The 58,643-nt window shown below is 46.1% G+C and overlaps 2 protein-coding genes across 3 annotated transcripts in view; both read left to right on the forward strand.

The window, feature by feature from the left end:
* The window catches only part of LOC137380887 (uncharacterized protein DKFZp434B061-like), a 7,228-nt gene extending 4,876 nt beyond the window's left edge, over nucleotides 1-2,352 (forward strand). The window contains exon 4 of the mRNA XM_068053293.1: nucleotides 1,853-2,352. Within this exon, the coding sequence (XP_067909394.1) occupies nucleotides 1,853-2,352 (500 nt within the window). The remainder of the gene's footprint in view (nucleotides 1-1,852) is intronic.
* A 3,155-nt stretch (nucleotides 2,353-5,507) lies between these two features.
* Nucleotides 5,508-54,697, forward strand: hps1 (HPS1 biogenesis of lysosomal organelles complex 3 subunit 1). 2 transcript variants are annotated; one of them, XM_068053153.1, is made up of 17 exons: nucleotides 5,508-6,809; nucleotides 17,418-17,558; nucleotides 19,874-20,016; nucleotides 24,850-24,958; nucleotides 26,054-26,214; nucleotides 27,847-27,949; nucleotides 28,455-28,524; nucleotides 30,026-30,081; nucleotides 31,416-31,583; nucleotides 38,410-38,589; nucleotides 44,819-44,886; nucleotides 45,458-45,589; nucleotides 46,112-46,176; nucleotides 48,527-48,669; nucleotides 50,041-50,154; nucleotides 50,470-50,552; nucleotides 53,024-54,697. In XM_068053153.1, exons 1-17 carry the CDS (start codon nucleotides 6,693-6,695, stop codon nucleotides 53,184-53,186), a joined length of 2,016 nt encoding a protein of 671 aa, XP_067909254.1. In that variant the 5' UTR covers nucleotides 5,508-6,692; the 3' UTR covers nucleotides 53,187-54,697. The 2 variants fall into 2 exon arrangements, with proteins under 2 accessions (XP_067909254.1, XP_067909255.1); XM_068053154.1 differs by having other exon boundaries at nucleotides 30,029-30,081.
* The last annotated feature ends 3,946 nt before the right edge of the window (nucleotides 54,698-58,643 follow it).

A 58,643-nucleotide genomic window follows, 5' to 3' on the forward strand; every position in this document is an offset into this window, starting at 1 on the left:
CACGTCAATAAAACAATCCTTGATCCTGTTACTCTGGTGAGGAAGAACACCATGTGCAAATCCTAAATTCAGAGGCTATCTCCTGGAATTTCTTTTAGGAAAGAAGGAGCTGGGAGTGATGTTAGTTTCAGTGCGTCTGTGTTGAGATTCCCCCCTTCCATGCCGGCCCCCCCCCCCCCCCCCCCAGCTGTGTTTCCATCACTAGAGGCACCCAGGAGGCTCTATCCTTTGTCATCACTGAATTCTCTTTTCCCCCCACCCATCCCTTTTTGTCTCTACGTTGCCGCTTGGAGATGGTTGCTGAGTGTCGCAGTAAGGAACTGATGGTGTCCCAAGCATGGCCTGGAGCTCAGTGTATGCTCATATTTGCATTCCAAACCTTCCTGTAACAACACAAACCTGTGAATAAATGTAGCTGTGAGAACAGTGTTGGCAATCTGTTCTTTTAGCTCAAGCTATTGGAAATAAGGTTGATTTGCATGACTTTTTTTCCCATTGTCTTTTGACCTCAGCCCTTCCCTTCTCCCCCTCCTCCCTACCTCAGCCCTTCCCTTCTCCTCGCCCCTTCTCTCCCTCCTATCCCACCTTACCCCCTTCTCCCCCTTCTTCCCTCCTAAGCCACAGAACCATGGGTGAGATGAGGAGAATTACTTTTACACAGTGAGTTGTGATCTGGAACGCGCTGCCTGAAAGGGCGGTGGAAGCAGATTCAATAGTAACTTTCAAAAGGGAATTGGATAAATACTTGTGAAGGAAGGATTTGCAGGGCTTTGTGGAAAGAGCAGCGGGGAGTCGAACTAGTTGGATAGCTCTTTCAAACAGCTGACACAGGCTCGATGGGCCGAATGGCCTCCTTCTGTGTTCTGACACTTTATGAAGATGCAGACTTATATTGGAGCATGGCTTCATTGGATAGACATTGCCCAGTGTCTCACTAGAGTGGTCAATCTTCATCTGTCAGTCTAGACGTCTGTTGTCAGAAGGCTGTACAAGCATTACTTTGGCGTGTTGGGGCAACACAGCTGAGGCTGACCTGTGCCCTCCCAAGGTCCATGAATGCCCTTCCAGCCAGGATCCCTGGATACTGATCGGGAGCAGGAAGCTTGATTTTTAACCTGACAAACTCAGACCAGAGAATTGAAACTGGGGACCTCATTGCTTCCTTAAACAGTTGAGACTAGGATCCCAACTTACTTCACTATTAAAATATTGTTTAATGGGAAAGAAAGAAAGGACTTGCATTTCTATCGCACCTTTCATGATGTCAGGACGTCCCAGAGCACTTTACAGCCGATTAAGTACTTTTTGAAGTGTAGTCACTGTTGTAATGTAGAAAATGTGGCAGCTAATTGTACACTGCAAGGTCCCACAAGCAGCAATGTGATAATGACCTAATCATTTTTTTGTTGTGATGTTGGGTGAGGGCCGGATAAATATTGTCCCAATATATCGGGGAGAACTCCATTGCTGCTCTTCAAAGTAGTGCCATGGGGATCCTTTACACCCATCTGAGAGGCAGGTGCGGCCTCAGTAATAATTCATCCGAAAGACTGTTTGTTAATTGTTTAACGATTTCAGAATGTGGAAAGAGAGAACCCATGTGTAGCATTCCTCAAGGGATAATAAATTTGAAAATGTAACTGTATAATTTTAATCAATGTTTTGATATGTTGTTAGGGTAAGATGACCGGGGGTGGGGGGAGGCTCGTGAGCAGCATAAACACCAGCATGGACCCGTTGGGCTGAATGGCCTGTTCTGGGCTGTGAATACTGTAATATTAAAAAGGTAATTCTGATCCATTGAATTGACCCTGAGTGGGCATGTTTACCCACAATCCTTTATTCCTACAAGATGTCCTTGAGGCGGAACGCTATGATGTCACAGTCGGAGAGGCCTATGGAAAATGTCTGCTGCCGGGTTGCCTGCTGCCAGCAGTTCCAAAGCACAAAAAGTTCAGGCTGATTCCGAGCTTGGGCATTCCCAATGATGGGTGGCGCGCACAAGCAAGACAGGCCCAGGAAATTGTGGGCGAGCAGCCTATGACCTTCGATCCAGTAATCACAGGCCATAGGCCTAGGATTTCCCCACCTGAGCTCCCTATCATTGTCACTTCTTGCTGGGAAGCATCCGATTGTGCAATCAACCCTACAGCATCAAAAGGTGGAATGATAGGTGTGCAAACATTTCCCTTTGTTACATTTACAATCATGAGGCAAGTCAGTAGGATGTATGTAAAGGAAGCAAGCTGGAGGTTCAACTTGGCTATGCCATTTGACCTTTCACCCTGCAATGGGTTTGAATCCCCGATTAATGCCAGAAAACGACTTTTTGTAAAGAAAATAAATGTATAATAAAAGCAAAATGTCAGTCACCTGAGTCAGAAGGTTGTGGGTTCAAGTAACACTCCAGAGATTTGAGCACATATTCCAGATTGACAGTCCCAGTGCAGTACTGAGGGAGTCCTGCATTGTCAGAGTTTGGATGAGACATTAAATTAAGCGCTATCTTCCCTCTCACGTGGACGTAAAAGATCCCACTGCCTCTATTCGAAGAAAAGCAGAGGCATTCTCTCTGGTGCCCTGGCCAATAATTATCCAATAACAACTAGTATTTATACAGCACAAATTGAAACAAGCGGAGGCACGTCACAGGAACATTATCAAACAGAACTCGACACCAAGCCACATAGGGAGATATTAAATGTGGTGTCCAAAAGCTTGGTCAAAGAGTGGTTTTAAGGAGTGCCTTAAAGGAGGAAAGAGAGGTAAAGAGGCGGAGAGGTGTAGGGAGGGTAAACTAGAGCTTAGGGCTTGACAGCTGAAGGTGGAGTGATGTAAATCAGGGACGCTCAAGCGGCCAGAATTAGAGGAGCGCAGATATCTCGCTAGGTTGTGGGGCTGGAGGAGATTACAGAGATACGGAGGGGAGATCCCCAACATCACAACACTATTATCTCTCAAACAACGCATCATTATCAAGTTGCTTGTGGGAGCTTGCTGTGCGCAAATCATAACATTCACAATACTCAAAATTACTTAATTGACTGTAAGCCCTTTGGGAAGTGCTGAGATTGTGAAAGGGGCTATAGGAATGAATGTTTTTTTTTTCTTCAGTGAGTTACTGGACTAGACTAAGCAAGAAATTGTCAAATGTAATGGGTGGCACAGTGGCGCAGTGGTTAGCACCGCAACCTCACAGCTCCAGGGACCTGGGTTTGATTCTGGGTACTACCCGTGCAGAGTTTGCAAGTTCTCCCTGTGACTGCGTGGGTTTTCGCCGGGTGCTCCGGTTTCCTCCCACAGCCAAAGACTTGCAGGTGATAGGTAAATTGGCTGTTGTAAATTGCCCCTAGTGTAGGTGGGTGGTAGGAGAATATGGGATTACTGTAGGGTTAGTATAAATGGGTGGTTGTTGGTTGGCACAGACTCGGTGGGCCGAAGGGCCTGTTTCAGTGCTGTATCTCGAAATAAATAATCCAGATACCAAAAGTTCCATGTTTTTCCACTTCATTATGATGTGAAGTTATGGAGTTTCCAGAGATTTCTGGCAATCTGTGGACTTCAACTCCCAGGCTGATCCCATATTTGTCCTGCCAGGTGAGAGTATTGGGCAGAATGGCCTTTTCTGCTTCCAGACATTCTTCTGCCACTAAAATAAAAGCAAAATACTGCTGATGCTGGAAATCTGAAATAAAAACAGAAAGTGCTGGAAATCCTCAGCAGGTCTGGCAGCATCTGTGGAGAGAGAAACGGAGGTAACGTTTCAGGTCAGTGACCTTTCATCAGAACTGGCAAAGGTTAAAAATGTAATAGGTTTTAAGCAAGGGAGGTGGGGGCGGGATGAGAACAAAAGGGAAGGTGCATGGTAGGACAGAGGGCCGGAGAGATTAACTGACAAGGAGGTCATGGGGCTAAGGCAAAGAGAGTGTGCTAATGGTGTGGTGAATGACAAAGCAGTAGTACAGAGAGCGTTAATGACGGAATAATGAACAGCTTTAGCCAAAAGCACAAACATGAAAAACTCAGTTTAAGGCAGGCACATGGTAAAAAAATGGTAAAACAAAATAAAATAGTAATAAAAAAGGGGGGGGGACAGTCATGCTCTGAAATTATTGAACTCAATATTGAGTCCAGAAGGCTGTAGAGTGCCTAATCCGAAAATGAGGTGCTGTTTGCTGTTCCTCAAGCGAGCATTGATGTTCACTGCAACTCTGCTTCTCTCTCCACAGATGCTGCCAGACCTGCTGAGTATTTCCAGCACTTTCTGTTTTTATTCTTAGGCCATTATAGGTTTTCTAATAAAATGTGTTGTTTCACTGTAAAATGGATAATCGCTGAGTCAGCACAGCACATACTGCGCATGCGCATTGTCCCTCCCGCCTTTCCAGTCCCTCACCCTCTCCGTACAACTGATTGGATGTACCTATATGGGCGTTACCACGCAGCTGATTGGATGAAGTGGGCGGCACCAGGCGCTGATTGGAGGAGGCGGGCGGAGTCAGACGCAGCTGATTGGAGGAGGCGGGCGGAGTCAGACGCAGCTGATTGGAGGAGGCGGGCGGAGTCAGGCACAGCTGATTGGAGGAGGCGGGCGGAGTCTGACGCAGCTGACTGGAGGAGGCGGGCAGAGCCATGCGCTGATTGGAGAAGGCCGGTGGAGTCAGGTGCAGCTGATTGGAGGAGGCGGGCAGAGTCAGGTGCAGCTGATTGGAGGAAGCGGGCAAAGCCAGGCGCTAATTGGAGGAAGGTAGCGGAGTCTGGCGCAGCTGATTGGAAGAGGCGTGCGGAGTCAGACGCAGCTGATTGGAGGAGGCGAGCGGAGTCAGGCGCAGCTGATTGGAGAAGGCGGGCAGTATCAGGCGCTGATTGGAGGAGCGGGCGGAGTCAGACGCAGTTGATTGGAGGAGGCGGGCAGTATCAGGCGCTGATTGGTTGAGGCGGGCGGAGTCAGACGCAGCTGATTGGAGGAGGCGGGCGGAGCCGGGCGCAGCTGACTGGAGGAGGCGGACAGAGCCAGGCGCTGATTGGAGAAGGCCGGTGGAGTCAGGTGCAGCTGATTGGAGGAGGCGGGCAGAGTCAGGTGCAGCTGATTGGAGGAAGCGGGCAAAGCCAGGCGCTAATTGGAGGAAGGGCGCGGAGTCTGGCGCAGCTGATTGGAAGAGGCGGGCGGAGTCAGACGCAGCTGATTGGAGGAGGCGGGCGGAGTCAGGCGCTAATTGGAGGGGCGGGTGGAGTTAGACGCAGCTGATTGGAGGAGACGGGAGGAGTCAGACGCAGTTGATTGGAGGAGACGGGAGGAGTCAGACGCAGTTGATTGGAGGAGCCGGGCGCAGCTGATTGGAAGAGGCGGGCAGTATCAGGCGCTGATTGGAGGAGGCGGGCGGAGTCTGGCGCAACTGATCGGGCGGCTCGAGCTGAGTTCGTTTATTTCTAAAACTGGAATCGGTTCCGTGAGCGTGGGCAGTGGGGGAGGGTAATAGGGGTCCTGAGCTCCAGTGGGGGATTTGGGGTCCTGAGCTCCAGTGGGGTATTTGGGGTCCTGAGCTCCAGTGGAGTATTTGGGGTCCTGAGCTCCAGTGGGGTATTTGGGGTCCTGAGCTCCAGTGGGGTATTTGGGGTCCTGAGCTCCAGTGGGGTATTTGGGGTCCTGAGCTCCAGTGGAGTATTTGGGGTCCTGAGCTCCAGTGGGGTAGTAGAGGTCCTGAGCTCCAGTGGAGTATTTGGGGTCCTGAGCTCCAGTGGGGTATTTGGGGTCCTGAGCTCCAGTGGGGTAGTTGGGGTCTGAGCTCCAGTGGGGTAGTAGGGGTCCTGAGCTCCAGTGGAGTATTTGGGGTCCTGAGCTCCAGTGGGGTATTTGGGGTCCTGAGCTCCAGTGGGGTATTTGGGGTCCTGAGCTCCAGTGGGGTAGTTGGGGTCTGAGCTCTGGGGGTAATAGGGGTCCTGAGCTCCAGAAGGGTAGTTGGGGTCCTGAGCTCCAGTGGGGTATTTGGGGCCCTGAGCTCCAGTTGGCTAGTTGGGGTCCTGAGCTCCAGAAGGGTAGTTGAGGTCCTGAGCTCCAGTGGGGTATTTGGGGTCCTGAGCTCCAGAAGGGTAGTTGGGGTCCTGAGCTCCAGTGGGGTATTTGGGGCCCTGAGCTCCAGTGGGCTAGTTGGGGTCTGAGCTCTGGGGGGTAATAGGGGTCCTGAGCTCCAGTGGGCTAGTTGGGGTCCTGAGCTCCAGAAGGGTAGTTGAGGTCCTGAGCTCCAGTGGGGTATTTGGGGTCCTGAGCTCCAGTGGGGTAGTAGGTGTCCTGAGCTCCAGTGGGGTAGTCGGGGTCCTGAGCTCCAGTGGGGTAGTCGGGGTCCTGAGCTCCAGTGGGCTAGTTGGGGTCCTGAGCTCCAGTGGGCTAGTTGGGGTCCTGAGCTCCAGAAGGGTAGTTGGGGTCTGAGCTCTAGGGGGTAATTGGGGTCCTGAGCTCCAGTGGGCTAGTTGGGGTCCTGAGCTCCAGAAGGGTAGTTGAGGTCTGAGCTCTAGGGGGTAATAGGGGTCCTGAGCTGCAGTGGGGTAGTTGGGGTCCTGAGCTCCAGAGGGTTATTTGGGGCCCTGAGCTCCAGATGAGTAATAGGGGTCCTGAACTCCAGTGGAGTAATTAGACTGGATTGCTGAAGTTGCCCTGTGTGGATTATATTTGAGAGGTGCTGGGTGCCACAGGGATGAAGTGCCTGTTGATTGCCAGCGAGAGTGCCCAGGTCCTCTTTTACTGGACGGACCACGATTTTGAGGCGAGCCTGAGTCAGCGTTTCGAAAATTTGGTGGAGCAACATGGAGAGGTAAAATGGAGACTGCACAGTAATCAGGCTGCTGACTCTTGGGGCAGACTGTAGTTATACTGTACTATATGGTAGTAGCCATTCTTCATGTGTGAACCTAGAGAGCTGGCGGGGTGTTTGATTGTATCACTGTGGAGCAATGGCAGACCTCAGCGTGACTGGTCTACTTCAATAATTGGGGCTGTTGTCATCTCCACTGTGCCTTCAGTTTGATCGCTAGAGTAAGAGTTACAGAACCAATGTGGGTAGATGGAGTTTAAGATCAGACATGATATTGAGTGAAGGAACAGGCTGAAAGGCCTCCTCTTGATCCTATGTTCCATTGGCTCTGCCACTGCTGTCTCGCCTGATCTCTTCCTCACTACCTTTTGCATGTGGTGACACTCCTTTTCTCAAAGGATTTACTGGATGACAATGAGACTAACTCAAGCACTCCAACTACTGCCCTTGCTAAAATCAGCAAACTTGGCTGAGACAAAGGATTGTGAAAACTTGTGTGGCTGTTTCACACTACACATTGACTCTATCAGCTTCATTCTTGTACCGGAAATGATTTTTGTTGCTATTTCTCCACTGTGGATTATTAGGGAGATTTGTGGGATGATTTACCCAATCACTACCTTTTTCATTAAGGTATGGGGTCTTGCTGGGAATGGGATCACCAAGCCACTACCTTGCATGAAAGGCTGGGAGGGGAAACTAGAGGGCAAGTCGGCCATGACAGGTTTCTGAAGCTCCATAGAGGCTGACTTTAGGAGCATGGAGCTTAGGTGTTAACCATGGCTCAGTGGGTAGCACTCTCACTCTGAGTTAGAAGGTCATAGGTTCAAGTCCCACAAGTCATGCCCAGTAAAGCCATATCATATTCCTACTTTTAAGATATAAATTTATTCAATGCAGAATCTTTGAAATTGGCTTTTCCTTTAAAAGTGGACAATGTGCTGCAAAATGGCAACCCAAGGTCAACTGACTTGGCCTATATATTCAAACTGTCTCTTTGTCTGGAAAGGGCAAAAGAATACATTCCAGAGTGAGAGGTGTCAATTACATCCCTGAAACCATCAAGAGACATTCCTGAATTGGAAGGATTCTTCTGAAACAAAGAAGGTGTGAAGTAGTCGCATCATAAAAGGATTATACCTACCCAGACATCAATGGATGGCCATGATTCCACATCCTGGTCCATTGTGTGGTGACACCAGGGGAGAGGACCACTTGTCAATTAACAATCAACATTCAAGGGGTGTGAAGTATTGGATGTGATCAACATAGAGAGGACGTATTAATGGGACTAGCATCACCAGGGCCAGATGAAATGTACCCCAGGCTGTTAAAAGAAGCAAGAGAAGAAATAGCGGATGGTCTGACCATTATTATCCAGTCCTCGCTGGATACAGGTGTGATGCCAGAGAATTGGAGGATTGCTAACGTTTACCTCTGTTTAAAAAAGGAGCAAGGGACAGACCGAACAATTACAGGCCAATCAGTCTAACCTCAGTAGTGGGCAAATTATTGGAAACTATTCCTGAGAGACAAGATAAACTGTCACTTAGAAAGGCACAGATTAGTCAAGGATAGTCAGCATGGATTTGTTAAGGGAAGATCTTGTTTGAACAACTTGATTGAATTTTTTGAAGAAGTAACAAGGAAGATAGATGAGGGTAGTGCAGTTGATGTGGTTGACATGGATTTTAGCAAGGCTTTTGCCAAGGTCCCATGTGGCAGACTGGTTAAAAAATAAAATCCTATGGGATCCAGGGAAATGCAGCAAGGTGGATACAAAATTGGCTCACTGGCAGGAAACAAAGGGTAATTGTTGATGGGTGTTTTAGTGACTGGAGGGCTGTTTCCAGTGGTATTTCGCAGGGCTCGTTACTGGGTCCACTGCTTTTTGTGGCATATATTAACAATTTGCACGTAAATGTAGGGAGCATGATCAAGAAGTTTGCAGACGACACGAAGATTGGCCGTGTGGTAGATAGTGAGGAGGATAGCTGTAGGCTGCAGGAAGATATTGATGGTCTGGTCAGATGGGCAGAAAAGTAGCAATTGGAATTCAACCTGGAGAGGTGTGAGGTGATGCATTTGGGGAGGTCAAACAAGGCAAAGGAATACACGATTGATGGGAAAATACTGAGAAGTGTAGAGTAAACGAGGGACCTTGGAGTGAATGTCCACAGGTCCCTGAAGGTAACAGGACAGGTTGATAAGCTGGTTAGGAAAGCATATGGAATCCTTTCCTTTATTAGCCGATGTATAGAATACAAAAGCAAGGAGGTTATGCTGGAACTGTATACCTCATTGGTTAGGCCACAACTTGAGTACTGTGTGCAGTTCTGGTCACCTCATTACAGAAAGGATGTAATTGCACTATAGAGAATACAGAGGAGATTTACGAGGATGTTGCCAGGACTGGAAAAATGCAGCTATGAGGAAAGATTGGATAGGCTGGGGTTGTTCTCCTTGGAACAGAGAAGGCTGAGGAGAGATCTGATTGAAATGTACCAAATTTTGAGGGGCCTGGATAGAGTGGAGGTGAAGGGTCTATTCACCTTGGAGAGGTCAGTGACGAGGGGGTATAGTTTTAAGGTGATTGGTAGGGAGATGAGGAAAAGTTTTTTCACCCAGAGGGTGGTGGGGGTCTGGAACTCACGGCCTGAAAGGGTAGTTGAGGCAGAGACCCTCAACTCATTCATAATGAGTCTGGAAATGCACCTCAAATGCCGTAATCTGCAGGGCTACGGACCAAATGCTGGAAGGTGGGATTAGAATGGGTGGATCGTTTTTTGGCCAGCACAGACACGATGGGCCAAGTGGCCTCTTTCTGTGCCGTAAACGTTCTATGATTCTAACAAAGACTAATGGAGTTTGACCTCAAAAGGCAACCCTCTGGGGAGAGAGAGAGAGATCGAGAGATCACAACAACCTCACAGAAGAGGTTCAGCCAAGTGTGCACTTATGGCGGCACATAGCACTGAGTGGGGATCTCAGGATGCGGCGAGAACAGCAGTCTGAGGAATGTTGTATATCTTGGAGATACCTGTAATCCTGGGTGGATTCGAAGCATGAAGAATGGAACTTCAGTTGGCATCCACGTGGAATAATTCAAAGCCAGAGACAGTTGCTGAGGGAGGAGATGTGGCTGTGAAAACGAGTTTGATAGACACCTTATCAAACACCAGGAGGGAAATGGAAAGCAATGAAGGTGAACAAGGTAAAAGAGACAAACGAAAATCCCGTCAGACAGAACAGCAGAACTTCTTCAAGGTGGGCATTCCTGGAAGAGAAGTGGCAGTGAATTAAACACGAAAATAAAAGCAAAATACTGCCGATGCTGGAAATCTGAAATAAAAAGAGAAAGTGCTGGAAATACTCAGCAGGTCTGACAGCATCTGTGGAGAGAGAAGCAGAGTTAATGTTTCAGGTCAGTGACCTACAAACTAAAAACAACCCAGGCCTGCACCTTTAAAAGAGACTGTACTACTTAGATGGTTCAACAGGATTACTGTAACCCACAGACACCTACCACATCTTGAACTCCTATGCTTTGCCTTCTATCTATCTTCTCTTTTTTTTTATTCATTCATGGGATGTGGGCATCACTGGCTAGGCCAGCATTTATATCCCATCCCTAATTGCCCTTGAGAAGGTGGTTTAGATTAGAGATACAGCACTGAAACAGGCCCTTCGGCCCACCGAGTCTGTGCCGACCATCAACCACCCATTTATACTAATCCTACACTAATCCCATATTCCTACCAAACATCCCCATCTGTCCCTATATTTCCCTACCACCTACCTATACTAGTGACAATTTATAATGGCCAATTTACCTACCAACATGCAAGTCTTTTGGCTTGTGGGAGGAAACCGGAGCACCCGGAGAAAACCCACGCAGACACAGGGAGAACTTGCAAACTCCACACAGGCAGTACCCGGAATCGAACCCGGGTCCCTGGAGCTGTGAGGCTGCAGTGCTAACCACTGCGCCACTGTGCCGCCCTTCTTGGTGAGCTGCCTTCTTGAACCGCTGCTGTCCATGTTGGATAGGTACACCCACAGTGCTGTTAGGAAGGGAGTTCCAGGATTTTGACCCAGCGACAGTGAAGGAACGGCGATATAGCTCCAAGTCAGGATGGTGTGTGGCTTGGACGGGAACTTGCAGGTGGTGGTGTTCCCATGCATCTGTTGCCCATGTCCTTCTAGGTGGTAGAGGTCACGGGTTTGGAAGGTGTTGTCTAAGGAGCCTTGGTGTGTTGCTGCAGTGCATCTTGTAGATGGTACACACTGCTGCCACTGTGCGTCAGTGGTGGAGAGAGTGAATGTTGAAGGTGGTGGACGGGGTGCCGATCAAGCGGGCTGCTTTGTCCTGGATGATGTTGAGCTTCTTGAGTGTTGTTGGAGCTGCACCCATCCAGGTAAGTGGAGAGTATTCCATCACACTCCTGACTTGTGCCTTGTAGATGGTGGACAGGCTTTGGGGAGTCAGGAGGTGAGTTATTCACTGCAGGATTCCTAGCCTCTGACCTGCTCTTGTAGCCACAGTGTTTATATGGCCACTCCAGTTCAGTTTCTGGTCAATGGTAACCCCCAGAATGTTGATATTGGGGGATTCAGCGATGGTAATGCCATTGAATGTCAAGGGTAGATGGTCATATTCTCTGTTGTTGGAGATGGTCATTGCCTGGCACTTGTGTGACGTGAATGTTACTTGCCACTTATTAGCCCAAACCTGGATATTGTCCAGGTCTTGCTGCATTTCTACACGGATTGCTTCAGTATCTGAAGAGTCGCGAATGATGCTGAACGTGGTACAATCATCAGCGAACATCCCCACTTCTGACCTTATGATTGAAGCAGCTGAAGATGATTGGGCCCAGGACACTACCCTGAGGAACACCTGCGGTGATGTCCTGGAGCTCAGATGATTGATCTCCAACAAGCACAACCATCTTCCTTTGTGCTAGGTATGACTCCGACCAGTGGAGGGTTTTCTCCTTGATTCCCATTGACTTCAGTTTTGCTAGGCCTCCTTGATGCCATACTCGGTCAAATGCTGCCTTGATGTCAAGGGCAGTCACTCTCACCTCATCTCTTGAGTTCAGCTCTTTTGTTCATGTTTGAACCAAAGCTGTAATGAGGTCAGGAGCTGAGTGGCCCTGGTGGAACCCAAACTGAGCGTCACTGAGCAGGTTGTTGCTAAGCACCTTCCATCACTTTACTAATGATTGAGAGTAGACTGATGGGGCAGTAATTGGCCAGGTTGGACTTGTCCAGCTTTTTGTGTACAGGACATACCTAGGCAACTTTCCACATTGCAGGGTAGATGCCAGTGTTGTAGCTGTACTGGAACAGCTTGGCTAGGGGGCGTGGCAAGTTCTGGAGCACAGGTCTTAAGTACTATTGCTGGAATATTGTCAGGGCCCATAGCCTTTGCAGTATCCAGTGCCTCATCCGTTTCTTGATATCTCGTGGAGTGAATTGAATTGTCTGAAGTCTGGCATCTGTGATGTTGGGGACTTCAGGAGGAGGCCGAGATGGATCATCAACTCGGCACTTCCGGCTGAAGATTGTTGCAAATGCTTCAGCCTTATCTTTCCCACTGATGTGCTGGGCTCCCCCATCATTGAGGATGGGGATATTTGTGGAGCCACCTCCTCCAGTTAGTTGTTTAATTGTCCACCGCCATTCACGGCTGGATGTGGTAGGACTGCAGAGCTTAGATCTGATCTGTTGGTTATGGGATCGCTTAGCTCTGTCTATCGCCTGCTGCTTATGCAGTTTGGCACGCAAATAGTCCTGTGTTGTAGCTTCACCAGGTTGACTCCTCATTTTGAGGTATGCCTGGCACTGCTCCTGGCATGCCCTCCTGCACTCTTCATTGAACCAGGGTTGGTCTCCTGGCTTGATGGTAATGGTAGAGTGGGGGATATGCCGGGCCATGTGGTTACAGATTGTGGTTGAGATCAATTCTGCTGCTGCTGATGGCCCACAGCGCCTCATGGATGCCCAGTTTTGCATTGCTAGATCTGTTTGAAATCTATCCCATCTAGCACGGCAGTTGTGCCACATAGCACGATGGAGAGTATCCTCAATGTGAAGGCAGGACTTCGTCTCCACAAGGACTGTGCGGTGGTCACTCCTACCAATACAGTCATGGACAGATGCAACTGCAGCAGGCAGATTGGTGAGGATGAGGTCAAGTATGTTTTTCCCTCTTGTTGGTTCCTTCACCACCTGCCGCAGACCCAGTCTAGCAGCTATGTCCTTTGATGCTCAGTCAGTAGTGGTGCTACCGAGCCACTCTTGGTGATAGACATTGAAGTCCCCAACCCAGAGTACATTCTGCGCCCTTCCCACCCTCATTGCTTCCTCCAAGTGGTGATCAACATGGAGGAGTACTGATTCATCAGCTGAGGGAGGGCAGTAGGTGGTAATCAGCAGGAGATTTTCTTGCCCATGTTTGACCTGATACCATGAGACTTCATGGGGTCTGGAGTCGATGTTGAGGGCTCCCAGGGAAATTCCCTCCCGACTGTATACCACTGTGCCGCCACCTCTGCCAGGTCTGTCCTTCCGGTGGGACAGGACATACCGAGGGATGGTGATGGCAGTGTCTGGGACATTGTCTGTAAGGTATAATTCCATGAGTATGACTGTGTCAGATTGTTGCTTGACAGGTCTGTGGGACAGCTCTCCCAACTTTGGCAAAAGCCCTCAGATGTTAGTAAAGAGGACTTTGCAGAGTCGACAGGGCTGGGTTTGCCGTTGTCGTTTACAGTACCCAGGTCGATGCCGGGTGGTCCGACCGGTTTCATTCTTTATTGACTTTGTAGCAGTTAAATACAACTGACTGGCTTGCTTGGGCATTTCGGAGTCAATTGCATTGCTCTTAAGAGTGTATGTGAGAGTGAATGCACGTGAGTGGTGTTGCAAACATTTAGCTGAATGGATATTGTTCAATAAATAATTAATGTTCTGTTTTAAACCTACAAGAAAACTTGTCACTGTCTGTTTATTTGGCAAGTAAACTCTCAGGGGCTAACTCATTTTAAACAAAACACGATTGCTGTCAGTTGGGAGGTGAACAGTGGGAACCACCCAGACCCTACCACATGTCCATAACACACTCCAGAGACTTGAGGCCATAATCCTGGCTGACACTCCCAGTGCAGTACGTAGGGAGTGCCGTCTTTTGGATGAGATTAAACTGCGGCCCTGTCTGCCCCTTCAATTAGATGTCATAGTCATAGAATTGTACAGCACAGAAACAGGCCCTTCGGCCCATCATGCCTGTGCTGGCCATCAAGCACCTATCTATTCTAATCCCACTTTTCAGCACTTGGCCCATAGCCTTGTATGCTATGGTGTTTCAAGCGCTCATCTAAATACTTCTTAAATGTTGTGAGGGTTTCTGCTTCTAACACCCCTTCAGGCAGCGTGTTCCAGATTCCAACCACCCTCTGGGTGAAAAACTTTTCCTCAAATCCCCTCTAAACCTCCTGCCCCTTACCTTAAATCTATGCCCCCAGTTATTGAGACCTCTGCTAAGGGAAAAAGTTTCTTCCCAGCTACCCTATCTATGCCACTCATAATTCTGTACACCTCAATCAGGTCCCCCCTCAGCCTTCTCTGCTCTAAGGAAAACAACCCTAGCCTATCCAGTCTCTCTTCATAGCTGAAATGCTCCACCCCAGGCAACATTCTGTTGAATCTCCTCTATACCATCTCCAGTGCAATCACATCCTTCCTATAGTATGGTAACCAGAACTGTACACAGTACTCCAGCTGTGGCCTAACTAGCATTTTATACAGCTCCATCATAACCTCCCTGCTCTTATATTCTATTCCTTGGCTAATAAAGGCAAGTATCCCATATGCCTTCCTAACCACCTTATCTACCTGTGCTGCTGCCTTCAGTGATCTATGGACAAGTACACCAAGGTCCCTCTGCCCTCTGTACTTCCGAGCATCCTACCATCCATTGTATATTCCCTTTCCTTGTTAGTCCTCCCAAAATGCATTACCTCACACTTCTCAGGATTAAATTCCATTTGCCACAGCTCCGCCCATCTTACCAGCCCATCTATATCGTCCTGTAATCTAAGGCTTTTATCCTCACTATTTACGACACCACCAATTTTCATGTCGTCTGCGAACTTACTGATCATACCTCCTATATTCACATCTAAATCATTAATGTACACTACAAACAGCAAGGGTCCCAGCACCGATCCCAGTGCTACAGCACTGTTCACTGGCTTCCAATCGCAAAAACAACCCTCGACCATCACCCTCTGCCTCCTGCCACTAAACCCATTTTGGATCCAGTATGCCAAATTGCCCTGGATCCCATGGGCTCTTACTTTCTTGACCAATCTCCCATGCGGGACCTTATCAAAAGCCTTACTGAAGTCCATGTAGACAAATGCTTTACCCTCATCTACACACCTAGTCACCTCCTCGAAAAATTCAATCAAATTTGTTGGACATAATCTCCCCCTGACAAAGCCATGCTGAGTGTCCTTGTTTAATCCCTGCACTCCAAGTGGAGATTAATCCTGTCCCTCAGAATTTTTACCCCTTAAGATAGAATCCCCTATCACTATAGCTCTCCCACTCTTTTTCCTCCCCTCCTGTGCAGCTGAGCCACCCGTGATGCCACAGACTTGGCTCTTGTTGCATTCCCCTGAGAAGCTATCTCCCCCAACAGTATCCAGAGTGGAAAATCTGTTAGAGAGGGAGATGGACCCAGGGGACTCCTGCACTACCTGTCTAGTTCTTCTACTCTGCCTGGCGGTCACGCATTCCCTTTCTGCCTGAGCAGTCTTTACCTGCGGTGTGACCATCTCCCATCGTGCTATCCACGATGATCTCAGCCTCATGGATGCTCCACAGTGTCCCCAGCCGCTGCTCCAGATCTGAAACACGGATTTCGAGTAGCTGCCGCTGGAGACTATTCCAATGTCCAGGGTGAACACGTGTGCAGGAAGTGTCCCTGACTTCCCACATTGCACAGGAGGAGCACTCCACGTTGCTGAGCTGCCCTGCCATGACTTCCCCTTAATTTACTCAAAAATTAGAGATTATTTACACTAGGGACCTTGATTCCCTAAAAAACACTACTTACTATATTAAAAAACCTGTCGACCTTCCCTTTCTCTTTTCTTTAGTTACTAACCCACGTTATTTATTTTACTTACTTTAGTCACTTACCAGATACTCACCAAACAAGTAGCTTCTTCCCAAACCAATCAGCTACTTATGTAAAAGATCCCATGGCACTATTTTGAAGAAGAGCAGGGGTGTTCTCCCCAGTCCTGGGCCAATATTTATCCCTCAATACCTAAAAAAAAAATTATCTGGTCAGTATCGCATTGCTGTTTGTGGGTGCTTACTGTGCACATTAGCTACCGCATTTCCTACATTACAACTGTAACTACACTTAAATGTACTTGATGGGCTTTAAAGTGCTTTGGGAATACCTGGAGGTCGTGATAGGTGCTACATCAATGCAAGATCTTTATTTGGTTGGATTGTATGTGGCAAGGAGCGAATTAGATATAATACAGCTCCCTGGTGACTGAATAAATATTGGGGTGAGCCCTGACTGTTATCCAGTGGCCTCTTGCTGGGAGTGCTTGTGTCGGAACTTGAGGTGAGAATAGTTTGAGCTGCTCCTCACAGTTTAATAACCTGTTTTCTTCCTGTGCCTTGTGAATGGTGGGCACTTGAGTGAGCTGAAGAAAATTGGACACCTGTGGAACGATATTAAGAAGTCACCACCTTTAAGCAAGAACATCCCAACCAATGAACTATTTTTGAAGTTCAGTTCCTGTTCAGTAGGAAAATAAGGTAACCAACTTGTCTACAGTAGAGTCCTACAAATGGCGATAAATGTTAACGAGGACATCAAGCAAACTCTGTCGAATAATATGATAGCATCAAGCAAGAGCTGGGGCCGAGATTACTTTGTACAAAAAGTAGCTTTGGTGTGATATTAATCAGGGCCAGAATGTTCTCTTGGATGAGTTTTGTTTGTCAGAAAGGAATTCTGCAGTTTCTGCCCTCCACCCCCTCCCCCCAATTGGTCTGCATTTTTAATCTGGATTTTCACCTCTCCCAGGAGATCACGTGGTATTTGGGTAGGGTGAAGAGTGTATATGTTGTGATGCACAAGGCATTGCAGTTGTGTGGGACAGGTTGGGTGGACCAGTGGGGATCATTTCCTATCCATAACTGTTTGTATCTGTCTTGTGAGCTATCTGAATCAGTAGATGTTTAGTTTAACATCTCATTCTCAAGCATTCCCTCAGCACGATACTGAAGTGTCAGCCTAGGTTTTGTGTTCAAACTGGAGTGGACTTTGAACCCACAATCTTCTGACTCTGAGCTGGGAGAAAAATGGAAAACAAATTTAAAACTGAGAATGCAGTTGCAACGTACATAATTTGGACACAAAACGAATCAAGGGGTATGGGGATGGGATAGGCAAGTGGAGTTGAGGTAAGAGTTCAGCCATGACCTTATTGAATGGTGGAGAGGCCTACTCCAACTCCTATTTCTTATGAACCAATCCTATGAATAAACTGTTTCCTGTGTTCACAGAGTCATGCCCCAGCCTTTGAGGACAGCATAAACACGCTATTTGCACCACTTCTCATTTCCTGCATCACCTTGAATGAGAAGATCTCGGACACATACACCTCTTTTGTCAGTGAGAACAACCACCTCTTCGTAGTGCACCAGGTAGGGAGTTAAGAGTTTCATTTAGTTACATACCTCGCTTGCCTTGTATGCCATGGATTCAAGCTCTGACAGATTTTAAAAGGGTGCTCTTTTGTCTGATATGCTTTCAAAACACTTCCTGCATTTGTAAACCTGATAGATGACCCATAACTGGCTCGGTGACGTTGACAATTGTCCCTGCTATTCAATTTATTAATTTTTCATATTTCCCCCATCATCTTCTCTTTGAGTTCTCTGACTATACAACAGGAGAGCAAGTAGGTGATATTTCAGTCCCTTCATTTAATACCTCTTCAAACTGTCTGCTTCAGAGTGTCTGACAATGGGCTCATCAGTGAGTTATTCCCACTATTTCTATCCATGACCATTGCTCAGCACTCCCCCTACCTCAGTGTGGCTCTGCTCAGGAACTCGACAGTTTGAGGGGAAGGTGAGTCATGGAAATATGAAGCAAGATCCATCAGCTTCACTATGTTGTTGCTTCATATGAGGAAAGACTTGGAAAAATTAGGAATGTTTCAGTTAGAAGAGAGGAGATTCCAAGATGATTTGATGAGGTGTTTAATCCTTGGCATTATTTACCTTGTGTTCTATTTCAGTATTGTCTGCAAAGTTCTCCTAGCCTTGTATCCAAATCACCTACTCTGGCAGCCTTTGCTTCTCTTTCACCCTAGCCCAGGCACGCTTTCGCGCTCTCTCTCTCCCTCTCTCTTTCTCTCTCTCCCCCTCTCTCTCCCCCTCTCTCTCTCCCCTCTCTCCCCTCACTCTCTCCCCTCACTCTCTCCCCTCACTCTCTCCCCTCACTCTCTCCCCTCTCTCTCTCCCCTCTCTCTCTCCCCTCTCTCTCTCCCCTCTCTCTCTCCCCTCTCTCTCTCCCTCCCCTCTCTCTCTCCCCTCTCTCTCTCCCCTCTCTCTCTCCCCTCTCTCTCTCCCCACTCTCTCTCCCCACTCTCTCTCCCCACTCTCTCTCCCCTCTCTCTCTCCCCTCTCTCTCTCCCCTCTTTCTCTCGCTCTCCCCCTCCCTCTTTCTCTCGCTCTCCCCCTCTCTTTCTCTCGCTCTCCCTTCTCTCTTTCTCTCGCTCTCCCTTCTCTCTTTCTCTCACTCTCCCTTCTCTCTCTCTTTCTCTCGCCCTCCCTTCTCTCTCTCTTTCTCTCCCTTCCTTCTCTCTCTCTTTCTCTCCCTCCCTTCTCTCTCTCTTTCTCTCCTTCCCTTCTCTCTCTCTTTCTCTCCCTCCCTTCTCTCTCTCTCTCTCCCCGCGTTTCTCTCTCTCTCTCTCCCCCTCTCTCTCAGTATATTACTGTGCTGCCTCTCCCTCTGTTCCATTCCCCGCTCTGCTTTCACTCCCCCAACCAGCATCTAACCGTGTTCTGCCTTGCCCCTCCACCAAAACCTACACTTTCGCCCTTACCTCCAACTGTGCCTCACCTTCCTTCTTGCTTCCCATCTTTGTAACCCATCTCTACCTTCTCCACCCCATATTACCATGTCCCTCTGCGTCACCCTACTTTGCCTTTCCCTTTGTATACCTTCTGGCCTCCATTATCATATCCTTCCTTGGCTCTGTTCAAAATATCCCTTGCCTTTTAACCCGACTTGACCTGAAGACAGCACTTGGCCATGCTGCCTGCTGTGCGATACCTTGGGAGCTGGACTAGTGTTTACCATAGAATCATAGAACGTTTAAGACACAGAAAGAGACCACTTGGCCCATTGTGTCTGTGCCAGCCAAAAAATGATCCACCCATTCTAATCCCACTTTCCAGCATTTGGTCTTTAGCCCTGCAGATTACGGCACTTGAGGTGCATATCCAGACTCCTTTTGAATGAGTTGAGGGTTGCTGCCTCAACTACCCTTTCAGGCAGTGAGTTCCAGATCCCCATCACCCTTTGGATGTAAATGTATTTCCTCATCTTCCCTCTAATCTTTCTACCAGTCACTTTAAATCTATGCCCCCTAGTCACTGACCTCTCTGCTAAGGTAAATAGACCCTTCACCTTCCCTCTACCCAGGCCCCTCAGCCTTCTCTGTTCCAAGGAGAACAACCCCAGCCTATCCAATCTTTCTTCATAGCTGCATTTTTCCAGTCCCGGCAACATCCTCGTAAATCTCCTCTGTACCCTCTCTAGTGCAATTACATCCTTTCTGTAATGAGCTTTGGAAGTTTGTTGATGGTAAAACTGCAAAGTTCGTGATTCTGCTGTCAACCAAGTCAGAGTGTTGCAAGATGAATTGTTCATTTTCATAGATTAAAAGGGATGTCTGAGTGTGAGACTGCTTCATTTATCTGAGTTTGGTTGGTTTTGATTTCTTCAGTTTGGAGAGTGCACATATGTTGCAGTGAATGGGGACGGTTCAGAGAATGAAGATGATCTGAGACGGAAGATTTTTGTGTTGAAGAAGATTATTGATGTGTGTTTTGGCCTCGTGACTCTGGATACCAGCATCCTAAAAAAAAGGTATGTAATAATTGTTTAGTCTCAGACTGTTTAGTATAATTTTCTCCCCTCCTCTTGCAAATCTTTCCTCTGATATGGTTAGGTGCCAGGTGTGAGTGTAGATGGAGAGTCTCAGCAGACTCTTTAATCATGGGGCCATTGAAGCTTAACCAGATGACGTGACATATGCACTTCCAACAAGGTTTGCTGGATAGCGATCAGGATCAGAAGCTTGGTTAGTTTTTCCCCTAGCCAAAGTGCAGGGGGAACATAGGAATAGGTGGAGGTTATTTAGCACCTCGAGTCTGTTCTGCCATTCAATGAGATCATGGCTGATGTTACGACCAGGTGAGGAAGGGCTCTGGGCTCCCCTCTGGCCCCTTTCCTGGTTTGGTCTTAACAGGGTTTAGCTTTTAAAAACCAGTATTTTTAGCTTCACCTCAGTGCATCCTTGCTCGCTGCTCTCTAACTATAATTGTAAATGAACCAATCAGACAGGCTTTCTTAGGTTTAAACAAGAGAGGTGTAAGTTTATTAGCCTTAACACTCAACTCAGTTAAAATAAGTGACGCAACCAACCTAGCATGCATACGCAATAAACACACACCCACAAATAGATACAGAGGGGGAGAAAGAATTAAAGAGGGAGGGTTTGGAGTAGTCGATGGAATTCAGTTCCTGTTTTTGGTTTGGGTGTGAAGACCTTGATTGGAGTTAAGTCTTGCAGTTCTCGCTGGCGCCCAGTACACACTTTCAAACTTGTTTTGCTGGTACCAGAAGGGTGAAGAAGTCCTCTTAAGCTGCTTCCATGGGTCCCTGGAACTTTGGAGAGAGAGAAAGACACAGAGAGAAGGGTTCTTCTTAAGGTTCAGTTGCAGTCTGCCCCAAACCTTTCTGTGAGGCACAATTCAACAGTTCCTACGTTGGCCAGCAGGTTGCCAGCTCTTTGTCTGAACCAGCGTCGCCTGCTAGGGTTGTTGATTCTTCAAAGCTTACTAGACACACTCGGTGGGGGAGTGCTGGCTCTTACACAGACAAGATGTGGATCATCGCTGTTGCACAGCCCAATCTTGCTAATTGAATCAGGGAGCGCTTCCATTGTCTCTCTATTCAACTGTCTCTCAGCATGCAAATGCTTAGCCATGTTTTCAGCCGTTCAGCTCTGTAGTCTTTTTAAACAAGTTATGATCAATGTCCAGTAAAAGTTCAAATAGTGTTCCATAGTGTTCAAATTGATATGTTTCCATTTGGCAGGTGTGGTTTCATAGAATGTAAAACTCCTCTCTGTATTCAGCTAAGTTTGCATAAACTAATGCTACAGTTTGGAACTTCTTACTCTGTATAGCTAAGTAACTGAAAGCCTTAACCAGCTGTTAACCAGTATAGAAGATGTTTCCACTTGTGGGAGAACTAGAGGTTATAAAGATAAGATAGTCACAAATCAATAGTAAATTCAGGAGAAACTTCTTTATGCAGGGAGTGGTGAGAATGAGAAACCTGCTATCACATGGAGTAGCTGAGGTGAATAGCATAGATGCATTTATGGAGAATCTAGATAAAAACATGAGGGAGAATGAAATAGAGGGATATACGGATGGGATGAGATGAAGGAAAGTGGGAGCATAAACACCGACACAGATCAGTAGGGCAGAATGGCCAGTTTCTCTGCTGTAAACCCGATTTATATCTTTTCGATATCTAAACCATCAGGTAAATGACTTAAAATGTATCATCAGATTTAAAAGCCTGAGAGAAACAGTCAGTTAGAATTGGCAGACGTTGAAAGCAGAAAATTGCCAAGCTCATGCCCCAGTATTTGAAGATACTGGGATCGACCCGTGGTCCTTGCTAAGTTAAATTATTTCTGATGGGGCAGTACAATTGACTTGGCACTTTGCCTCTCGGTACTCAATAGGCTTGTACATGAAGAATAGCCACTTGTGAGAATGACTGGAGGGAACTTTTGATGCACGTGAAACCAAATGCCAGAAAGAATTGGCATCTTCTGGAGAAGAGGGGGCCAGAGCAGAATATTGGTGGAAAGAAGGTAACGTTTGTGTGGTGGTACAGGGTTTTGTAGCACTGGTGCTGTAGGTGATTGTATGGTGGACTCTGTTTTACTGCTGCGGGGAAGGGCAGGTGGTGCCAATACACAGTGTGAAACTGGGAAATGTTCTTCTTAAGCTTCTTACAAGCTTCCTAACAACTGATTGCAGAGTCCAGAAAGCTAGCTAGCCATTGCCTTTTCTCTATATAACTGTCACCGCGCTGCAAAATAAATTAAAAAGTATTGCAGATCTTTTAACATGATAAGGTGCAACTATTTCTTTTACATATGTAACATGAGAAATCAAAGATAAAGAGGTGGACATCTTTGAAAAGGGGAAGTGTTGGTTAGCTGTATCTTTTTAAAAATGGAAAACCTTTTGCTTGCAATTACTAACGTTTTGTTGTTTTTTGGGATGTGGGCGATGCTCGTTATTGCCCGTTGTTAGTTTCCCTGCAAATATGAGTCAACCACAAAGTGTAGGACTGGAGTCAGCTGTAGGCCAGACCAGGTATGGATGGCAGGTTCCTGTCCCTGAAGGATTCGTGAACTAGTTGGGTTTTTACAAGTTTGGCAGTTTTCCTGGTGTCTGCCCACAAATTACTAGATTTATTGAATTCACTTTCACCATTTGTCACAATGGGATTTTGACTCCTGATCTTTGTCTGCTGCCCCAGGACCCGAGCTGACATGACCTCAAGAAAAGACTTCCTTATTTTTGCCCCTCGAATGTAGCAAATTTGGTTTTGTGCCAGTTGTACGTCAAAATAAATATCCTTGGAACAATAGACATTTACAGCCCAGAATCTGTCTTATCAGCCCATTCTTGCTGTCACTGCTCTATTCTAGAACAATCCAAGGCTAATCCTACTACTCTTTTTCTCTCTCCAAAGTCTTTTATCTTCCTCTGCTACAAATATTTACCCAGTTTTTTTATGCAGTGGGCTCTGTCTCAAAAACTTCTATGGCAAAGCATTCCAAGCTCCAAAAACCCACTGTGTAAAGAAATTTTTCCCTACTCCTCTCCTTTCTTTGTGCCAATTCTAAATTGGTGACCCCCTTCCTCCACCCCCCTCCCCATCCCCCAGTTCTGTCAGTGATTCTCCAGCCAGAAATAGTCTTTCTCTATTCATTCCATGAAAACTCTTCAACTTTAAAAACCTCTATTAAATCTCCTCTTGGCCTTCTTGGTCTAATAAAAATAGTTTGTTGTACAAACATACAAAAATGACAGATAGGAAAAGATCACCTGGTCCATCAAGCTTGACCCACACACTCATGGCTGGAGCATTGTGACTAGATATGAGACAACCATGAGAGAGGAAAAAATAGGGGAAATTCCTCTCTGCTCCCTCTTAAGGGAGTAGGTATGTATTGTAGAATGTGCACAGTTTCTCACTTAGGATTGTACATGCTGAAATCGGTTTTGGTTTTGGCTGCAGCCACTAGGTGGCGCAGTACTTGCACATGCGCAAATGCAGCCTCATCCACTGAAACGTCACTGTCTGCAACATTTTAGGCAGCTGCCAGGATTAAAGATGGCATTGTTCAATTTATCACAAAAAATTAAAAAATTAAATATCGCTTGCTGCGATCCTACTCCACCTTCAACAATATCATGCTTCTTTACCCCGGCGCAGCCTCCTGCGCCCGTCTGCTCACCGCTTGCTCCCGGCCTCGCTGCTGCCTTCCCTCAGCCACTCGCTACCCGCTTCAACCCCCACACCCCCCCCGACCCCACCCCACCTGTCGGCCACTTCATCCTCATTGGCGGCTCACTCCGCTCACTGCATCAAACCCCAACCTTGTCATCCACACGCTGCCGCTCACCGCTTCAAACCCCTCACTCCTCCGCCCCCGTTAGCCATTCGCTTCAGGCCTCACTGCTTCATTCCTGCCCCCTGCTCCCTCTTGCTCCTCCCACACCTCCCCCCCCCCTCCCCACTCCCTCTCACTTCTCCCACCGCCTCCCCCCAACTGCGCACCTGCTCCCCATGGGGGACACTGGGGAGAAAGAGAGAGAGATTGCCAAGATAGGGATAGGCAGGGGAGGGGAAGGAGACTGTGAGCGAGCGACTGGGTGACCGGGGGAAGTAGGAGGTGGTGGGGGGGGTGGGGAGAGAAGTGGGAGAGAGCGGAGGGTGGGGGGGGAATGAAGCAGCAAGGCCTGGAGTGAGTGGCCAATGATGGGGGGGGCGGGTGGTGGTTTGAAGCGGTGAGTGGGAGTGAGTGGGCGACGAGGTTGGGGTTTGAACTGGTGAGCGGAGTGAGCAGCTGATGAGGATGAAGCGGCGAGGGGAAGCGAGTGGAAGATGGGGGTGGGGGGGGTTTGAAGTGGTTAGCCTGGGGCTGAGGGAAGGCAGCGGTGAGGCCAGGAGCGAGTGGTGAGCGGTTGGCTCCGGGGAAGAGAAGCGGGATGACATTCCAGTGCACGATGACATTTTCGTGCACATAGGCAAATTAGTCCTGGCAAGAATGTAGGCCGCGCATGTGCAGCATCTTACTGACAGCAAGAGTCCGTTCTGCACATGTGCAGAGCTGGGAGCGCTCTGATGATGTCAGGGTGCCATATGCGTTATCAGGAGTCACCTTGTTTTGCTCTTGTTAAACATTAGTTTTATTTTGGGGAAGTGGAAGTTAGCTGTTTCTGTCTTAACGGCTGCTCTGTATGATTAGCTGCCAATGTCAAGGAGGGTAGACTTAATCTTTTCAGCCTTGCTCATTAAAACCTTTACTTGATCCATTCCAGGGTGTTTGCTGTTACCCTACATGTGTTCTCTTACTGAGGTCTCTTTCTGCCTTCTCAGGTTGCGGCCTCAAGATACAGAGCAACGGTGCAAAGTTTGGAAGATGTTACAAAACATGCTAATCACTTACAGCCATCTGAGGGAGGAAGACCAGAGCTTCCTTGTGGAGGTGATGCAATCCTCAGTGGCAGTTTGAAGAAGTTATCCCAAAGGAGCTTCCCTGCTGGCTTAGAGGTTAAATGTATTGCACTGGGGAAGACAGGGTAACACAGGCTGGAAGGCCAAAGCTTTGATTCTCAGGTCTGTGTTGAATCAGCTTATGTTGGCCAGACCATTTGTGATTGAGGGTTGTCTTGTGTGACAGAAGGGGCTGAGCTTGCCTGTGATCCACAGTTGTATAGACTGCTGGCACTCACAGTCGGAAATGCATTGAGTAATGGCTATGAGGATGAAGCTTTTTTATTCCTGGGGTGTGAGTGAAGCTGATTTATTGCCCATCCCTCGCTGCCCTGAGAAAGTGGCGGCTTTCTTGCACCACTGCAGTTCTTGTGGTATTGGTGCTCTCACAGTGGTGACTTGACTTTGTGGTGATTGGTTGGCTTGCGAGAAAAGACAAACAGATTTGCCTGTTATACCCCTTTCATGATCTTAGGATGTCCCAAAGCATTTTACAATCAATGAAATACTTTTGAAATGTAGTCACTGTTGTAATGCAGGACACACAGCAAGATCCCACATAGCAAAATATGATGATGACGAGATAATTTCCTTTAGTGATGTTAGTCGAGGGTGAAGTATTGACCAGGACACTGGGGAAAAACTCCCCAGCTCTTCTTTGAAATAATGCCATTGGAACTTTTACACACACCTATGAGGGCAGGTTTAATGTCTCATCTGAAGGATGGCATCTCCAATAGTGCAGCACTCCCTCAGGGAGGGGAGAAATTATTCACTGTCCCATTCCTAGACACTATACAGTGATCCGTCACATTCCAAATTCCTATCCAGGAGCCCCTGCGGTGTGTTAACGAGTTCTCAATCTGACTTGGCTGTGACTTTCTACTGTTCTTCTCCATAGACACACAGCTTGCTATCCAGGCAAAGACAAGAAATATGGACCTTCTGATTAAGGTGCTGGAAGTGCAACTGCCCAGATGCAGAATGAGCATTAGCCTTTAGTGGTGAGGGATGATAATTGGAGGAAGAGGAGTGGGGGAGTAAGGGGAGCTGTGCATCATCACTGACTCAGTATTTTTGTTGTTAGGCTGTGGAGCGTCTGATCCACCCCCAGTTGTGCGAGCAGTGCATTGAGTTCCTGGACCGACAGGTGGTACAGCAGATAAACAGCAGCATGGAGCGGGCTAACGAGGAGGTGGTACACACCTTTATCCTAGTACACACCAAGCTCCTGGCGTTTTTTTCAAGGTGATGTGTTTAGTTACATTCTGTCATTTAAAAATAATCTCCCCCCAATGGCTTAGCCATTCAGTGAGTAGCTGAATCATACAAACCTTTGGAGACCCCAATTATGTATCTGTCCTGTGCTGAGTTGACTAGGTTCAGCTATGGTGCTGGTAGGAGCACTGCAATTGGGCTCCCACCCCTGGATTAGGAAGGTGACAATTGGCAAGGGTTTCTCTTACTCATTACCAATTAACTCCTGCTCAAAATGCATATATGTAGTTGTCGGGTGAGACAAAGGACTGGACTCTGCTGCGATGCCCTTCACAAGCGTGAGCAACTTGCAGAATCTCTGTTTGTATTGATTATACGACAATAAATGCTGGCCTTGTCAGCAATCCTGACATGCCATAAATTAATTTTTAAAAAATCATGAAAGGCAGTCACTTGAGAGTTTCTGGTGATCACCTATAGAACTGTACCCCAGTAAGTGTCACTGTCTTGAAAAAAGACCTGGGGGGAGGGGGAGCAAAGGTGAAAGAAAGGGACAAAATATGCTCTATGTTATCTGTCACTGTATTCTGAGGACCTGCTGATGACTCCAGAAGTATCTGCACTGTTTACAGCACGCTAGTTTTTTGAGATTATACCCAGCAGTTTGGATCTTGAAAGATTCATTCAGTGATATAGTCAGTTTGGCGACCTGTATTAAATGAGTAGATAACTAAGTGGGGAAGCAAGTACTGTAAAAGTGCTGACTCCTGAAATTACCTTCTCTTTATTTATTTATTTATTTATTTAGAGATACAGCACTGAAACAGGCCCTTCGGCCCACCGAGTCTGTGCCGACCAACAACCACCCATTTATACTAATCCTACATTAATCCCATATTCCTACCACATCCCCACCTTCCCTCAATTCTCCGACCGCCTACCTACACTAAGGGCAATTTACAATGGCCAATTTACCTATCAACCTGCAAGTCTTTGGCTGTGGGAGGAAACCGGAGCACCTGGCGGAAACCCACACGGTCACAGGGAGAACTTGCAAACTCCGCACAGGCAGTACCCAGAATTGAACCCGGGTCCCTGGAGCTGTGAGGCTGCGGTGCTAACCGCAGCGCCTTCTGAGGTTTACCAATATTTGAATAAACTTTGGCCCACCCCTTCGCTATTTGTGTTTCCGCACCCTCCTCTCTCGAAGCTGTTGACTCTGGGGTGTGATTCCAGAGGCTTTGGGACTTCGCCCATGTGGTCACTCTTCTTCCATGAGCCTAACTGGTGCATCTCAACCAGGTCCCTGTGATGCCCTGCCACAGTCAAATAGTCCAATTGTATCCTCACCTGAGGTCCACAAGTGTGCAGATTCCAGCAGATGTTGCTGCATAGTGATCACTGTGAGCAATGGCTGTTTTTTTGCCCCTCTCTTTCCCCACACACTACATTGCATCTCCAGGTTTGAAAGTCAGGGCATCCGACTTGAAGATGTGACTTAAAAATTGCATGCTCGTTGCATTTTGTATTTTTAACATGAAGATCTGACAGTAAATGCATTATTAGTCTGTCAAATTCAGAATGAGTCGTTAACATTGTGTTCTTATCACAGAATTAAATTTGTTTCCTTGAAACACCTGTTCTATCCTTTTGCCCTCACAGTCGTAATGCCAGCTCCCTAAGACCTTCTGACTTGCTCTCACTCATTCTGATTGCCCAAGATATGTACCCAAGTGACAGCAATCTGGAAGCACTCATTGTCAAGGTAGGGCTTCAGTCTGTGATTGGCTAGGTCTCTGTAAGTTCAATCGGGAAAAACCAGAAAATCCAATAAATAAATGGCAAACTATTCCATAGTCTGCCGTGTGGAACTGCATTGTCTATTCACAGTAAATGCCTAACTCAGAATGATGCTTAAATTCTAGGAGCTAATGGGAAGCCACATTTAAATTTAGTTCCCAGAACTTTAATAATAACAAGAAATGCTGGAAATACTCAGCAGGTTTGGCAGCAACTGTGGAGAGAGAAGCAGAGTTAACATTTCAGGGCAGTGAGCCTTCTTCAGAACTGATGAACTGAGGTTGGGGAGGGCCTGGGAGTGTTCGATGCTGCCACCAGATGCCTGAAATGGAAAGTGTCCCATTCCCCAGAACTAAAATTCTCCCGCCTTGATGAATACAATAATAATCCAAAAATATATCTTTTTAAAAAGTGTTTCAATCTCTAAATGATAACTTAATCTGCGAGTCTGATGCACTGTTTACTCATAGGACCTGGAGAATAGCCCAGTAACTGAAGAGGTTTATACCCCTGAGCTGTCGTTTGGTGCACAAGGAGGGGGTATGTATGGACTGGCTCAAAGAACAAATCTCTCTATCCGGGCCTGTTCTCTGTCTGTTGTGTTGCACACCTCATCGAGGAAATCCCAGCACTTTGTAAAAAAAAATGTCAGGCTGCTACAAAGAACTAATGCAAAATATTCCTTCAAAGTGTATTGTAACTGGGTGGTCCCAGAGTTGATTCCTGGCATGTACAGGACTTGCTGATCAGTCATGACAATAGTCATGGTGTTACAGTAGGTCTGCGCATTCCTCAGTTAACAAGGAGTGAGATCCGCCAGGGTTCACACTACTGAATTGGAAAGTATGTGTGCGGTGAGGATAAGATTGAATTTGGCTGTGATGCCTTTTATAGTGAGTTAGGTGGCCAACAGTCACTTTCCTGCAACAAAAACAGAAAATGCTGGAAACACTCAGCAGGTCAGGCAGCATCTGTGGAGAGAGAAACAGAGTTAACGTTTCAGGTCGATGACCTTTCATCCGAACCTGCCTGAGGATGGTCATTTGGGGGAGTGCCATTAGCTGTGGAACTGTACCACAACAAGGAGTTTACATCTTCGTGCGGTGAGCAGGAAAGAAAAGTGGAACAAAAGTTTGTTGGTATTCCTTCCTCTGCTGCATTGCACACCATGTCTAGTAACGAGAGTTGGCTGGTGCATGCACTCTTGTCTCTGACAATGGGGGAGATGATGGCATCGTGGTAATGTCACTGGACTAGTAATCCAGTGGCCCAGGCTAATGCTCTGGGGACATGGGTTCAAATCCCATCACAGCAGCTGGTGGGATATAAATTCAATTAATTAATAAATGCAATTAATCAATAAAAATCTGGAATTGAAAGCTAGTCTCAGTAATGGTGCCATGAAACTATCAATTGTCATAAAAACCCATCTGGTTCACTGATGTCCTTTAGGGAAGGAAATCTGCCGTCCTTACTTGAAATGGCCTACATTTGATACCAGACCCACAGCAATGTGGTTGACTCTTAATTGCCCTCTGAAATGGTCTAGCAAGCCACCTGGTTCAAGAGCAGTTAGGGATGGGAATGGGCAACAAATACTGGTCTGCCAGTGACGCTCACATCCCATGAAAGAATTTTTAATAAAATGTAGCTGTACATCTTGGTGGTGGTAGTTATCTTAGTGACCCTGGATGACAGTGTATATGGTATTTTTTGGCAAGCTTCACATTTTCTATCTAGGGAAAGTGGTTTGATAATGGTTCTATATCCTGTAAATGACCACTCTTATGTTGAGTGCAGTTGCTGTCTGGGTATTGCGATTCTGCGTAACAGTGAACACTTTGCTTTCTTTCTGATAAATTGCTTATACCAAATTTATATACTATAGATTATTATTTTGTCATACATTGTGTACAGTTTTTAAAATATTTATATTGTATTCCTCCTCCTTGGCCGTTCAGTTCTGATTGTAATTGCTTAACTGTTCCAATTGTTGTGTTTTTTCTGCCCCCCCCCCCCCCCCCCCCCCCCCGCCTTTCAGCAGAGTCAGTGGAGAGTAGTTCACACCTGTCCCAGCACACCGATTCAGTGGTACAGGTAGGTGATAGAAATTTTCTGTTTGGAACGCCTCGACTTCCAGCATCACTCTAGTTTTGAGCCCTTCTTGGTGGTTCTTTGGTAAGGTCGTAGGCCTGGATTCTAACACCAGCTGAATTGAGCAGCACCCTTCCCACCAGTGGCTCCTTGAGTCTACAGATAGTGGGAACAGCTTTTTACAGGACTCCTTTCCTTTTTGGCCTCCTTGTCTCGAGAGACAATGGGTAAGCACCTAGAGGTGGTCAGTGGTTTGTGGAGCAGTGCTTGGAGTGGCTATAAAGGCCAATTCTAGAGTGACAGGCTCTTCCACAGGCACTGCAGGTGAAGTTGGTTGTCGGGGCTGTTATACAGTTGGCTCTCTCCTTACACAGCTGTCTCTTTTCCTGCCAACCTCTGAGTCTCTTCGACTCGCCTCTCTTCAGCCCTGCCTCTGGTGATTGCTGGCAACTGACTCCCACGACTTGTCAGTGTCGCAGGAATTCATGTTGCGTTTGCAAACATCTTTAAAGCAGAGATATGGACGGCCGGTGGGTCTGATACCAGTGGCGAGCTCACTGTACAATGTGTCCTTGTGGATCCTGCCATCTTCCATGCGGCTCACATGGCCAAGCCATCTCAAGCGCCGCTGGCTCAGTAGGGTGTACAGGCTGGGGATGTTGGCCGCCTCGAGGACTTTGACGTTGGAGATACGGTCCTGCCACCTGATGCCAAGGATTCTCCGGAGACAGCGAGATAGGACTGGAGTTGGTTAAAGAGAGGTTCAAAATAATGTAGGGAGACAACAAAAATGTTTCAAATTTGAGAAAGTGGGTGAATTAGAAAAGGTCTTAAAAACAATAATTTGCATGTAGGTTATTACGTTACCAGCATAACTTGTTGTAAAGCTGAAAGCTGGAATGCAGCCTGGGTGTTTTTAGCTTTTTGCTTCACCTTCCAATAAGCCCATGTTTAAAAGCTGTCTCACCTTCCCCAGTGGCCCTGTTGGTAGATATCTGTTGTAGCTCTAAGCTTGGAGAAGAACATTGGATGGTTTGATAGCTGATCTGACTGGGTTAGTAATGGATTACTACAATTGGCCTCAGTTTCCTAAGGCTGGGGAAACAAAAGCAATCAAGATTCCTACTGCTGATTGCTATTCAATGACTCCTAATGGAAAGCATGTTACATAGACATACCTTAATGCCTGGGGACATTGTATCTGATGCTCTTAACATGATAAGTTTCAATTTCTGTCCCCAACCTCCTGTTGTTTTTTTTCTGTTTCCTTTGTGTGTTAGTGTGTTTTGGGCAGAATGTGGCATTCACAGGATAATGTCCTGTTTCCTAACATCTAGATTGCAGAAGACACCCTGCAGGCATTTGAATCACTTCCTTCAGGGAGTTCTGTCCCCAAAAGAGTTTTCCTGGATGCTAATTTAAAGGATAATTACTGTCCCATGATGCCTCACAACATGTACTGCATGCCACTCTGGCCTGGGATCTCTCTGGTTCTGCTTACAAAGGTGAGAATAACGTCTGTAATATGTTACATTTGCTCCATGTGTTGTGCAATCCTTACTTGGACATGCCACTGTGAAACCATCACTCCAGCTGTACATTTGTACTGCTAGAGCGAATTTCTGAAGCTGCAGTCCTCATACTTATACTCTGAATGGAGCTGCCTTAAGTAACTCTCAGCTCCAACATACTGCCAACATTCCTAACCTTCCTCCCAGAGAACTTAGTAAGGGACAACCACTCCCCATTTGAAATTTCCTCCAGCTAAATATTGGGAAGACCAAAGCCATTGTCTTTAGTCCCTACCACAAACTCCAGTCCCTTGCCACCAGCTCCAGCTCTGTCACAGGCAGTTGTCTGAAGCTGAACCAGACTGTGTGTTTGACCCCGAACTGAGCCTCCTACCACATATACGCATATCCCCTCCATCACCAAAACCACCTACTCCCATCTCTGTAACATCGCCTGACTCCACCCCAGCCTCAGCCCGTCTGCTGCTGAAACCCTCATCCATGTTTTTCTTCCCTCCAGACTATTCCAGTGCTCTCCTGGACAGCCTCCCATCTTCTATCCTCTGTAAGCTGGCTCATTCAAAACTCTGCTGCCCATATCCTAACTTGCATGAAGTCCTGTTCACCTTTCACCTCTGTGCTCACTGACCTACATTGGCTCCTGGTCCAGCAATGCCTCAATTTTAAAATTCTCATCCTTGTTTTCAAATCCTTCCATGACCTCATTCTTCCCTTTCTGTATAAGCTCGTCTATCAATACAACCCTCTAGGATCTCTGTACCCCACCAATTTTGGCCTCTTGCTCACCCCCGATTTTAATTGCTCCCTCCTTGGTGGCCGTGTCTCCAGCTGCCTGGGCCCTAAGCTCTGGAATTTCCTCCCTAAACTTTTCCGTCTCTGTACCGCTCTCTCCTCCTTTAAACCTACCTCTTTGACCAAGCTTTTGATCTCCTGTCCTATTATCTCCTTGAGTAGCTCGGTGTGAAATTGTGTTTGATATCGCTCCTTTGAAGCACCTCAGGACATTTTTACATTAAAGGTGCCATTTAAACGTCAGTTGTTGTTGCCACCTTAAATAGAATTACAATGGAAGCAGGCCTTTCATCCCAACCTGCATTTGTTTATCCTCCATGCCAGGAGTAGTCCTAATCCCATGTACCTGCCCTGTTCCCCTATCCCTTTATTCTCAGTCCCCTTCACTTTCTTTCAACCATATATCTAACCTATTCTTAAAAGTTGACCTGGCTGCTGCTTTAATCACTAACTCTGGTAGTTGTGTTGTATTTTTTAAAGCAAAGTTTCCCCTGCTCTCTGTCCTAATTGTCTTGCATTTAATCTTGCATCTCTGTCCCCTCATTGTGAACCCCTTAACCACTGGGAACAGTATTTCTCTACTGAGCCATCCCTTCATTATTGTAAACATCTATAAAATCACTCCATAATCTCCTCTGTTCTAACCTAAACAGCCCAGGTTTTTGAAATCGCTCTTTGTATCTCTTCATATCAGATCAGGCAGTATCCTTGTGAATCTATGTGTCCCCTCTCTAATGTCTCAATCTCCTCCCTACAGTATGGAGCCCAGTCTGCATTTACTGTAATTCAGATCTGCAGCTGCATTCTTGTACCACCAGGTGGGGCTCCTGCTCCAGAAACTGCAGATCTTCACACCGGTCCTTACAGCCTCAGTAATGCAATAGCATGTGAGAGTCACCAGCTTTTATGGAAAATGTTGGAAAGGCAGAGAAAGCTAGTCGGCATCTGGAAGCAGGTTATTGGCTCTGAAGGGATGTGCCTCAAAATTGAACCATCATTGGCGGCACAGTGGCGCAGTGGTTAGCACCGCAGCCTCACAGCTCCAGGGACCCGGGTTCGATTCTGGGTACTGCCTGTGTGGAGTTTGCAAGTTCTCCCTGTGTCGGCGTGGGTTTTCTCCGGGTGCTCCGGTTTCCTCCCACAAGCCAAAAGACTTGCAGGTTGATAGGTTAATTGGCCATTATAAATTGTCACTAGTATAGGTAGGTGGTAGGGAAATATAGGGGCAGGTGGGGATGTTTGGTAGGAATATGGGATTAGTGTAGGATTAGTATAAATGGGTGGTTGATGTTCGGCACAGACTCGGTGGGCCGAAAGGCCTGTTTCAGTGCTGTATCTCTAACGTAATCTAATTGGCTTTCATGCACCGATTGACCTGCTTCCCAGCATTTTCAGTTTTTCTGGTATTCCACTTATCTCTAAACTTTTTTTAAAAAAAAGCAAACTATTATTATTTGCCTTGCACAATAAACCGTCCTTGACTCTGAGGCTGGTTAGGTAACCTGTTCGAGAACTTCTGGCTGTGTCATTCATACACTCTCCTCAAAGAGTGGATTAACTTTCCTACTCATCTGAGGAAGTGCTTCATTTCCACACTGATTATTGAAGCTCCCTCTAAGCTTGTATGTTCCTCCTGCAGAATGTGGGAGGTAGGGGTCGCCAAGAGTGTCCCTGCTGACTGCATCTGTGGGAAGTGCACCCAACTCCAGCTCCTCGCAGACCGCGTTAGGGAACTGGAGCTGGAGCTGGATGAACTTCGGATCATTCGGGAGGCGGAGGGGATTATTGACAGGAGTTATAGGGAGGCAGTCACACCTCAGGTAAAAGAAGTAGGTAGATGGGTTACCGTCAGGGGAAGGAAAGGGAACCAGCAGGCAGTGCAGGGATCCCCTGTGGCCGTTTCCCTCAACAACAGGTATACCGTTTTGGATACTGTTGGGGGGGACGACTTACCAGGGGTAAGCAATGGGGTGCAGGTCTCTGGCACAGAGTCTGTCCCTGTTGCTCAGAAGGGAAAAGGGAAGAGGAGCAGAGCATTAGTCATTGGGGACTCCATAGTTAGGGGAACAGATAGGAGGTTCTGTGGAAACGAGAGAGACTCACGGTTGGTGTGTTGCCTCCCAGGTGCCAGGGTACGTGATGTCTCCGATCGTGTTTTTGGGATCCTTAAGGGGGAGGGGGAGCACCCCCAAGTCGTGGTCCACATAGGCACCAACGACATAGGTAGGAAGAGAGATGGGGATTTAAGGCAGAAATTCAGGGAGCTAGGGTGGAAGCTTAGAGCGAGAACAACCAGAGTTGTTATCTCTGGGTTGTTGCCTGTGCCACGTGCTAGCGAAGAGAGGAATAGGGAGAGAGAGGAGTTGAACACGTGGCTGCAGGGATGGTGTAGGAGGGAGGGTTTTGGTTTCCTGGATAATTGGGGCTCTTTCTGGGGTAGGTGGGACCTCTACAAACAGGATGGTCTTCACCTGAACCAGAGGGGTACCAATATCCTGGGGGGGAGATTTGTTAGTGCTCTTCGGGGGGGTTTAAACTAAATCAGCAGGGGAATGGGAACCTAAATTGCAGTGCCAGTGTACAGGCTGTTGAGAGTAGTGAGGTAGGGGATAAGGTTACAAGGACGCAAGAGGGCACTGGCAAGCAAGAACTTGGTTTAAAGTGTGTCTATTTCAACGCCAGGAGCATCCGGAATAAGGTGGGTGAGCTTGCAGCATGGGTTGGTACCTGGGATCCTGATGTTGTGGCCATTTCGGAGACATGGGTAGAGCAAGGGCAGGAATGGATGTTGCAGGTTCCGGGATTTAGATGTTTCAGAAAGAACAGAGAAGAGGGTAAAAGAGGGGGGGGTGTGGCATTGTTAATCAAGGAAAGTATTACAGCGGCAGAAAGGACGTTTGAGGACTCGTCTACTGAGGTAGTATGGGCCGAGGTTAGAAACAGGAGAGGAGAGGTCACCCTGTTGGGAGTTTTCTATAGACCTCCGAATAGTTCCAGAGATGTAGAGGAAAGGATAGCGAAGATGATTCTCGACAGGAGCGAGAGTAACAGGGTAGTGGTTATGGGGGACTTTAACTTTCCAAATATTGACTGGAAATACTATAGTTCGAGTACTTTAGATGGGTCTGTTTTTGTCCAGTGTGTGCAGGAGGGTTTTCTGACACAGTATGTGGACAGGCCAACCAGGGGCGATGCCACATTGGATTTGGTACTGGGTAATGAACCCGGCCAGGTGTTCGATTTAGATGTAGGTGAGCACTTTGGCGATAGTCATCACAATTCGGTTAGGTTTACCTTAGCGATGGGCAGGGACAGGTATATACCGCAGGGCAAGAATTATAGCTGGGGGAAAGGAAATTATGACGCGATTAGGCAAGATTTAGGATGTGTAGGATGGGGAAGGAAACTGCAGGGGATGGGCACAAACGAAATGTGGAGCTTATTCAAGGAGCAGCTAATGCGTGTCCTTGATAAGTATGTACCTGTCAGGCAGGGAGGAAGTTGTCGAGCAAGGGAGCCGTGGTTTACTCAAGAAGTTGAAGCGCTTGTCAAGAGGAAGAGGGCGGCTTATGTTAGGATGAGACGTGAAGGCTCAGTTAGGGCGCTTGAGAGTTACAAGCTAGCCAGGAAGGATCTAAAGGGAGGGCTAAGAAGAGCAAGGAGAGGACACGAGAAGTCATTGGCGGATAGGATCAAAGAAAACCCTAAGGCTTTCTATAGGTATATCAGGAATAAACGAATGATAAGAGTTAGAACAGGGCCAATCAAGGATAGTAGTGGGAAGTTGTGTGCGGAATCAGAGGAGATAGGGGAAGCGTTAAATGAATATTTTTCGTCAGTATTTACAGTAGAGAAAGAAAATGTTGCCGAGGAGATTACTGAGATACAGCCTACTAGGCTAGATGGGATTGAGATTCACAAGGAGGAGGTGTTAGCAATTTTGGAAAGAGTGAAAATAGATAAGTCCCCTGGGCCAGATGGGATTTATCCTAGGATTCTCTGGGAAGCCAGGGAGGAGATTGCAGAGCCGTTGTTGTTGATCTTCAAGTCGTCATTGTCGACAGGAGTAGTGCCGGAGGACTGGAGGATAGCAAATGTTGTCCCCTTGTTCAAGAAGGGGAGTAGAGACAGCCCTGGTAATTATAGACCTGTGAGCCTTACTTCGGTTGTGGGTAAAATGTTGGAAAAGGTTATAAGAGACAGGATTTATAATCATCTTGAAAAGAATAAGTTCATTTGCGATAGTCAGCACGGTTTTGTGAAAGGTAGGTCGTGCCTCACAAACCTTATTGAGTTTTTCGAGAAGGTGACCAAACAGGTGGATGAGGGTAAAGCCGTGGATGTGGTGTATATGGATTTCAGTAAGGCGTTTGATAAGGTTCCCCACGGTAGGCTATTGCAGAAAATACGCAAGTATGGGGTTGAAGGTGATTTAGAGCTTTGGATCAGAAATTGGCTAGCTGAAAGAAGACAGAGGGTGGTGGTTGATGGCAAATGTTCATCCTGGAGTTTAGTTACTAGTGGTGTACCGCAAGGTTCTGTTTTGGGGCCACTGCTGTTTGTCATTTTTATAAACGACCTGGATGAGGGTGTAGAAGGGTGGGTTAGTAAATTTGCGGATGACACGAAGGTCGGTGGAGTTGTGGATAGTGTCGAAGGGTGTTGTAGGGTACAGAGGGACATAGATAGGCTGCAGAGCTGGGCTGAGAGATGGCAAATGGAGTTTAATGCGGAGAAGTGTGAGGTGATTCACTTTGGAAGGAGTAACAGCAATGCAGAGTACTGGGCTAATGGGAAGATTCTTGGTAGTGTAGATGAGCAGAGAGATCTTGGTATCCAGGTACATAAATCCCTGAAAGTTGCTACCCAGGTTAATAGGGCTGTTAAGAAGGCATATGGTGTGTTAGCCTTTATTAGTAGGGGGATCGAGTTTCAGAGCCACGGGGTCATGATGCAGCTGTACAAAACTCTGGTGAGGCCGCACCTGGAGTATTGCGTGCAGTTCTGGTCACCGCATTATAGGAAGGATGTCGAAGCTTTGGAAAGGGTGCAGAGGAGATTTACTGGGATGTTGCCTGGTATGGAAGGAAGGTCTTACGAGGAAAGGCTGAGGGACTTGGGGTTGTTTTCGTTAGAGAGAAGGAGGAGGAGAGGTGACTTAATAGAGACATACAAGATAATCAGAGGGTTAGATAGGGTGGATAGTGAGAGTCTTTTTCCTCGGATGAGGATGGCAAACACGAGGGGACATAGCTTTAAGTTGAGGGGTGAAAGATATAGGACAGATGTCAGAGGTAGTTTCTTTACGCAGAGAGTAGTAGGGGCGTGGAACGCCCTGCCTGCAACAGTAGTAGACTCGCCAACTTTAAGGGCATTTAAGTGGTCATTGGATAGACATATGGATGTAAATGGAATAGTGTAGGTCAGATGATCGGCGCAACATCGAGGGCCGAAGGGCCTGTACTGCGCTGTAATATTCTAATTCTAATTCTAAGCATGGGAATGAAGGGTGGGCAAATCTTTCATTTCGAGAACAGTGACAATCAATGCAAGAAAATGAAAATAATTTAATTGCTGTTTAATTAAATTGTTTTGTGTTTTGATTTATTCCTTATTGTCCCAGTTGAGGGCAGCAGAGGTAGAATTCTGACTCTTCCCTGTCATTATTGAGATGAACAGACTGTTTAATTAATTAAAAAATTGCAATTAAGTGTTTTGGAAGGTTGGATGGAGATGTTGATCTTCGTCACAAAGTCAAAGCACCCCCCCCACACCCCCCTCGTTCTCAGTGTTTGTTTTACCTATATTTTTGTGGGCCATGGCTTGAATTTATTAGGACAGGAGGTAAGGTAACAGAATGGTGGGTGCTGAAAGGGTAACTTCAAAGAATATTTCCATTTGATTTGTGGAGAGCATTGTGCCTCGACTCTTACACAGCTCGAGATCTGATGGTCAGATTATTTTATCCTGATTACTTTTGTGTATCTTTTTGATTCCTTACTGGCAGGTCCCCTCCAGTCACATCGCAGTGTCTTTGTATCAGCTCTTGGATGCAGTCGCCGTCCTAGAGGCCAAACTAAGTGACAGACACGAGCTCGGGCACACTTCTCGCATTTACCCTAACATCCCTGACCTACGGCAAAGGATGGATAAATTCATAAAGTCTGTCGGAGTCCTGAAGCACCAGGTAAGGTGCGGCGTGATGATTTTGTTATTGAGAAAATTTGGTGTAGGGCTGTGACCCATAGTGCAGGACATTGCCAAGGTTCAAGAGAGAGTACAGACTCAAAATACAGCGAAATGCTGAAAATATGAAATAAAAACTGAAAATGCTGGAAACGCACAGCAGGTCTGGATGAAAGCTCATTGACCTGAAACGCTAACTGTCTTTCTCTCTGCACAGATGCTGACAGGCCTGCTGAGTATCTCCAGCATTTTCTGTATTTATTTCAAGAAAGTGTGGGAGGGTAATTCAAACAAAGCAAGGATTAGCGGCTTGGTAACATCACACTAGAGCTTTAATGTTCTGTAAAATATAGGAGGAAAGAATGACGAGAGAGGTGAGAATTTCAGCAGTTTTGAGTTTCTTCAAAATACTGAGTCATTTTGTGTTAATACTGTGGTGTTCACGTTTGGCACTGTATGTTGTGTTAATACTCTGGCGCTCACTGACGGCACTGTATGTTGTGTTAATACTCTGGCGTCCACTGACGGCACTGTATGTTGTGTTAATACTCTGGCGTCCACTGACGGCACTGTATGTTGTGTTAATACTCTGGCGTCCACTGACGGCACTGTATGTTGTGTTAATACTCTGACGGCACTGTATGTTGTGTTAATACTTTGACGGCACTGTATGTTGTGTTAATACTCTGACGGCACTGTATGTTGTGTTAATACTCTGGCGTCCACTGACGGCACTGTATGTTGTGTTAATACTCTGGCGTCCACTGACGGCACTGTATGTTGTGTTAATACTCTGGCGTCCACTGACGGCACTGTATGTTGTGTTAATACTCTGGCGCCCACTGACTGCACTGTATGTTGTGTTAATACTCTGGCGTCCACTAACGGCACTGTATGTTGTGTTAATACTCTGGCGTCCACTGACGGCACTGTATGTTGTGTTAATACTCTGACGGCACTGTATGTTGTGTTGATACTCTGGCGCCCACTGACTGCACTGTATGTTGTGTTAATGCTCTGGCGTCCACTGACTGCACTGTATGTTGTGTTAATACTCTGACGGCACTGTATGTTGTGTTGATACTCTGGCGTCCACTGACGGCACTGTATGTTGTGTTAATACTCTGGCGTCCACTGACGGCACTGTATGTTGTGTTAATACTCTGGCGTCCACTGACGGCACTGTATGTTGTGTTAATACTCTGACGTCCACTGACGGCACTGCATGTTGTGTTAATACTCTGGCGTCCACTGACGGCACTGTATAAAGTGTGGGAGGGTAATTCAAACAAAGCAAGGATTAGCGGCTTGGTAACATCACACTAGAGCTTTAATGTTCTGTAAAATATAGGAGGAAAGAATGACGAGAGAGGTGAGAATTTCAGCAGTTTTGAGTTTCTTCAAAATACTGAGTCATTTTGTGTTAATACTGTGGTGTTCACGTTTGGCACTGTATGTTGTGTTAATACTCTGGCGCTCACTGACTGCACTGTATGTTGTGTTAATACTCTGGCGTCCACTGACGGCACTGTATGTTGTGTTAATACTCTGGCGTCCACTGACGGCACTGTATGTTGTGTTAATACTCTGGCGTCCACTGACGGCACTGTATGTTGTGTTAATACTCTGACGGCACTGTATGTTGTGTTAATACTTTGACGGCACTGTATGTTGTGTTAATACTCTGACGGCACTGTATGTTGTGTTAATACTCTGGCGTCCACTGACGGCACTGTATGTTGTGTTAATACTCTGGCGTCCACTGACGGCACTGTATGTTGTGTTAATACTCTGGCGCCCACTGACTGCACTGTATGTTGTGTTAATACTCTGGCGTCCACTAACGGCACTGTATGTTGTGTTAATACTCTGGCGTCCACTGACGGCACTGTATGTTGTGTTAATACTCTGACGGCACTGTATGTTGTGTTGATACTCTGGCGCCCACTGACTGCACTGTATGTTGTGTTAATGCTCTGGCGTTCACTAACGGCACTGTATGTTGTGTTAATACTCTGGCGTCCACTGACGGCACTGTATGTTGTGTTAATACTCTGACGGCACTGTATGTTGTGTTGATACTCTGGCGTCCACTGACGGCACTGTATGTTGTGTTAATACTCTGGAGCCCACTGACTGCACTGTATGTTGTGTTAATACTCTGGTGCCCACTGACTGCACTGTATGTTGTGTTAATACTCTGGTGCCCACTGACGGCACTGTATGTTGTGTTAATACTCTGGCGTCCACTGACGGCACTGTATGTTGTGTTAATACTCTGGCGTCCACTGACGGCACTGTATGTTGTGTTAATACTCTGGCGTCCACTGACGGCACTGTATGTTGTGTTAATACTCTGATGTCCACTGACGGCACTGCATTTTGTGTTAATACTCTGGCGTCCACTGACGGCACTGTATGTTGTGTTAATACTCTGGCGCCCACTGACGGCACTGTATGTTGTGTTAATACTCTGGCGCCCACTGACTGCACTGTATGTTGTGTTAATACTCTGGCGTCCACTGACGGCACTGTATGTTGTGTTAATACTCTGGCGTCCACTGACGGCACTGTATGTTGTGTTAATACTCTGGCGTCCACTGACGGCACTGTCTGTTGTGTTAATACTCTGACGGCACTGTATGTTGTGTTGATACTCTGGCGTCCACTGACGGCACTGTATGTTGTGTTAATACTCTGGCGTCCACTGACGGCACTGTATGTTGTGTTAATACTCTGGCGCCCACTGACGGCACTGTATGTTGTGTTAATACTCTGGTGCCCACTGACTGCACTGTATGTTGTGTTAATACTCTGGCGCCCACTGACTGCGCTGTATGTTGTGTTAATACTCTGGCGTCCACTGACTGCACTGTATGTTGTGTTAATACTCTGGCGTCCACTGACGGCACTGTCTGTTGTGTTAATACTCTGACGGCACTGTATGTTGTGTTAATACTCTGGCGCCCACTGACGGCACTGTATGTTGTGTTAATACTCTGGCGCCCACTAACTGCACTGTATGTTGTGTTAATACTCTGGTGCCCACTGACTGCACTGTATGTTGTGTTAATACTCTGGTGCCCACTGACTGCACTGTATGTTGTGTTAATACTCTGGTGCCCACTGACGGCACTGTATGTTGTGTTAATACTCTGGCGCTCACTGACTGTACTGTATGTTGTGTTAATACTCTGGCGTCCACTGACTGCACTGTATGTTGTGTTTATACCCTGGCATCCACTGACGGCACTGTATGTTGTGTTAATACTCTGACGGCACTGTATGTTGTGTTAATACTCTGGCGTCCACTGACGGCACTGTATGTTGTGTTAATACGCTGACGGCACTGTATGTTGTGTTAATACTCTGGCACGCACTGACGGCACTGTATGTTGTGTTAATACTCTGTCGGCACTGTATGTTGTGTTAATACTCTGGCGTCCACTGACGGCACTGTATGTTGTGTTAATACTCTGGCGCCCACTGACTGCACTGTATGTTGTGTTGATACTCTGGTGCCCACTGACTGCACTGTATGTTGTGTTAATACTCTGGCGTCCACTGACGGCACTGTATGTTGTGTTAATACTCTGACGGCACTGTATGTTGTGTTAATACTCTGGCGTCCACTGACGGCACTGTATGTAGTGTTAATACTCTGGCGCCCACTGACTGCACTGTATGTTGTGTTAATACTCTGGTGCCCACTGACTGCACTGTATGTTGTGTTAATACTCTGGCGTCCACTGACTGCACTGTATGTTGTGTTAATACTCTGGCGTCCACTGACTGCACTGTATGTTGTGTTAATACTCTGGCGTCCACTGACGGCACTGTATGTTGTGTTAATACTCTGACGGCACTGTATGTTGTGTTAATACTCTGGCGCCCACTGACTGCACTGTATGTTGTGTTAATACTCTGGCACGCACTGACGGCACTGTATGTTGTGTTAATACTCTGGAGCCCACTGACTGCACTGTATGTTGTGTTAATACTCTGGTGCCCACTGACTGCACTGTATGTTGTGTTAATACTCTGGTGCCCACTGACGGCACTGTATGTTGTGTTAATACTCTGGCGTCCACTGACTGCACTGTATGTTGCGTTAATACTCTGGCGTCCACTGACGGCACTGTATGTTGTGTTAATACTCTGACGGCACTGTATGTTGTGTTAATACTCTGGCGCCCACTGACTGCACTGTATGTTGTGTTAATACTCTGGCACGCACTGACGGCACTGTATGTTGTGTTAATACTCTGGCGCCCACTGACGGCACTGTATGTTGTGTTAATACTCTGGCGCCCACTAACTGCACTGTATGTTGTGTTAATACTCTGGTGCCCACTGACGGCACTGTATGTTGTGTTAATACTCTGACGGCACTGTATGTTGTGTTAATACTCTGGCACGCACTGACGGCACTGTATGTTGTGTTAATACTCTGTCGGCACTGTATGTTGTGTTAATACTCTGGCGTCCACTGACGGCACTGTATGTTGTGTTAATACTCTGGCGCCCACTGACTGCACTGTATGTTGTGTTAATACTCTGGTGCCCACTGACTGCACTGTATGTTGTGTTAATACTCTGGCGTCCACTGACGGCACTGTATGTTGTGTTAATACTCTGATGGCACTGTATGTTGTGTTAATACTCTGGCGTCCACTGACGGCACTGTATGTTGTGTTAATACTCTGGCGCCCACTGACTGCACTGTATGTTGTGTTAATACTCTGGTGCCCACTGACTGCACTGTATGTTGTGTTAATACTCTGGCGTCCACTGACTGCACTGTATGTTGTGTTAATACTCTGGCGTCCACTGACTGCACTGTATGTTGCGTTAATACTCTGGCGTCCACTGACGGCACTGTATGTTGTGTTAATACTCTGACGGCACTGTATGTTGTGTTAATACTCTGGCGCCCACTGACTGCACTGTATGTTGTGTTAATACTCTGGCACGCACTGACGGCACTGTATGTTGTGTTAATACTCTGGAGCCCACTGACTGCACTGTATGTTGTGTTAATACTCTGGTGCCCACTGACTGCACTGTATGTTGTGTTAATACTCTGGTGCCCACTGACGGCACTGTATGTTGTGTTAATACTCTGGCGTCCACTGACTGCACTGTATGTTGCGTTAATACTCTGGCGTCCACTGACGGCACTGTATGTTGTGTTAATACTCTGACGGCACTGTATGTTGTGTTAATACTCTGGCGCCCACTGACTGCACTGTATGTTGTGTTAATACTCTGGCACGCACTGACGGCACTGTATGTTGTGTTAATACTCTGGAGCCCACTGACTGCACTGTATGTTGTGTTAATACTCTGGTGCCCACTGACTGCACTGTATGTTGTGTTAATACTCTGGTGCCCACTGACGGCACTGTATGTTGTGTTAATACTCTGGCACGCACTGACGGCACTGTATGTTGTGTTAATACTCTGGCGTCCAAAGATGGCACTGTATGTTGTGTTAATACTCTGGCGTCCACTGACGGCACTGTATGTTGTGTTAATACTCTGGCGTCCACTGACGGCACTGTATGTTGTGTTAATACTCTGACGACACTGTATGTTGTGTTAATACTCTGGCGCACACTGACGGCACTGTATGTTGTGTTAATACTCTGGCGCCCACTAACTGCACTGTATGTTGTGTTAATACTCTGGTGCCCACTGACGGCACTGTATGTTGTGTTAATACTCTGACGGCACTGTATGTTGTGTTAATACTCTGGCGTCCACTGACGGCACTGTATGTTGTGTTAATACTCTGGCGCCCACTGACTGCACTGTATGTTGTGTTAATACTCTGGTGCCCACTGACTGCACTGTATGTTGTGTTAATACTCTGGCGTCCACTCCACTGACTGCACTGTATGTTGTGTTAATACTCTGGCGCCCACTGACGGCACTGTATGTTGTGTTAATACTCTGGCGTCCACTGACGGCACTGTATGTTGTGTTAATACTCTGGCGTCCACTGACGGCACTGTATGTTGTGTTAATACTCTGGCACGCACTGACGGCACTGTATGTTGTGTTAATACTCTGACGGCACTGTATGTTGTGTTAATACTCTGGCGGCACTGTATGTTGTATTGGACCCCTTCAATTTGTTCAGGTTGTTAATATTTTTTTTCACTGTTTGTGCTATCTGTGGCAATAAATTGTAAAAGACAATCCATGATGTTCAATATTTACTGTAGCTGCAGTCTGCCTGGGTGGACTTCAAGAACAAAGCATTTTCCAAATCCGATGTTGGGAATCCTCAAGAGTGAGTATGAAAACAAGGGAACTATCTTTTCTATATCTTTTTAAATGTAATTCATTCCTTGTGTTTTCAAATACTAAGGATGATGAAAAGTCTTTCAGAGTACTTTGAATGCAGAAGTAAACCCTACATGATGTATTTGTACAGTCCTGTTGCATAGGATGCCATCAGTCTTGTGCTTCTGGGGAAGGTCATCAAAGCTCAGCCCAATCCTGTCCTCACTTACTGTCCACAAACTTGCACTTTCCAGAGGGGTTACTGACTAGTGATGAAGTTTGGCCACTGAGGCATACTTCCCTCTGCTGGGGTACTGAGGCTAATGGTAGTGCCCTTACCGCATACTCTGGCTCAAATCAATGGACGGCTTGTTTCTATAAATACTTTGTAATGCAGCACAGACCGGGTATTGAAAGTGGGACTCTGTGACCTGCATAGTTCAGTTTCAACATTAATTTTGCAAATAAAGCTAACAGTTACTGGTTCTCAAATATATGGATTTTGGTTTTGCGTAGTCTTCAGTTGACTTATCTGGAGTGATTTTGTTTTATCTTGATGAAGATTTGTTGTATTGCAGACTTTTGCAGGCCTGTCGGAATGTGAAGAGCCAGCTGTGCTTGGTGTATCAGCATTATTTCCTGTTGAAACCTACAGGGGATTCTCAGCACCTATCTGTGAACCTACAGGCCAAGACACTGAAGATTGTTCAGTATGTATTACTGTGAATAGGTGGAAGGAAGTTTGTAATGGATTGACTTTCATTTGTGCGTTGCGCACTCCCTTCCCTATTATCAGTCCCAGTTGGGGACTTGAGATGATTTCAGACTGGAAAGCAGAGACTTGAACTGTTTGGAACAGTCATCTGTACTCTTGGTCAAATCACTTCAAGTGATTTTTAAAATATATATTAGGCATGTTGAATTCCTGAGAGTTTTTTTTAAAGAATTGTCATTGTCGATGCATGATGTGTGTTGGTCAGGATTTTCAATGAAAGATTGTAATATAATCATTGTATTTATTAACTGAAAATCTCCAGTGATTAATAGAAAAGAATCATCCTGGAAATGCACAAAGTGGACATCTGATGAAGACCGATGGGGAGAGACCTCTTCTCTAGTATAACTAATGGGCATTATGTAATGAGACCCGCTACAATGAGAGTGTTTGTTGGTGTGTGTTCTGAGTCACCAATGTTTTCAAGTTGCAGTGAAATCTCTTTTGTTTGCTCCAGGGAGAAGCTGATGGACTGGAAGGATTTTCTCCTAGTGAAGAGCAGGAGGAACACCACCATGATCTCATATCCTTGTTCAGCTCTAGTTACCTGTTAGAGAGGAACCCTATTTCTTTTATATTTTTACTTAAAAGGATAATCTCTTTTATATCCCAGGTTGGATCTCGGGTCTCTGCTTAGCTTGCTGATCTCCATTAGGGCACCTTATATGAATTGCAATAATTGCCTTTGGTGTCCCTAGAGCTAAGTTTGATGGGGATGTGGGGCGGGGGTGCGGTACATGGTGGGATTGGGTAGTTTGAGAGGAAGAATCAGCTAGGTCACTATCTGGAGACCCTGTTGAAATATCCAGTGAAGACAGGAATGGGCTCCCTGTAATGCCCCATATAATCAACTACCCCAATGCCATTCACTCTTTGGGGCTGCATATGACAAATGATCACTTAGGTGAGCTATCATGGGACTGCTGGCATCTGTAGAACTATAACCAAACAGTCAACACCTTCAGGAGAGGAGGGAAAGAAAAAGAAAATGGTCTCTTCCAAACATTCTGAGCCATATGTTGCATTAAGATGTTCTTAAACTGTCTTATGGATATTTGGGAAACTGGCTACAGGAGTTGGTGAGTCTAATGCTGTGAAGATGCAATTTTACTTTTGAAGAAAGTAAGCAACAAAGATAAGGCCATGAATGTTGACTGTTACCTTAAGCTACTGTCTTGAATGTCTCCAGTGTTATGTCGAAAGTTCATTATTTGAACAGGACTATTGTAATGGGTACACAGGATTTTGTGCCTTATAGTTACTTTGTACTTACTTCATTGACTGAGCACCTTGGAAGCTTATATGAGACAGGGCACTTAGCCTTTCCCTACTCTGTGCCTCATTTATTTATTCCAATGCTGCTTTACTATCTCATCTTGGCCTCTGCTACAGAAGCTACATGACCTACAATGGACAGCTGGGGAGAGATGATGATCAATAGTGAAAATTGAACCTACATTCCATATTTTGCACTTCTATTTCTTGCTTTTAAATGTCATCTGATCACAAAGCCTCATGATCATATGCCATTGAGGAGCTTTAGCAAGAAGACACTGATTTTAATTTCTCAGCACTGTCCTGTCTCACTCCTTTTCCTCATGTACCCTCCACCCAAATTCCATTCATTCCATTTTTATTTCCATTTTTCTAAGTCACCATGTGCCACTCTCTGGAAGCAAGTGGAAAATCTGTTCCTCAGTTCCTGCCAATGGCACTGTTGAATTGCCTGTTATGAAATGTCTGTTCTTGGCTGACTCGCCCAGTGATTGTATTCTAGAAATGTTCAACAACAATCCCTCTGCTCTTTTTTAAAAATTCTTTTCTGCCTCTCCACCCTCATTTCTTCTTCTCTCCCATGTTTCACTTGGTAAAGTGTATGTAATGGAACCATTCACATGAGGAAATACCTAGGTTCATACCATAAATTGGCTGAGCTAGGCTGGAAGCTCAGGGGCACTATCATAGGCGTAATAGAGGGAGCGGAATAAAACAGTTTTCAATTTTGCTCTTGTCTGCTATCCACTTACTCGTGCTGAAATATTTGTGTTTGGGTGTTGGTGAGGACAGACCGACACTGCTGTGATGCCATCAGATAGGCTGTTTATCACTGTGGTCGTCCAGGAAGAATTGGATCGTGGGTTAGATATTGAGGTGGGTGGCCTGCACCTGCGGAACTGTATTTCAGTGTCTTCAGGAGGGAAGAACAAAATAGGGAAACACGTTCTCATTGTTACCCTGATACTCACTAGTGCTGCTCTGGGCTCCCTTTGCTGGTGCAACCAGTATCAAAAATTGGCTACCTGGGATGGTGTCAGCCCTGCTTCAGTGGGTTGCACTCTCGCCTACTGAGTAAGAAGGTAGTATGTTGAAGTCCCACTTAAGCACATAATCCAGGCTGACACTTCAGTGCCATAATTGAGGGAATGCTGCACTGTCTGAGGTGCTGATTTTGGACTGAAGCCCTATCTGCCCTCTTGAATGAGTCTAAAAGAATTCAGGGCATTATTAGATGAAGAGCAGAGGGGTTCTCCCCGGTGTCCTGACCGATACCTATCCCTCAACCAATATCACTAAAGCATATTATCTGGTCATTATCTCACTGCTGTTTCTGGGAGCTTGCTGTGCGCAAATTGGCTGTCACGTTGCCTACATTACAACAGTGACTACACTTCAAAAATACTTCATTGGTTATAAGACACTTTGGGACTTCCTTGGTTATGAAAGGCGATATATCAATGCAAATATTTCTTTCCACTGAGCCATGTTGAATTCAGTCATAGCTTCAGAATTTGAATCTGATGTTCTGTCATTACTACTCCCACTGTGAACCCTGTGCAATGATTCTTTTGTTTGTCCTTAACTTGGAATTATACCTATCTGCAAGATTTCCCTGGACTGATACATTTTATCTATGTGGACAGGACAGCAGGCCAAATGATTGCACCCTCCCTAAACATATCAGAAAAATCCACAGAGTTAGGGAAAGGACCATTGGCTGCATTTATCAAAAGCAAGGTACATGTCCTTACAAAGCTTGAGGAAAACAGGTTCCTCAGGGCACTGCTGTACGTTTGTATTGGGCAACAAGAGGGTTGTCGGTGATGGGAATTGAAACATTTTCCAATTCAAATCGTCTGATTAAATGAAGAGTAAAGTCTCTTCTGCAATGTGCCTTAGTTGCAATGATGAGCACCCACAACTACACCATTGCCCTGTTTTTCTATTTCCCACTCCTAGCATCGCATTGGCCCTCGGAATAAAATCATCAAAGTAGGAACTTTTTTTAGGAACTGAGTTGAATTTGCCCATCTCAAGGTCAAAGGTATTGGAAACTCTTGCCATTACTTAGGGCTGGATTTGAACCCAGGCCTCCAGAGATGAAAGGCCAGTGTCTTAACCCACTGTAGTACTCAGTTCCCCCAAGCTGGTTGTAATGAAACAATATGCACAAGTGTTCTCCCATTCATTTTCCACATGAAAGAGGATGGGAGTTGCTGTGTTGCCGGGCATAGGGAGTTATAGTCTGAAAAGTGACTGGTCAGGTTTGGGTTGGATTAATGGCCCATAGATTTGTTTAATTGTGTTTGTGAATGAGGGAGAAATATTTAAATGTTAGCTGGGACTCTGAAGTAATTTTGAGTTTCAACTGGACAGAGTACGCACTGTGCAAACCTTGTCAAGTTGAATAGCAGCCAAACTAGCGATCCTTACTGGGACCACTGGAGGTTGCTTTGACAACAGTAAAGGCAAATTAATGTTTTGATGCTGCTATTCCCTGCTTATTCACCCCCTCTCCCAACCCCCACCCCCTTAAATATTGCCACCCTCCCTGCTTGGGCTTGGCTGTACATAGGAGCTTCTGGATTTCCCACTCCCCTGATTGATGAGCTGCCTAAGGGCGCTTGTTTAATGTTGGCAGCTCAGTAATCGGGCGCCAGACTGGTGGCTTCGTTGGGTGGTGCAGTCTACCTGCTCATCACCCACCTGATGTATCTGCAAGACAACAATCCCTCCCCTCAGCGTTAGCTACTTGGAGGCTTTAGGACCTTCAGTGATCATTGTCAGTTGGCTTTTGTGAATCTGAGCAAATTGCAATAGAAATGGTCAATGTACGTTTGACTTAATGTCTGCAAGTCTCCCCTTTGATTGTGAAATGTCTTCCTGAGCAATATTCTTAGGTACCTGTAACCCATTATGAAGTTACTATTCAAATATAGTCATATATACATAGGCTCCCCTTACCTGACTATAGCCTGGATAGACACATCCCTCTGAACTGTGCCATTATCATCGTCAAGTCAGTATAATTGTGATTTATTAAATATTTCATTGCATTATATTTGTTTCTAAGGAATGTTTTTAACTATAGGTCTTTCTGTTTGTTAGTTGTGGTCTCTGGTTGGTATGGGACGCCGGTATTTGCAGAAGGGATACACCACACTCACGTTCCGTGATGGAGACTACTACTGCTGCTATTTCCTTTGGTTTGAGAATGAAAGTGTGGGTATCTTCTAATTAGTGCTTTAATGAAGTGTGGAGTAACCCGTGCAGACACAGTATACAGAGAACTTGTGTTTGCTTGTAGATCCTTCACAGAACTGTGCAATTATACCTTCAGAGGGGTCAAGAATCTTATTAGAAACACACTTATAGGCTGGCAATTAAGTAATGTCTCGTTCCTAAAAGCTCCAGAAATGATCCTATTTTCCTTTGCATTAAGTTTTTATGTATTCCTTTGCAAGTTGTTGTGCTGTTCTTGTTTGGTGCATTTGTGAGAGTCCTAACCAGTGGTTTTCTTTCAATCTTGCATATTAGGGCTACAGGTTACCAGTTATAGAGTTGCCAGTGCTATCTGATGACTCTGCTCCCATTGGTATGTTGACTGGAGATTATTACAGGTACAGCATTTTTGCAAAACCTTGTTTAGCTCCAAAGTGTAAAGTTGGGGTGGTGTGATTTGTTACGGGGGAAGGGTGGAGATGTGTGTGAAAAGTCTGAAGACTTTTTACTTTATATACGTCCTAATGAATTTGGAAATGAAGTACTTAGGTTGAAGCACTGTGTTGGTGAAGTGCACTAGAGCATCAACATACTGTGCCAGAGAAGAATGCAGGTTTTGTACCTGCAGTTCTGGAGTTCTATCTCTGCTGTGGACACAGAAGAAAGGGAAACTGGGAGATTCACCCCGTTCCTGCACCCTCTCTCCTCTCGTAAAGCTCCTCGATGCTAGAAAGTCTTAACAACCTCACCCTGGAAAATATTGGTATCCTGCAAGAATTAGAAGGCACCCGGAGAGAGAGGATAATGAAATATTGAGATAGGTATGGCATAGTAAGAGGGCATAAACTTGGATTATGGCAGGAGGGTCTTGTCTAACAAATTTACTGGAGCAGTTTGAGGAAATGATCTTGATGATTTCAACTACGCACCAACAAAAGGATATGTATAGATTGGGAAGGCGTGCTGATGAATGGGTGAAGAGACTAAGGAAGAGCAGGAGTAAGTACTGCTAACCAAATCTTGGTTTGTATATCCAGAGGATGAGAGCAGAAATCACAGGATGTGATGAGTCTAAATAGGTCCTAATACTACCTGGAGCATGGTGTGCCGTTCTGGTTGTGGTGCTATAGCAAGGTTACCCAGGTATTGGGAGTAGTGCTGGAAGAGGCTCATCAAACTGGTACTTAGCTTAAGGCATCTGAGCTGGGAGGAGAGGTTGAAAAATGAGAGGCTCTTTTGTCTGGACAAGCAAAGGTTCAGGTTTAAGAATATTTTAAGTATTCCAGGTTTTGAATGGATCAGATGGGGATTTTGAAAGAACTATTCACGAAAGTTTGTAGATGACACACAAATGTGCTCGGGGTTGGGAATTTAGACCAGATCCATGGGTTGCAGTTTGATTTAGGTTTTACATAGCAAGAGTGATTGCCAAACAAAATTTGTCACAAAGCCACTTAAGGCGATATTAGGATAGATGACCAAAAGCTTGGCAAAAGAAGTAGGTTTAAAGGAGCATCTTCAAGGAGGAGAGCGAGGCGGAGAGATTTAGGGAGGACCCCGGCAGCTGAAAGCACGGCCGCCAATGGTGGAGCAGTTAAAACTGGGGATGTGCAAGAGGCCAGAATTGGAGGAGTGCCGAGATCTCGGAGGGTTGTAGGGCTGGAGGAGGTTGCAGAGATAAGGAGGAGTGTGGACATCAAGGGATTTGAAAATGAGGAGAATTTTAAAACTGTGGCATTGCTGGATTGGGAACCAATGTAAGTCAGCGAGCACAGGGGTGATAGGTGATTGGGACTTGGTACGAGTTAGGATGTGGTTAGGTAGAGAGTCATAGAGTCATATAGCACTGAAACAGGCCCTTTGGCCCACCGAGTCTGTGCCGACCAACAACCACCCATTTATACTAATCCTACATTAATCCCATATTCATCCTATATTCCCTACCGCATCCCCACCATTCTCCTACCACCTACCTGCACTAGGGGCAATTTACCTATCAACCTGCAAGTCTTTGGCTGTGGGAGGAAACCGGAGTACCCGGCGGAAACCCACGCAGACACAGGGAGAACTTGCAAACTCCGCACAGGCAGTACCCAGAACCGAACTTGGGTCGCTGGAGCTGTGAGGCTGCGGGGCTAAGCACTGCACCACTGTGCCACCCATTGGGGCTAGGTGTTGCAGAAAACATCCTTTGAAGCTGGGGTTCTGATGATCTGTCATGGAATAGAATGGTTGTAGCACAGAAGGAGGCCATTCAGCTCTTCGTGCCCCTGCTGTGTCTCTGCAAGAGCAGCTCAGTTAGTCCCATTCCCCCATGCTTTCCCTGTAACCCTTCAAATTTTTTCTCTTCAGGAGCTTATCCAGTTCCTTTTTGAAAGGCACGATTACAGCTGCCTCCACCACTCTCAGGCAGTGCATTCCAGATCCTAACCACTTGCTGTTTTAAGTTTTTCCTTATGTCCTGGAATAGTATACTGAAATAACACTAGGATTACATAGTAAGTCCATCAGCTTCTGAAAAAGGAGCAAGGCAGGGTAATGTTTTGCTGGTAACCCTTTTTCAGAACTGTAAATGGAAAGTATAGGATTGAACAAAACAAAAGGGGAACAAGTAACTGTCACTGCTCAAATGTACTAATGGCTAGTTTGCAGAAGCAGCTAATAGACTTTATTTGTGGGATAGTTTATGTTTGGTAAAAACACATTATTACCCTGGTAAATAATACTCAGCTTCTTGTTTATATTCTCTATATGGATGTTAGCTTGTGTGCTGGTGTGATCTAATGATGATAAGAATTGGGGTGTGATATCAACAGAATCCAAATTATACAGTATGAGTCATTCAGCCTTCGGTCTGCCTCTTTTTCAGGAAGTTGCTGCGATATTATGGCAAGAACCATAGCTTGGAGGTGATAAAGTGCTTTGAGCTGCTGACTATCCACCTGGGTGTCATTCCGACAGAGTTCATCATTCAGCAATGCTGTGATCTGGCACGCAGGTTGTGGGAACCGTCACGCATCCCTCTCCTCTAAAATGGCAGAAGAATCATCAGGAGTTTGGAGAGGGGTGTTCTGTGTAAACTGGGGGCCATTATAAGCTCAGGGACTGTGACAAGATCCAAATTTGGTATAAGCGTGTAGCCCAGTTGGTTCCTCTGTCTCGATCATGAGATCCTCACTACAGTGATGTCTGCTCCAAGCCTCATCTGCCAACAGTGTTTGAAATCTTTAACCTGTAGTTATTGCATCTTTAGAAACATAGTACTGGTGGGAATCAGGAGGGATTGAATTCACCCAGGAGGATCACGCAATTTAACAAGCAAACATTTGGTGAGCCATTAGGTATAATGTGGAAGAAGGCCTGACGAGCTACCAATACACGTTTTCAGTATTGATTGTCCTCTAGTCATGTGCCCAACAGATTGTTGCCATTCTAATTAATCTGATGGAACGAATCAATGGAGCTCCCTTAGTGGCCAACAAAGTAGAGACACTGTCTTGTGTCACAATAAGATGTGCAAACAACAAGATCCTCTTTTGATTCTTGGTCTGAGTTGAGGCAGCTCGCCTCGGTGGGACCGCAGTAGTGGTGCTGAATAGAGCCCTGGGCCCCAGGCTAGCAAAAGTGAATTGGCCAAGGCTCATGTTACCTGATTGCAATCCGGTGACCCTTGCTAAGTATGTGGATGTTTTAGGGGGACATGATTTGGGTTGGGTGTAATGCCTGCTGCCGTCATGGTCAAGAAGCCTGTGTTCACTTGTCATCTAGGTTTATGGATATTGGCCATTTGGATCAGGCGCCCTTGGAACTGTATCCCAGCAGGAAGAGAGGGAGGTGGGAGGCGTGGGGGTGGGTGGCTGCTGGTGCTGTAGAGAGTGGATGGTGAAGATTAGGGTGGCACTTTAACTAGAGAAAGATTACAATGTGGAACTTGCTAGCACGTGGAGTAATTGAGGCAAATAGCATAGATGTATTTGAGGGGAAAAGTAGTTAAGTCCATGAAGGAGAAAGGAATAGAAGGTTAGACTGATAGGGTTTGATGAAATAGCATGGGAGAAGGCTTGTGTGGAGCATAAACACCAGCATGGATCAGTTAGGTCGAATGTCCTCTTTCTGTATTGTTAGTTCTATGTACTGACTTGCCACTGAGTAGAGGTTCCTCTGTGTGCTATGCTTAATCAACATTTTAATCCTTTTAAAGTAAATTTGACCTGAAAGTATTAGCCAGTCTATAAAATAAACTGAGAACACTGGAAGCATTCAGCAGTTCAGGCAACAAATGTGGCAAGAATTGAGAAATTAACACTTTCTGTGTGAATTTTTAAGCTTAAGTGCTGCTCTCAGATATTACTTCCATGTTCAGTAAATATTACACTAAATTGTATTATATGTGCAAAGCAGGCTTAAAAGGCAGTTCTGTCGAGCTATTCTTGTGCATAGACACTCCTGAAAATTGAACAGGGAGCCTAAGTTGGACTTCGTTTTAGCTGTAACTGTAACAATGATTTTACCCATCCAGTCTTCACGCTTAATAAACTTAATATTTGCTCTCTGCTTTTCCCTTCTCTGCTGTTAATGTTCTGAGACAAGGATCTGCCAGACTGCAGCCATAGAGGCTCTCAAAGCCTGAAGGGTGAATACACTTCAGATATGCTATATCTCTATCATTTTTACTTTACACCAAAGCCATTTAAGCTATTTTAACTTTATGGAATCATCTTGTTTCATTGTATGCTACTGAGGACCTTGATCTCTAAAATGGTTTCTTCCTCCTCTTGACTCTTTTTTTACTTTTGGTTTTTAGATTTTTTTTAGATTAGAGATACAGCACTGAAACAGGCCCTTCGGCCCACCGAGTCTGTGCCGAACATCAACCACCCATTTATACTAATCCTACACTAATCCCATATTCCTACCAAACATCCCCACCTGTCCCTATATTTCCCTACCACCTACCTATACTAGTGACAATTTATAATGGCCAATTTACCTATCAACCTGCAAGTCTTTTGGCTTGTGGGAGGAAACCGGAGCACCCGGAGGAAACCCACGCAGACACAGGGAGAACTTGCAAACTCCACACAGGCAGTACCCGGAATCGAACCCGGGTCCCTGGAGCTGTGAGGCTGCGGTGCTAACCACTGCGCCACTTTGCGCATCTTTGTCACATTGTGGGAGCGTGGACCATTTTTCCACAGAAAGAACTTGTATTTATATCGCACCTTTCCCATCGTGAGGACATCATAAAGTGCTTTACAGCCAATGAATTGCTTTTGAAGTCTAGTCACGTTTATAGGCAAATGTGGCAACCAAGTTTACACAGCAAGATCCCACAGACAATACTGAGATAACCAGGTAACCTGTTACATAGTGATTGAGGGATAAATGTTGGCAGACTGCCAGGAGAACCCCACTACTTTGAATAGCTCGAATTAAAGCCCGGCTACCCAACCCGAACCCGATGGGACCCAACGACAGGTGTCGGGTTTGGGTTCGGTTTCAGGTCGCACGTCTGGGTCCGCCATTTGGGCTTGGGTCTGGTCGGGCTAGGTCAGACACGCTCTATCACCACCTCCGGTAAGTGGCTGCAATATTAATGTACTTTTTGGACTTGAAAGGTGGTTTTGTTACAGTATTTTTAAGCTTGTGCAGATCAGCAACAAAGTGAAAAACAGAAGTAGGTTAACTGATGGTTGGGTTGGGTGTGGGAAAAAATGGAAGGACTCGGGCCGGGTTGGGCTCGGGGTTGGATGTGGTTCTGTCGGGCTTGGTTCGGGTTTCATTTGCAGACCCAAGCCGGCCTTTAGCTCGATGCGCTCTTTACATCTACTTGAACAGGTAGACAGCACGTCGGTTTGACGTCTCATTGAAACAACAGCACCTCCAACAGTATGGCACTCCGTCAGCACTGCAATGAACATATCAGTCTCATTGATGTGCTGAAGTCTCTGGGGCTGCGGGCTAGGGGCCGGGGTGGGGGATGCTTTAAAAGAACTTAAAGGTTATTAATATACAAATAGAAGATGCTTCACCTCAGGCAGTAAATAATCAATTAATTCAGCTGCCTTGGTGATCAGTAAACAACTCACCCCCATCATTTTGGTAAGTCTCTGGTCCTAGCTGCCCAGCTGGCTAGCCTTCCCTTCTGGCTATGACCACGGGGAGATGGACTGATTGAAATAAGTGAATCCAATCATACCTGTTGCTCAATGTTCACCAATGCACAGTGGCAGCAGTGTGTACCATCTACAAGATGCACTGCAGCAATGCACCAAGGCTCCTTAGACAGCACCTTACAAACCTGCGACCTCTACCATCTAGAAGGACAAGGGCAGCAAATGCATGGGAACACCACCACCTGCAAGTTTCCCTCCAAGTCACACACCATCCTGACTTGGAACTATATCGCCGTTCCTTCACTGTCACTGTGTCAAAATTCTGGAACTCCCTTCCTAACATTACTGTGGGTGTACCTACCCACATGGACTGCAGCGGTTCAAGAAGGCAGCTCACCACCACCTTCTCAAGGGCAATTAGGGATGGGTAATAAATGCTGGCCTAGCCAGTGACACCCACATCCCATGAATGAATAAAAAAAAACTTGCTGTAAAAAGAAAACAGCTTAATGATTCATGTTTCTGGACTCATCTGACCAGGTGCTCATTCTGCCTGTGAAAAGATTGAAAAGCATCTGTGAGGACGTGTGTAGGATGTGTGATGTTTGTGTCAAAGGGTACACCTTGTTGCATCCCCTGGGTTACCCTACATCAAAGTAGATAGGCAGTGCGACTCAACTCTAGCACATAGGTTGGCCTGTCTTTTGTTCTTCGTGTAGGTGACACTGGTAAGGCTGGCATTTAGTGCCCATCGCTCATTGCTCTGAGAAGGTGGTGCTGGGTTTCTCCCTGAACCTCTGCAGACTGTGTGAGCAAGATCCTAACTAACGGTGCAGTGACCTTGACCATCCACAATACATGAGGAGGAAAAATGCCAAATCTATTAAATAATTCTAGTGGCTAGAATGTGGCTGTCCTCCAAAGCATCACGTTTCAGACAATAGAAGTGGGATTGGCTCAAAAGCCACTTTTCTGTTTAGTTGGCAATCGAATGATTAAATGTAAATAAGTCAAAAAGGGGCAGAAGCATCACTGAGAAAGTAATCTGCAGCAAACACAAGAAATAACAGCAGAAATAGATAATACAGCCCATCGAGCCTGCTCTGCAATTCAATACAACCATGGCTGATCTTGGGCTTCAATTCCACTTTCCTGCCCGTTCCCCATATCCCTTGATTCCCTGTGAGACCAAAATCCTATCTATCTCAGCCTTAAATGTATTCAATGATGAAGCATCCACAACCCTCTGGGGTAGAGATTCCAAAGATTCACAACCCTTTGAGTGTAGTAATTTCTCTGCAGCTCAGTCTTGAATGATTGGCTCCTTATCCTGAGACTGTGTCCCCAACCCACGGAAACAATCTCTCAGCTTCTACCCTATCAAGCCCTTTCAGAATCTTGTACGTCTCAATTAGGTCCCCTCTCATTCTTCTAAACTCCAGAGAATGTAGGCCCAATTTACTCAACCTCTCATCATAGGATAACCCCTCCATTGCAGGGACCAATTTAGTAAATCTTCACTGCACTGCCTCCAGAGCAAGTATCTCCTTTTGTAAGTGTGGAGACCAAATCTGCACACAGTATTCCAAGTGCAGTCTCACCAAAACCCTGGACAATTTTAGGAAGACTTTATTGCTGTACCAACTATTCACACAAAATAATTGGCCCAGCTTCATTCAGTGACATTAGTTTTCAAGCCAGGCTGTATGTCAAAATTAAATTTAAATAGTTTGCAAGGAAATCACTAAACTTGGCTGAAGGCTACCTATTTTATTTTTACTCTGAATGGTGATTACTTAAGTTTGCTGTCATCAGCAAATTTTCACACTGTTGAAGTACTTGGTTCCACAATGTCTATGATGTTTGAACAGGGGACAGGGAGGCGTTCTCCAGAGATCCACTAATCGCAGTCTTCCTGCTAATCACATCTGCTTCCTACTGATAGACCAGTTGATTGATTTTCCATTAATTCAGTGAGGTGCAGTTGTTAAACGCAGCAGTAGAAATCGGTTATTGCCCATTTTTAGGTGCGCAGCAAATGAGGCCCAAAGCTCATGAAAAATTGGGTCTTTGGCTTTGTTTGTTTAACTTGGGCAGGCTGTTAGTGTCTCTTGCACCTCCAGTGCGCCCGTTTTTCCTGCATGAATATCAGGCCGATTTTCATCGTCACTGGCCTGAAGATAATTCAGACATTTATTGGAATGCTACACTGCCCTCGTTTCTCTTTCCCCTTCTCATTTCAGTCATCCTGAGTTGCCTTGACATTCTGGTTTCTAAAAGTGATGGCACTACCATACAATATAAACATTCTGGTCGGGAACCAGAGGTCATAGATTTAAACTAATTGGCGAAAGAATTTGAGAAATGTCTTCG

The sequence above is a fragment of the Heterodontus francisci genome, chromosome 20 (genome assembly GCF_036365525.1).
Source record: "Heterodontus francisci isolate sHetFra1 chromosome 20, sHetFra1.hap1, whole genome shotgun sequence".
NCBI lineage: Eukaryota > Metazoa > Chordata > Chondrichthyes > Heterodontiformes > Heterodontidae > Heterodontus > Heterodontus francisci.

Coding starts and splice junctions, on each gene's coding strand:
- hps1 (XM_068053153.1), top strand. CDS start 6,693: ATGAAGTGCCTGTTGATTGCCAGCGAGAGTGCCCAGGTCCTCTTTTAC. Junction 20,017..24,849: donor ACCAGCATCCTAAAAAAAAG/GTATGTAATAAT, acceptor CTGCCTTCTCAG/GTTGCGGCCTCAAGATACAG. Junction 48,670..50,040: donor CTGCATTTATCAAAAGCAAG/GTACATGTCCTT, acceptor TCTGTTTGTTAG/TTGTGGTCTCTGGTTGGTAT.